The 72,089-nt window shown below is 41.1% G+C and overlaps 3 protein-coding genes and 1 pseudogene across 3 annotated transcripts in view; 3 read left to right on the top strand and 1 right to left on the bottom strand.

The window, feature by feature from the left end:
• LOC130702705 (uncharacterized) overlaps positions 1-7,655 on the bottom strand; it is an 8,156-nt gene extending 501 nt beyond the window's left edge. The window contains exons 1-2 of the mRNA XM_057524322.1: positions 5,251-7,655; positions 2,478-5,189 (exon numbers count right to left, since the gene is read on the bottom strand). Of these exons, the coding sequence (XP_057380305.1) occupies positions 2,478-5,189; positions 5,251-7,655 (5,117 nt within the window). The remainder of the gene's footprint in view (positions 1-2,477; positions 5,190-5,250) is intronic.
• Positions 7,656-19,286: 11,631 nt separating this feature from the next.
• LOC130702706 (uncharacterized) lies at positions 19,287-20,328 on the top strand (annotated as a pseudogene).
• A 12,326-nt stretch (positions 20,329-32,654) lies between these two features.
• LOC130702707 (uncharacterized) lies at positions 32,655-34,090 on the top strand. Its single transcript, XM_059497489.1, has 7 exons — positions 32,655-32,796; positions 32,882-32,949; positions 33,093-33,143; positions 33,295-33,345; positions 33,407-33,442; positions 33,534-33,728; positions 33,786-34,090. The coding sequence occupies exons 2-7, from the start codon at positions 32,886-32,888 to the stop codon at positions 34,088-34,090; spliced, it is 702 nt and encodes a 233-aa protein (XP_059353472.1). The 5' UTR covers positions 32,655-32,796; positions 32,882-32,885.
• An 11,046-nt stretch (positions 34,091-45,136) lies between these two features.
• On the top strand, positions 45,137-54,833 carry LOC130702734 (serine/threonine-protein kinase 17B-like). The gene is made up of 7 exons (XM_057524358.2): positions 45,137-45,779; positions 51,313-51,525; positions 51,649-51,787; positions 51,858-51,984; positions 52,064-52,112; positions 52,328-52,507; positions 52,929-54,833. The coding sequence occupies exons 1-7, from the start codon at positions 45,595-45,597 to the stop codon at positions 53,959-53,961; spliced, it is 1,926 nt and encodes a 641-aa protein (XP_057380341.1). The 5' UTR covers positions 45,137-45,594; the 3' UTR covers positions 53,962-54,833.
• The last annotated feature ends 17,256 nt before the right edge of the window (positions 54,834-72,089 follow it).

The raw sequence follows: 72,089 nt of genomic DNA, 5'->3' as shown, positions 1-72,089 counted from the left end.
TTCACAATAGAACCTGGAGGATCCGGAGAATTAGGACCGCATTTGCAACCACTTTTCTTTGGGTCGTTTTTCTCCATCTTGACGGTCCTATTTCTCCAGCACGAAGGTCCTGTTTCTCCACAATGGAGGTCCTATTTCTCCAGCATGGAGTTCCTATTTCTCCAACAGGAAAGCTTTGCTAACGTCAAGTGCAAAGCTTCCTTAAATTTCAGTGTAGTATATGATGTGTAATTAGGTAACCAATAGCTCCTTGGAATTGTGCGTAACGTGGAAAACTAGACACGAAGGACGTCAAAAATCATTCGCAAATGCGGGGAAAATGCGAGTTCATGCCAGAGATGTAGGTGGTCCTCTCAGAGTTAAGATGAGGTTATTAGTTCCTCTTTAACAAAAGCCATGCCGTAACTATTGAAATTTTACTCATAGATGTTCCTACGCAAGTTATACATTTCATTTTTGCTTGAACTATTTATTGCTTTGGTGAAAAGGAACATATAATCCTGAATCATCTGTACTTCAACTTTAGAAACCAGGCTTAAACGAAGACAAGCGCGATGGTGAACTGGAAGAGTAACATTTACAGAGACAATTCCATCAACGTTTAGCACAGGATCACCAAGGATTTCTTCTATTTAAAGTCATCTCTAGTAAATCATCTCTTATAACGTCCGCTTCGATACCGAGATATTCATCTTCTTCTTCTTGAATTAAGGAATCGTACTCCGCAATTGATGTTGCACTCTTTCTTGGAAACGCTTAGTGAAGTTTGAACCATTATCCGTTGTTGCGCCACGTAACTTGTCTTTCACTTTATACTTTTCCTGGATTGATTCAATCATGTTAGATAAAATGTCGAATGTGTGCCGTCCAAAGATACGGCGAGTAGGAAGACATGCACTTTTTCTCTTTAAGGTTTCGTAACTGAATCAGTGTATTGTCTCTCCAAGGTAAGACCTTCTCCTACAAGCCCAGGTATCTATATTAACTGCAGCATCAGTGCACAGTGAAAGAGCAGTTTGTAGTTGTAATTTTCTTTCTTCGAATTTTGTTTCCAACGTGTTGGTAAAGAACGTTCACCTACGTAATTGCAAATGCGGCGCCAAACTTGAAACAAGGGTTTTAAAACCAATCTTCTCCACAACATGCAAGAGCAAAACGTCTATATCAGGAAATTTTGTTTGAAAAAAACATAATCAGTGAACAACGTATTGCAGTACGTTTGTCAGGTGGATTACTAGTTTTAGTTGGAGTCTCGGAGTTTTCCTTCCATTTGCCCACGGCAGCTCTTCATTTTTCTTTCCTTTTCCATGTCTCCATTTTTCCATGTCCAAGCAAATTGTCGGGATCATAAGACTATAAACGTTTTAAAAAATTAATGAATGAAAATTGTATAGTTAAATGACTACATACCAAGTAGTGTCTTTTGGCATTAAATCTGGTATCGTTGAAAACTTAAGGGGTTTTGGTTTACTCAAAGAATTCAGTTGGCTTTTTCCAATTTTTTATTTCAATTTTATTTCCAAACTCCAATTTTTTTCATTAACCCTGGAAAAAAGTATTGCTAGTGAAGTCAAATAATTTATTATCATTTACTGCAGTAGCGTAAAGGTAGATATTTTTTGTAATTAGATGGCAAGAATAACAATTTATTGTTCAAAAGATAATACCTCGTATTTCCAGAAACACTTTCACTAGAGTCCACATTTTCAAACGAGCCACAATCTGATATTTTGAGTAGCTACAGCTCAATATTGTTATAGTAAGGAAAACATGTTAAAAAATATTCCAACAGTGTAGGCCTACACAATCCAAAAAAATTCATGCCTTGTTTGATGTACGCTTCATACTGTTCTCACGCTGATTTCTGAGAAAGGTTTCTTTGCAATCCTTGTATTGCTGTGATTCTTTGTGTGTCTATCGGGCAGAACACACACGCGTAATAGCACAAATGATAAGAATAGATTCAAGGGAGTAAATTATAATACAATATTACCTATCGGGCAGAACACACACGCGTAATAGGCACTACAAGTTTAGTTAAGTTACTACGTCAACTCAAAATTAGGTTAAACAGTAACCTAATTGCGATGCGCGTGGTGTGGCCCTCTATCTTAGTAATCGATATAGGTGACATATATTTATGAACAAAATACGGTCGCCAGACCATCCTCCTCCGTCCATCTTCTGTCTACTTAGGAAGATGGGACTCTTCGGCCTCTAGAAGGCAAATTTTCTCTATGGCGCGCACGTACGTCCCCTCCTTCGTGGAGACCTTGACGACGCGAACTAGACCGTCGTCTCCGGGAAATGTTTCTTCGACTCGTCCAATATTCCATTTTCCACGGGGAAGGTTTGGTTCCACTAGAAGAACGACGTCCCCCTTCTGGAAATTCCTCATTTTTGTTCTCCACTTCTTTCGTGCGATCAGGGAAGGAAGGTAGGATTTTCGCCACAGATCCCAGAAGAGATTCACTAACTTTTGCACGTAATGGAAATTCTCCCGCGGTAGGGCATCTGCGAACTCGCCGGCCGGTGAGTAGATGACAGGTGATCGGTTCATTAGATCGTTTGGAGTCAACGGCCTAACATCCACTGGATCCGAACTCACGTACGTGAGCGGGCGACTATTTAGCAAGCCAGCTACCTCAAACAGGACAGTGCGGAGTACACTATCCGTTGGATGGCGAAATTGCGACTTCTCAATCTCCAGAGCTCGGTAGAGGGCCTTCTTTGCTGACTTCACGAGACTTTCATGGGCGCCTCCGAAGTGAGGAGCTCTCGGTGGCTGGAAACTCCAATGTATTCGCCGTTTCTTGATGAAATCACTCAGCTCCCCCGGTTGTTGAATATTGGTAAGAAGCTCCCTTAATTCCCTTTCCGCCCCAACAAAATTGGTGCCATTGTCCGAATGCATAGATCTTGGCTGGTTGTAAATTCCGATGAACCTCCGTAGAACCAACAAGAATTGATCAGATGTCAGGTCGTCTGCTAAGTCGAGGAACACGGCTCTTGTAGTGAGGCACGTGAATAGCGCTCCATATCTCTTCAGGGTGCGATTTCTGTAATTACTCGTCTCCATCGGTCCGAAGTAATCCACAGCGGTATGCGTGAAAGGAGGGGCGAACATATCGAGCCTCTCCACCGGCAGCTCCGCCATCTGCTGAATTCCGGGTTTGACTCTCTCTTTCAGACACTCCAGACATTTCCTTTTCACTCGTTTCACGGCTTCCCGACCATCGACTATCCAAAAATGCTGTCTAATGTGGGCAAGTACGAAGTCCACGCCGAGGTGATGTAAGTTGCGATGGAAGGCCTCGATTATTCGTTCCGTTAGGGGGTGTTGTGACGGCAGTATGATTGGATGACGGTTGTCATAGGGTAATGCTGCCTTTCCAACGCGACCACCTAAACGAATAAGACCATCTGGGCTCATGAAAGGCGAAAGCGAGAGTAATTTGGAGTCATTTTTCAACGGCTGTAGTCTCTTCAACCGCCTCAGCTCCTCCACGAATGACTCCTCTTGACAAGCTTTCAGTAATTGCATATACCTCTCCTCCAGTTGAATAAGCGCTGGAATTTCACTGATATCAATCTTCACTGACTCCCAAGCATTTTCGGTGTTGATAGCGATGTGACACCGACTCTCGCGGGTGGACCGACCTTCCTCCGTCACTTTCATCCAAGGTAGATCCTGTGGCCAACAATCTTCGGTTTGGTACAGGAAGTCAGGACCCTTGACCCACGAATTTGGAATTTGATGGTCCGATTCGAGCGAGGACCGAGTGGCCACATCGCTACAGTTCAATTTTCCGGGTACGTATCTCCACTCCTCCGGCCTAGTCAAGGTTTGAATCTCACCGATCCGATGATCCACAAAAGGTTTGTAGTACGCCGCGTTTGACCGGATCCAATTCCGCACACATGAAGAATCCGTCCAGAATTTACGGCTCCTTATGGGTTCTCGAAGAGACTTGGAGACGAAATCAGCCAGCCGGGCTCCCAATAAAGCTGCCTGCAACTCCAATTTTGGAATAGAGATAGTTTTTTTAGGAGCTAGCTTTGTCTTTGCCATGATTAAGTTCAAGTTGGCTCCATCCGCATACTGGTTCCGGATATAGACCGCTGCCGCGAACGCCTCCTGGGATGCATCCGCAAAGGTGTGCAGCTCTGATCGACATATTTTTTCTCGATCCGGAAATAAACAGCGCGGGACCTCTAACTTATTCAATACTGCCAATGAAGTGATCCATCTCCTCCACCAATCCTTATCCTCGGGATCAACTTCGTCGCACCAATCCAGGCCGCGCGTTCCAAGCTCCCGCAGACGAATTTTGGCCTTAATTATTGTCGGTGCGGCTAGTCCTAGTGGATCGTACAGTCCGGCCACCTTCCTCGCCAATCCAGCTCGGGTAAACTCCACCTCACTTAACTCCGATAGGACGAAGGTCAGGACGTCTCGATTAGGCCTCCAACATGCGCCTAGAATTTTTGTGGAGTCGTCCGGAACTGATAGTGGATGGTCATCTTCTTTTTCCGACGGATCCACACCCATCGCCCTTAGAAAGTCAGGAGAATTTGAAAGCCATGTCTTAAAATGGAAGTCTCCCGCCGCCAGAATTTCTTTTACGCCAGTGGCCCGCTCAACTGCTAAATCCACATTCTTGGCTGAATCCAAGTAATCGTCCATGTACAGATTGTTGTGAACCGCGTCTGCCGCTTCTCCCCCGACACCGGAATCTGCGGCCGCCCTTCGTATCGTGTTGATTGCAATAAATGGAGAGCATCTGTCACCGAACGCCAGCCGATCCATTTGAAGAGTCTTGATTTCGGACGATCCATCCTCTCGCCACAGGAAACGGTGGTAACGGGCATCTTGTGGTCTCAATCGAATTCTACTAAACATCGCCTCGATGTCCGCAGTAAATGCAACTTCCGCTTCTCTAAACTTTATCAGCACAGATGGCAGCATATTCTGAAGTGTCGGTCCGGTCAGCATCGCATAATTCAAACACTTTCCTTGGAATTGGGCCGCTGAGTCGAACACTATTCTCAGCTTCCTCTCCGACGCCGACTTCTTGTAAACACCATGGTGGGCTAGGAAGTATTGCGCGCTGATCGGGTCACCTTCCTCTTCCACCTCGCTCACGTATCCCGCATCGATGTATTTCTTGAGCCATTTGGTACGCCGCCTTGAAGTCCGGATCTCGATCAAACCGTTTAAACAAATCATGTAAGCGGTAAAGCGCCAGCCTCTTGTTATCTGGAAGTGAAGGTTCTCCTTCCTTCCATGGTATTGGCACCTCATATCCTATTTCTAGCTTCCTGGTTCCCTCCTCGACAATCTTCACCGCCCTTTCGTCTTCGGGTGGCATCACAAGTCTTGGGGTTTCAGTGCCAAAATTCTCCGTTTCACAAAATCCTCGAAGCTCCTTCTCCAATGCGGCGTTGACTCGTAACGAATAGCTGCGCACGGCTCTAACAGTGTGGCTAGTTGGTGGTCTTCTTAACTTGCTTCCGATGACTCCACGAGCGTACCATCCGAATTGTGTTTTTACTGCACTCGGTTCTCCCTCTTCTCCGACCCTAGACTCGGTCGGGACGATGAGGTGGTAATGATCAACTCCAATCAACAAGTCCACCTGCCCTCCTGCTGATTTGATCGGTAGGGATTTGAGATGTTTCCAACGGGTCTTCAGTTTGTTCCAATCGACGTACGGAATGGGATCTGTTACCCTCGGCATCGTGGAAACCTTAATGGTGGTCTCCCCTCCTGTCAATAACCTAACGGTCAGGATTACTTCTTTGGATGTGTTGTAACAGCGGCTGACTCCCCCGATTCCTTTCATCTCTAATTTCTGATCCTCTCCATCTATTCCTAAACTCCGAATGAAGTCGCTTCTTGCCAGGGATGTGTTACTTCCTTCATCGATGAACAGATTGGCCCACACATACTCTCCTCGGGAATTTTGGACTCGTACATTCATCACCCCCATCGCAACCTCTTCCTGAAGTTCGTCTTTGGAGCATCTGGCTGATGCTCCCTTAGCTGCAGCTGGTTTGTCGTCATGATGTAGGAGATGGTGATGACGCCGGTTGCAACCGTTCACACCGCACTCTTTCCATTGGTTGCAGAATCTCACCGAATGATTGGCGCCTAAACAGTTGAAACACAATCGGTGGGTTTGGACAAACGTGAATCTTTCTCCAACCGCCAGCTTCTGAAACGCTGGGCAGTCAGTCAATCGATGTTGTCCTTTGCACTGATAACAAAAAGGAGTTCTCTTAATAGGCGAGTCTCCACCTGGTTTACCTTCTTTCTGAATCTGAATCGACGTTTGGTGCGATCGACCCTGGGTTCTATTCTTCTTTCCGGATTCTGCGCTTGATTCGGCGACGATCTCGTAGGCGTTTTGGTATGCCGCAGCTCGCTGGCATAGCCAATCAGCAAATTCTTCTAATGACCTCGTTTCGCTGGCCCCATACGGCTTCTTATCATTCCACGCAAGTCGGTCGGGCTGGGCCAACTTCCGGCAGATCTTTTCAATGATGTCTGGCTGCGCAGTCTCGCCTATCCTACTCAAGTCGAATAGATGGGCTCGCACTCGATCAGCAAATCGTTGGAATGCCGTTGCATTATTTCCTCTTTCCAGGCGCTCCAAAGCTTGTAAATGTGCCACCCTTAACACATCTCGTCTTCCAAATGATTGCTTCAATCTCTTCAGGGCCTCTTTGTAGGCCGGCTCTCCACCACCCAACGTCTTGACTGTCATTTGGCATTCTCCCGTCAGGTGTCCTTTCAGAATCGCCAATTTCTCCCCAGGGGACTTTGGGGTTTCATGCACTAATACTTTGAATAAATCAATCCAGCAGAACCAGTCAATTGGGTCCCCACCGTAGAATTCTAGATCTGCAGATTTAAACTTGGTCGACCGCTGTGTAGAGACTTCAACCCTATCTGCCAAATAATCTTCAATCCAGCCATCTGGTGCTTGGCTTTCTGCGGGTTGGCTAGGTGATAACGTTCGAAACCAATCTTCTACCTTTGTTCGCCCTCCAGCGCCATCTTCTACTGGGGAGCCTGGATGCCTCAACTTCCATTCGTCCACATCCAGGTTTTCTAGCTCCATTTCCACACGATCCAGCTCTTGTTTGGCCTGCTTGGCCCTTTCATTTGCCTGTTCAAATTCCAACTTCTTCCTCCTTTTCTCTTCATCCAACTCTTTCAATTTCTTCTCAGTTTCTGATAGTGGGCCCCTTTGGCTTGAACGAGAGCTTTTGACGCTTGCAGCCGATGATGCTGTTGATGAGGTGACGTCGTTCTGTGACACTCTGTAAGCTTTGATTGCGTCAGCAACGTCTGCTACCTTGCGTAAATACTTTAGCTGGGCTTGAAACTGTTTATCTGTGTCGTCCTCTGATGTACTATGTGCAATGAGTATTTCACTCAGTTGCTCATGTGTTGACAGCAAAGTTCTAATCTTCGTCAGCATTACCTTCAGGCTCCCAATAGAGCCGTTTGCATCTATAATGCTTTCGACTTCTCGGCAGATAGTTGTAATTCTTCTGCGAGTGACTGTCCTGTCACCCTCCAACTTAGCTAACACCTCAGGTGTCAAGGGATTAGCCACGTCGTAGGTTGGAATACTTGTTGCCATTATGCAATGTGGGTGTCGTTATCTTGAATTGATTTTCTTAAACTTCTCTCCGGTTCGAAGGACCAGTTGTTCTCACGCTGATTTCTGAGAAAGGTTTCTTTGCAATCCTTGTATTGCTGTGATTCTTTGTGTGTCTATCGGGCAGAACACACACGCGTAATAGCACAAATGATAAGAATAGATTCAAGGGAGTAAATTATAATACAATATTACCTTTCGGGCAGAACACACACGCGTAATAGGCACTACAAGTTTAGTTAAGTTACTACGTCAACTCAAAATTAGGTTAAACAGTAACCTAATTGCGATGCGCGTAGTGTGGCCCTCTATCTTAGTAATCGATATAGGTGACATATATTTATGAACAAAATACGGTCGCCAGACCACATACTGTTATGTCATTTGTTCGACAAAAGGAACAATCGCTAAGTAACACAGTATTGATAAGAGCAAAACCTACAGTAACCAAGATAGTTACAGTAAGTTTATCTTAAAAAATCATTAGTTATGAGTAATACCTCATATGATATATATTATAAGCTGTTTTAGTCCCTTTTCACGGCCTATTAATAACATTCAATTGAAGATATAGGACAGTAAAACCATAGGTTTGGAATTGTTGCAGACTGTCGTGCATGGAGTGTAACAGAGAGAGAAAATGAGAATGATGATGGTTGTGGATGAATGAAGAAAAGATGACGTGAGAAAAGAAACGCTTTATTTCTGGGTTGACGAGGGAGAAAACAAAAAGGTGGCTTGATTTGCGGAGAAAAAAGACAGACTGACACACAACAAAGGGGCAACGGACCAATTTCGAGATGAAAACTTTAGACAACTTGTCTGGGGTGTACTTGACTAATACTGACCCTCCCCACCCACAAAAAGGGAAAAAGAAACCACCAAAAAAAAGGGGGCCACTAAATTTTTAGGCCCCTGCCCCCTACTGCCCTGCCCGCGAGGGCAGCACCGCGGGTGACAGCGGGACCCACCGTTACAACAGGTGCAATGGTAACAAAAGTAAACTTCAAACGTGGAAGCGATGAACATCGACGAACTTCAATGGCTTGGAAGATCCTTGTACGCCACATGGAACCTGGTGATGGTCCTGCGTGTTGCAAAGCGTACAACGTCTGGGGTGAGGGCAACCAGAAATCCTGGTGTGTCCGGTGACGGCGGTCGGGATAAAACACCCGAAGCACCTCCGCTGAGCAAAGAGAAGCTACAATCGATCTTGGTTGGTGAGGAGCATAAACTCCTCACATTCCAAAACCTTCTTTTTGCACGGCGTTGCTCTCGAGACGTGGGACTTTAGGAAACATATGATGTTTGGGGTGTGCAGCGGAATGATGAACGTGGGACTCTGGTGTGGCGACCGGCGTGGGTACCGGAGCCTCAGCCGCCTTTTCTCGATCCTTGTAGAGGAGAGACCCGATGTACCCCACTTATCAGGGTCTCTCGCTCGGTCTTGACGTGCACGTACATGTTTACAAGGTCTTGTTGCATCTGGTTGTATTCCTTGTCGAGACGAAGGATTGCATTTTGACACAAGGAAACCTTGTCAACGAGTTCCTTTTTAGCGTTTAAAATGTCTTCCATTGTTTCTTTGAGGTTGGCCACACATTCTTGCTCCTGTTCCCTACTCACTTCAAGTTTTTCCTTCACGGATGCGACTGATGGAGGTGGATACTTGGTCATGGCAATTACGTTGGCTTTAGGAGTTCACAGGGAGCACGTTTCACTAGATGAAGTTAGGTCGACTGAATGCCATCTGCTAGCAGGGTAGGCTAAGCAGTTTTCAGTTCTTTGGTACTACGAAACAGCAGGCGACTTGACTTCTGCCCTTTGCCTCCATATTTGAACTTGAATATAGGTAGCGTTGAACTTAGTGAATCCTCCACTAGGGTTTGAGTTGCGATTTTCCTATGTTGTTTACATTTGTGTGTTGCCATTACATGATTTTGTTTGTTACATTTACAATTTTGAGTTTGCGAGGGGAGACTTTGACTGTAGCTCCATTACAAGCCGTATTTACATTTTTACAGTATTAAAGTCGACCGTTTACGCTGTTGAAGATTCCGTTTTTTCTTCTTTTGCGTAAACATCTTGTTCTTTTGCCGCAACCATGATACATAATTTGGCCACCAGTCGAATACATGGTCTTGGATGGTTGCTGAGCTTCACTTTTACTACTCGAACAACATTATCCGTAGTACTGGGAATAACTTCAAGCACTTTACCCATCGGCCACATCGGCCACGCAAGGTATTCGGTTCGATTACAAGCACCAGATACCCAAACGGTGATGTTAGGCCTACTTTCTTGCCATTTTCTTCTTTCTGCTAAGTGTGGAACGTATTCACGTAGCCATCTATTCCAAAAGTGCTGGAGGATGGCTTGGTTTTGCAGAAGCTGCTTGGTAGTGACGTTCATGTTTTCCACGTCGGCCAGCTGGAAGGGCAAGTACGGCCGATCCCCACCGTATAAGAAATGGTAAGCGTTAAAGGGTCCGGATCTTCCGGATCCATGCTCAAGTGCGTTAACGGCCGGGCGTTAACAGAGCTGCCACTTCAACAACGATAATACGTAACACTTCGTCCATGACTAGGCAATTACCTATGCTGGTTTTCATTGCCCGCTTGCAGGATTGTACGATCCTTTCCCACACACCACCGAAGTGGGGCCCATGGGGTGGAGAGAAGTGCAACTCTATTTGTTGACAAGCCATTACAGTCTGAAGTTCTTCGTGGTTACGGGCGAGTTCTTCCAAGGCTTGTCACAACTCCTGCTCTGCGGCAACAAAGTTTGTTCCATTGTCACTGTTCACAACCTTCGGTTTTCCGCGTAGGCTCCAAAACGAGAGAAACAGAGTAGAAACTCCTCCATACTGAGCCCGTTGGCTACTTCCAGGTGAACTGCCCGTGTCGTCAAGCACGTGAATAGACTAACCCAGCGTTTCTCATGCCGTCTACCTCTTCTACCAAATCGTACAGCCAAGGGTCCAAAGTAATCGATCCCTGTGTACGTGAACGCGGGCAGATGGGGTGTTAAACGATGGATTGGTAGTGAAGACATCAGCGGAGGGCTAGGCTTCGACGACGTGCACTTACAATGCCAGCAATTGTTGATTACGGATTTTACCACCTTGCGTCCAGAAAGTATCCAATAGCGGGAACAGAGGTCAGTCAGCAATCTCTCTGTCTTGACGTGCATGTGTCTAACGTGATAATCCCAGATTATCCTTCTTGTTAAAGATTGAGTCGCTGGTAGGAGTATGCGGTGCTTAGCTGCGTAGTCTATTGGCGCATGAAGTATACGTCCGCCTATTCGCAACTGTCCAACGTCATCCAAGAAAGGCTTGAAGGTGCGAAGCTTTGATCTGAGTGGCAATTCCAGATTCTTGCGAAGGGCGTAGAATTCTTCAGCAAAGGCCAATTCCTGCGCGCGTATGATGCATATTGTCAACGACGTTACCATTTCTTCTACCGTTAAGTCTCCAACCACGGGTTTTTCTTCACGTAGTTTTGCTCTAACATTGTTGGCAAATCTTAGACTCCAGGACATCACTCGTTGCATTTTCAGCAGGCTGGAAAAACGTACGACACATCGATCGATGAAGTGGTTTTCATCTTCCGTTTTGACTGCCAAGACACGAACCACGTTTACATGCCGTTCTTCTGGCTCCGTAATTTCGTCCCAAATGTACCATTCTGAAGGGTCTAGGTTCAGGAACGGAGGTTCTCTGTGAAAGTTGACCAACTCGTTGACATCCTTTGGGTCAATACCCCTACTGCAGTTGTCCGCTGGGTTTGATTCTCCCGCAACATGGCGCCATTCTCGACGACCCGAGTTCCGAAGTATTTTTCCGATGCGGTTGTTGACGAAGACTTCAAATGGGCAGGTGTTGGAATGGATCCACCGCAGCACCGATTGTGAGTCCCTGTCTAAAGTCACAAGTCACTGGTCGATATCCAGTTCACGACAAATCGTGAGGGCGAAGTTAAGACCTTCTACTGCAGCTTGTAGCTCTAAACGTGGGATAGTGATCCCTTTCACCGGCGTAACGTGTATTTTTGACATAACGAAAGACACGTTGATAGACTGATCTTCGAATACAGTGCGGAAATAGGCTACTGCTCCGTACCCTTCGGAGCTTGCATCCGTGAAGACGTGGAGGTGCTGTTGAGTCCAACGTCCTCGTTTGAAACGGAAGCATCTCGGAACCGAAAGAAACTTCAAATTTTCAAGAGGATCATACCAGCAATAAGAACGTTGACTCAACGGTTTCGGGTAAAACATCGTCCTAACCAATCCGTTCTTCCTTTGTCCAAATGTCTTGGAGAAAAGACTTCATTATGAAGACAACAGGTGCGACAAGTCCCAGCGGGTCGTAGACACTAGAGAGGATGCTTAGGAAGTCTCGCTTAGTGAGGGTCTCGTTGTTCGATGGCTTCCGAATCTTGAACGTCAGCATATCTCTCTCACTGTCGCACATTACTCCAAGCGTTCTTTCGACGGGGAGTTTCTCCATGTCCAGATAAAGGGTTGGTGAAGTGAGGCCGAATATTCGTAACGGTGCTATCACCATTCTCGATGATGACGTCAATTTGATCAAGTTGAACCCGCCTAGCTGAAGAAGGGATTTCATTTGGCGGAACCGTTTGATGGCCTCGTCTTCAGAGTCGAAGGAGTCGAGGTAAATGTCGACGTAGAAATTCCGTCAAACACTATCAGCTACGTCTCGAAACTGGTTGCGGTGGTCATCGGTCGTCCTGTTGAGGGTGAAAATGCAGCTCGTCGGAGATGATATCGCTCCAAAAAGGTGAATCTGGTACGTTTACGGGGCTGAAGTATAGCTGGGCGTCCGGTAGAAAAATCGGAACGCTGCATGGTCTTCTTCGGAATTTCACCTGGTGAAACATTTTCTCGATGTCTGCACCGACTGGTACGAGGTTGCGGCGGAAGCGGATGAACACACTGAGCAAGCTAACGAGTAGGTTAGGTCCCCGAAGCAGGTTTTGGCTTATCGATGTGCCACCGAACTCAGCAGCTCCATCGAATACAACACGAACCTTGGTTGATGAGCTGGATGCGCTCACAACCCCGTGGTGTGGTAGATACCATGTCTTGTTCGTCTCCGTCCGGGCTTCTTGAGTCGCGAGGAGTCGGGCATGTTTCAAACCGATGTACTCCTTGACCACTGCATCGTACGTTTGGGCAAACTCCGCGCCTCGATGAAAACGTCGTTGGAGGGCGTAGAGCCTCTTCAATGCAGACGCCCGATTGTTCGGGAGATACGTCGTCGGCTTTCCACATTAAGCCGACTTGATACCGGTTACCAATACATTTTACGGATGATTCAAGGATACGTTTTCCACTTAGATCTTCCTCAGATAGAACGGGCAGTTCTATTTCTAATTCGTTGGCCTCAAGTTGCCAGAACTTCTTCACCAGCTCGTTTAGGTCTTCGGGGCGTTCCTCGGCGGCCAGATGAGCGATGAACGTGCGTCCGTCTTGTGGTGGGCCCGTTTGTCCACCCAAACACCAGCCAAACGACGTCTTGAAGGCGATGGGCCCAGTTCCAGTCGGCGGCTTGATGGAAGCTACATGATCGTGGGCCTCTGCGACGTCGATTCCTATCAGCACTGTCACGTCCTCCTGTTGAACGGTCGGGACTTCAATACCACGTAGGTGTGTCCATGACTCCAACTGTCGAGGGTCGATCGCCGTATTTAGCGTCACCTTCAAATTGTCTACGGCGTAAGCGTGCGTCTCTTCAAACTGGCTTTTACCATCACGAGATGTTAGGGCGAAGTTTACTACGTAAGTCGCAACTTTAGACGTGGCTCTGTCATACGATACAACGTTGATGCGTTTAGACGGCCCAAAGAAATCCAACTTCTTTACTACGTCGCTCCTAATCAGCGTGGTGTCGCTTCCGGTATCCAGAAAACCGAAAGTGTCGACCCATGTCTCTCCAGCTCCCACACCGGAACCGGTACAATTTTGAAATGTACACGTCGTTTTTCTGTTTCCAGATGGGTCAAAGTCCCAAGGAATGCTGTCGATGGTGACGGTGATGGGGCAGATTGATCCGCCAGCCTCCTCAATGGGATGAATTCGGATCCATGAAGCAAGGTGTGGTGTCGGGTTCCAGTACAGCCAGCAATAGTACAGCTGATATCCCTGGGACATTCCTTGCGTTCGTGTTTTCCCGTAAGACATAACAAACATCTTCCGGATTGAATACCTTCTCAGCCCTCTTCGTGGGCGTGAGAGACATGAAAGCGGTACAGGTTGAGAGATTGTGGGCCCTGCCGTTACATACAAGGCACCGATGTTGATCGGCTCCTTGGAGGCATAGTTGCTGAAGATGATGACGCCGATACTTTCGAACCTTCCATCGTCGCTAGGTGTCCAATGGTCGACGTGTATGGGATGCTAGATCTCTTGTCTTCCTTTCGTCGAATTTTATACCTTTGGATGTCGACGTGGGTAAAGACTCGAACACATTTTTTCCATGTTGTTTGCTCATAGATTTCAACGTTACCCAGTCGTCTAAGTCTAGAACATTCAGTTCCACGCCTGCCTTTTTCCGTTTTTCGTCCCACTTATCCTTGAGGTAAAGTGTCAATTTTCTTTAAGGGCCATCAAGGTGGTACGGCTGTAGAGCTCATGGGTGTACTTCGATTTTGAGAGCGTGGCTACTGCTCCGTGAAGACGGTTTGCGAAAGTCTTGAGGCTGGCAGCATCTAGGCTCTTCAGTGGCGAGATCTGTAGATGGTCGTCGATCCATAATCTCAGTTCGACCGTAGACCGCGTCCAAACGTTCCCACACCACAGAGTACATTGTTCCATCGGTCAGACATTCACTGATTTTATTTCGTACCTCTTCGGCTAGCAGCTCCTCCAACATAAAAAGAAGTACCGGAGAATCTTCATACTCTTCATACAAGGCCTGGAATTTGGCCTTGAATCGAGCGTAATTCTTCGGGTTACCGTGGAACGGCTGGATCTTAGTTGGAGGTTGTACACGGCTGCAACAACTGCTGTGAGGACGATTGGCTTGACTGTGGGTATGTGAACGTTCAGAGCGCTCATCTTCATCGTGATCCGTAGGGTCGCAACTGGACGTCATCGTGGCCATCGCCCCTCGCCGCGGGTCTCGTAGAGAAGCATCGGCGGTGACCAGTCTTCTACGATGTCGGACTGCATCTTCCATCGTTCGGAGGGGTGACAGGGTGGAAACGTCTTGACGAGTTGGTAAGACTTGTGATCGCTCGGGAGGTCGTTGATCTTGTATCGTTCGTGGTTGAACTTTCATCACGTCTACTTCCGTGCGTAGGTCCTCGAATTTGGCGTTTAACTGTGTCAATTTTCTGATCTAACCCGTCCAACGTTTGCTGTGCTTCCCGGACTAGCGTGTTGTTGGTCGCTATGTCTTTGGACGTGACTCTTGAGCTTTCAATGGGTTTACTTAACTGTTCACTCATGCTCCTTAACGCCTTATTGAGGGTTTCTGTGATGGAAGTTGTATTTGCCTCCATCTGAGCCCTTGCCGTTTCCAACTTCCACTCCAGCTTTAACATCTGAGCTTCAGTCTCCAACTCCCCATGGCTTGATTGTTGGGTAAGGCTGGGGGGGGGGTTTAACGTTGGTATGCCTCTTTTCGGATAACGTGGTACTGCAGGTGATGTCCGAAACTGATGTCCCGATCGAGCTGACGGATTGATTCGAGGAAGTGGCGTAGCGGCTTGCAAATTTGATAATTTCGACGTGATCCGTTTCGAAGTCTACTTCCCACTTGTCACATGCTTGACGTTGCTGATCAGTTATGCCGGATATACTTTCTGTATACTTGTTGTCGATTTCTTTGACTTCGTCGTATATACGAATCAATTCGTCACGCCATGCTGTTACTTGAAACTTCTTCAATCTGATGGCTCCCATCTTGTGGTCTTCCACTGCCTTTCTGAGTTGTGTCGCTAACTTCGTGTGGGTCGCCTTTCTGTTCCCACGTTTCTTCTTGAGATCGTTTTCGGGAAGTAGTGGCCTTTCACTTCTGGCGTTCAGGTTTCGATGCGTCTACCATTGGGTTATGGCCGACAATGTCCTTATTTTTGGCTTTGGGTACGGCTTCACTCATGACGTAGAAACGTTATTATAGGCTGATAGAGTCATACGTTAAGGGATGTCGATGATTCACGTAGATACACCGATCTTCAAGTCAGATGGCAAACGCGTGGTAGACAGGGGGGTGCCTTCAAGCTGGCGTAGACGTCTGCCAAAGTTTTTACAGGGGAAAATACCCGACAATTTCAAAAATCAAGCGAAGGTTTTACAGACGAGGACGGGAAATGCACGTGTTCGTCAAATCCCGGGTTTCGGCACCATTTGTTGCAGACTCTCGTGCATAAAGTGCAACAGAGAGAGAAAATGAGAATGATGATGGTTGTGGATGAATGAAGGAAAGATGACGAGAGAAAGGAAACGCTTTATTTCTGGGTTGATGAGGGAGAAAAACAAAAAGGTGGCTTGATTTGCGGAAGAAAAATGAAAGACTGACACACAACAAAGGGGAAACGGACCAATTTCGAGACGAAAACTTTAGACAACTTGTCTGGGGGTGTACTTGACCCTCCCCACCCACAAAAAGGAAAAAAGAAAGAAAAAAAAAGGGGGTCACTAAATGTGTAGGCCCGTGCCCCCTACAGCCCTGCCCGCGAGGGCAGCACCGTAGGTGACAGGAATCCTATGCAAAAATGCTAATAAAAGGAAAATAATTTCTAAAATCTTTGCAGTCTAGACATCACAACATAATTTAGAAAATCACCACATATGCTTTACCATTACATAAAATCTTTTCCATTTGGAGTTAGGTGTTAAAAGTACTATAAAAATCCACTGACAAGTGACAACTGGCTGTGACAGTGACAGTTACTGACGGCCAATGAGGGTTAATGCTGAATACTTCCGTCAATTGGCACTCAACAGAAATAGAAGTGAAAGCGAACCACGCGTCTGCAAAATCTTCAGCTAGAAGGCGAAAAGTTTGATCTGTAAAAACGATTGGATCGCGATCAATTTTTTGGGATCGCCCATCGGATCTTTTGAGAAAGATCAGATGAGCGATCAATTTTTGTGAAGCTGGGTGGCAATGCTTCACTGTGATGTCGGCAACGGGTAGCGTCTTCAATTTATTGAGGCTTTGGCGAACCGTGGGTTGATAAAAATCAACTCGGTTCAAAATAAAAAGAACAAAAAGAAATACAGGAGAAGGTCCTTTATTTACCATAGAAAACTACAGATGAGACTTTAGTTCCGATGATCTGGATGACTTGAAGAAGACTGACATACATAATCTTAAAAACGGTCAGCTTTTATACTAGCGCGTCCTTATTACAACGTTTCTTAGCTATACAATAAATTCTTGGTATTTGGAGGGGTGAGCGCATGACTCATAGTTCTCTGGAATTGTGTTTTAGTTCAGCGCCTCCTCCTGGTAATAATTCGAATCTCCAATTTTTTATCGAGATCGGGATCGCGAACATTTTTTGATCGCAAAATTTTCATTAGCACTTCAGATTGAGACGAACCATCATCTAATAGACTATCTTATCCAAATCGATGTCGCCTAACGACTCGTTCTAAGCCTTATTATTCTTATCAATACAAACACTCCATGGGGGAGAGCGTACCAGAATTGGACAAAGAACGCTTTTTGTCTATGTTTCCTATAGTAAAGAAGGTTTAGCAGAGGGAAATGTAAAAGATTATAAAGTGCACTTAAGTCTATGGTCAACAGGTGTTTTCAATCTAACGTGAAAAAATAAATAAAATTAAAAAAAACTGAAAATATAGAAGGGGAAAAAATTAAGGGGTTAATAAAATGGATAGTCGTTGTGCCCCGGTAGACCTGGTCTATTAAACTTGGGGTATTGAAGAAACATGCCTTGCCTTGTATTACGTTATGTATTCATACAACTATTTATGTATCCATGAAAAAATAATCAACTAAATTCTGTGTTATCGAAATCTGGTAGTGATTGAACAGGAGGTGAAGTGACAAAATAGCTGGAACTAAGGGAGAATAGGAGTGGCTTGATAAATATCAAATATTGATTGATAATTGACATCTAGGCCCTGCCACAAAATGTCGTTTGCGTCCGACATAACTCGCTCAAAACAATGTCCAATATCTCCCAATGGAATGTCATTTTTTGTATCCCTCATGCTTCTCAAACTAATACATTGGAAATATAGTTAAAATGGGTAATCAGAAGAGAAGAACTAATTTTATTTGTTATTTCAACAATTGCTTTAAATTAACTGGTTTTCAAGTAATATGAAAAAATTGAAGTTAAAAAAAAGAACCTTTTTTTATTTTTGCGATAACCACACAAGTAGTTAAATTAAATTGTGGGAAATTTATGCCTAAGTGAGGAATGGGATTCTACATTAAGCATCATTCTGTTGAAATTTCATTTCATTAACACCCTTTCCAGTTTCGTGGTTGCCATATCTGGTGTGCCCAGTTAGGGTCCGCTCTCATTTTCTAGAACACCATACTATGAACACTATTTGCTTTCATCACCCGGTACAAAGTTTTTCTGGGCTAGTTGAAAAAAAGATTTTAGATTTTCCTACACTTGAATTTTTCTCCCTCGACACTTGGACGAGCTCTTCACGACAGTAGGACATCTGCCTGGACATTTGGACGATTTGCTTCCGAAGTTTGGACGCGACAATAAAATGTTGTAGAACCAAGGAAGCCCCATACTATGCGGCAAGTGGAATCCCATACTAGCTACGTTTAGACTCTTTTTTTTGGTTTTTACCGAATGAAGGTATTTGTAATTTACTCTAATGATTGTACAGACATTTTTGCTTGGGCTTATCGGGTAATAAGCTTAGATATTGTTATTGTAAAAGAAAAGTAAAATTATAATTACGTGAGTTTAAAATGTCACCTGCATTAATTATTATTAATTATTATGGCGTGTGGACGTTTCCCCCTTCTACAAATGCCTCCGTGTGGGGGTGGACGATTACCCCTCAAGCCATAACAGTTGCCCTCCCTGACTGTTGCTCCCTAACTCAAGAATAATATATGCCCCCTCTCCTCAGTGAAGAATAGCCCCCTTTCATATAAGCTGCTCGATGCAAATGCTATGCTAGTTTCCGGTTTTTGCATAGCATTATTTTTGCTATTGAAGTTTCAGGTAAAGATCTGTTTATTTATTTGTTTCCACAGGTTTTTCCTGTAACCTAGAAATCGCTTACAAATTTCATTTCCTAGTTAACTACAATTTTCGAAATAATGGAGTCCTTTACTTTGAAGTTGTATTAATTTTACAATCGCCCGATGAACAGTCGACACGTAGGAAGGCCACGGTCATGGACGGTCTAGTTTACAGGAAAAAATGTCGGCAAAGGAAACAGACAAGCAAAACGAATGTGATCGTTCTCCAGAGGCATGTTTCCGCCTTATTTTCGTTTGATTTTTTCCGATTGGCGGGAAAAGAGGTAACGTATAAAAAGTATATATACTAACTAGAAAGATAGAAATGCAATTTAGTCTTCTTTTACACGCCTAGCGCATCTTCTCATTTCTTTCTCGAGCGTCAAACCAAAATGCTTTTTGAAGAAGACGATTATCCTACTGTCGAACCAGTTAAAGGGATGAAATATAACGGAACTCAATACAATTCCAAAAAGGGCTTCGTTTACCACTTGCAGATGAGGACATAAGACGAATTTTATTTGAAATAATCAAACAACTAAAAAGTTAAATATATTTTATTTCTATCTATTTTTGCAGAGCGTATTCCATCATTTACTACTGCAAAAACCATAAAAAAGCAACCGATAGTTGCAAAGCCCGGATTAAATCTGATATGGAATCAGAATTGTTTTTCAGGCAGGGAGATAACCACCACAATCATCACCCAGAAGCAGAAGAACAGGAATTACTTGCCGTAGTCAACGCATGCGTTGACGCAGTGGGACTTGATCGTAAACGTCCTAAAGTGGTTTTCGATGCCGTTCATCGTGAGTAAGTATCTAGCCACTGTATGTTAAAGGTTCGTAAAATATTTAAAGATTTGTTATTTTAGGCATCAAGGCGTTCCTATCGGATATTGCGATGCGATGCAACGTAGGATGCAGCGGGCCAAGCGCAGACAGGAACTACCAATCCCTTAGACGGTTCAGGAAGTTGCCGACTTAACACAACAATATCCTGAATACTGGTAATTCATTTATATTGTATTTTTTTTAACGGATGCTGCGTTTTAATTCATTATTTCTTTTTTCATTATTTCTTAGTGATGCATTTGAAGGAGGCCAGTTTTATCGAGGTCACGCGAAAGTCTCTGGAGGCGAAGAAGCGCTAGTTTTCCTATCACCGAAACTATTACCACAGCGTAGGGAGGCCAATGAAATTCAGGCGGATGCTAGGTTTCGTACCGTGCCGGAACTCTTCAAACAGTTGTTTACGTTGCACATCGTCAAGTTCAACCTGGTAATCAATGTAAACCACTACACAAAACAACCTTACGGTTTTTGATAAAAATTTTGTTAGGTTTGTCTTTTCAAATATATTTTAATTATCATGAAAACACGAGCCCTTTAGGACGCGGTAATCGAAATGATTATTGACGTTTTTGACCAATGACATCCCGATCGTTTCATAGGCTGGTTTCTGGTCATGTACGCAAACCGGGAGTCCCTGACTGCAGCTTTTCATGGAAGCGAAGCTGTCGGCTGTTTCTTTCACTATTCGCAGGTATTGATTTACTAGCTGCTTTTTATGTGTTTAACCTAATTTGAATTTTTAGGCTGTATGGAGAAGGGTGCAGAAACATGGCCTTCAAAATGCGTACTCTAACCGTCCAACAATCGGGAAATACGTAAAGGAAATCATCGCTCTCGCTCTTTTACTAGCAAATAGGATTTTGGCAGGATTCGAAGTAAGTTCCCGTAATTTCTATTCATACATAAACCAAGTAAAGAGTGAAACTTTTTGTAGGATATTCCAAAGCACTATACAAATGACCTTCGGCGGGAAACTACAGCAATCCAAGAAGGAATTAAAAAACTGAACGCCTTTTTCCTCTTGTACTGGATCGGTGTGGTCTCTCCGAAAGTCTTCAGCGTTTTCGGGTTGAAACATCGCACCAATAATTTGGTCGAATCATGGCACTCATGGTTAAACAAATGCATGGGAGGTTCGCATCCTATCGCTTGGGATTTCCTGTGTAAGTAAAGAGTAGTTACCTAACCTTACAATTTTAATAATACTTTACTTTATTATTTATTTTCTCTTTATTATTCACTTTTCTCAAAGAAGCCGAAAATGCGAAATTTCGTGACTATGAGGACGAATTAGCAGACAGGCGTCCCACTAGGCCAAAACCAATGCGTCAGCGGAAAAAGGACGCAATGGTTGAGAAAAATGGACATCGCTTCATTGAAGGGGAAATAAGCCTACGGGAATTTCTGTAATTAATTAGGAATCTCACGGAGCCTAACTTAAATATAGAACAATATGTTTTTATCCTAACAAAATAAATAATACCGGATTATTTTTCCAGCAAGATGGTGATAGGCATGTCTCTAACTCTTCTCCCGTTGAGAAAAATCCCACGGTCTATCCAAGACGACGATTTTTGGCTGGGTCTTGTGTAAACCCTACTCCGATACCTGTTGCCACTGCCAGTTCAACAGAGGAAGCGTCCTTTTCAGCCGTACGCCGCCACTCAAGTGGCGTCAGACGACTGCCTCATCACCTGTCAGATGATGGCGATTCACCAATAACCAATAACCATAGACATAGCAGCCGAACTCGCCGAAATCCGCAACGTCCTCTATCTTTAACATCACCCTGATTCTCTGTTTCTCCTTAAATACAACTGTAAAACAAACATTCTCTTAATTTGCAGTGAAAAATAAAAGGCGATTTAGGCATTTGTTATTCTTAAGTTAGGAAGCAACAGTCGGGGGTCAACTGTTATAGCGTGGGCGGCAATCGTCCACCCCCCTCCTCCACGGGGGCATTTGTCGAAGGGGGCGATCGTCGCAACATCATTATTATTAATTTTATTATTAAACTAACGACTAATTTAGTATAGTTATAATTTTTAACTAACGAAAATGAATGGAGTCCATTGGCCGTAAAGTGTGCTGCTCATTAGGTTCAGCAACATTTAAATTTTTGTGCCCAAACGTCGGGAACCAGTAGTCCAAACGTCGATAGGCAGACGCCCTACCGTTGTGCACCAGATGTCCACGTGGCGGAAACCTGCAACCAAGAGTCGGAAACCCTGGAGTACTTTCGGTAACTCGCCCAAGAGACTACATGTCTGCTAAATAAACTATTTAACATACTCCATTGAAAGAATTTGAACAAAGCTCCGCAGTCCACCTCACGTGTTCCACTTTAAAAAAGTTTACATAGAGAAGCTAGAAAAAGCTTACATAGAGGATATCTCGATTTCTGCAATTCCTTGAATTTACCTATCGGTTTACGATTACAAAATGTAATCTATTAAATATGAATAATCAAATATAATTTGCCACACCAACAGGGGTTTATACCAACCGATATTTCCAGAAAACTACGAATACCTGTCTACTTCATTATATTCCAATTTTTCCCATGTAATAGCTCCTTTAGTGTGCATTAAATTTAACTTGGAACTGCTTGTCTTCTCCGAAGACGTAATCGTCAGGAACTGTCACCGATTTGATCGGTAAGGTTCAAATTCGCTGGGAAACCAGAGGGCTCTCTTATCGGTCACCATAGGTGGTGACGGGTCTGGGTAGTCTATTTTTCTTGTTCTTCTTGTTTCTTCTTGTTCGAGTAGGTCGCCGATCCCCTCTGAAATAGCCTGCAAAACTCTACGCAGATAGTTGTCGACTCCCCTGGAGAAAGTGTGAGCTAAAGAGCAACCGAAGTGTGGCCCTCCTTCAGTTAATACAGTCAATTAAAACTCGCTTCTTCTTTAGTTTCATCATCTTGATAAGTTAGGAGAACCAAAGCTTTCAAGACTGTCGGTCTTAAAAGCCATTACCGATCTTTCAAGATCTGTAACAAATGGTACCGAAACCCGGGTACTGTATCCCTTTGTACTGTATCGACTTCATGTTGTTTCACGTTTTGTGTTCACATTGGTCGACTAATCGTTTGAACTGTATCCGTCGATGATGACTGAGGCCCATGGAACCATGACAAATCTCGCAAATGAAGAATTTTGCAGTGGCTTTATAAATTGCTGAGTCGGGGCCGGTTCACCATGGCGGAAGCACAGGAGTCATCTCAAAACCCACCAAGAAATAATCTGTAACGGCCTTAAAAATCGCAGAGTCGGAGCCTGATCACCATGACGGAAACATGAGTCACGACTCATCAATTCCTAGTCTTACGCAAGCACGAGACATACGAAAGAGAGAACACACCACAATGTCGACCAGGATCCACGATTGTATCCGTCAACATCGTCAAGGCATTCGTCTCAGTAAAGGCCAGTTGGGCATCTAGCGCACCAAACTCGTGTAACTGTTCGATCAGACCATAGAGCTTCACGAGAAATATGTGGAGACAGTTACCAATCTACCAGGTAAACGCCTGAAAACAAACGCTGGGAAGTACATTTCGCGACAGATCACCAGAGTGTACTGTCAGAAACGGACCAACATCTAGCATCGCGGTCGACTATATCGTCACGTGCATCGTCAGTCACTATTAACCCGACGGTGACAAAGGCAAGTCTAAAAGAAAATTCGACTGTATCTGCAAAGATCCAAGAGGTTGAAATCCAAGCTGGCAACACCCAAAACGTCTTAAACCGACACGGTGAGCTTCTGTCAGACATCGACAACGCCAGTAAGAAGTCATCTGTGCAAGCAAGACGGCAGAGTGAGTCGTTAAATGCGATCGAGCAACTTTTACAGTCGATCCATGAAGTTAACGAAAAATCTTCAGCAACCTTGGAAAAGAAGACGGATATTCGACTCAAGTCGGCGATTGGCCAAATGTTGGAAGAGAATGAGTGAAACTCGAAGAAAGTCGAAATGAGACTAGAAGCCATCCAGAAAACCTGTGAATCGCAGTCGAAAGAGCTCGACAAGTTGAAATGCCTTGTACAAAAACTTGCCCCAAAAATGTCTAAAGAATGCCATGAGGGTGAGATATATCATCCCAAGGTCGGCTGGACACATCGATACAAGGGATGTTGTCTCAGCGTCACGAACCCTTAGGATGGCCGCAAGGCAGCACCTCATCCTCACCGCCACAGGCAGTCAGCCTCTTGGAACGATGTGGAGGAGCGGGGACAGCGGGCGAACAAATATATAACATGGAGGCAACGAAATCAGAGTCTAGTCTCATCTGCCAACTTTTCGATTCGTTGCGGATATCAGCACTTCCACCGCTCACCATCACCAAGTTCGACGGCAACCCGTTTAGCTACCAAATGTTCAAGTCCAAATTCGTGATGCTGTACCACAACCGGAGCAGCGACAATTGAATCCGGTTAGCGCATTTGCAGGAGCTGCTGGCTACGCAGGTTCTCAACTCGGTAGTTGATTGTGTGCATGACCCGAGCAAATATGATGTAGTCTTGCATCGGCACGGCCAAGAATATGGTCATACTACTATTTTGGTTCAGACGCATCTCAACAATCTCCTTCGAGTTCCGTCCGTGCAGCCGAACGACAGCACCAGTCTGAAAACATTCTCCAACAAGCTTCATGGAGCCGTCTCCGCTCTGTCAACAACTGGACTCGCAGACGAATTCGAGTCGTTGGGCAACATGATGCATGTCGTTACCAAGCTGCCGAAGAACATCAGAGACGGGGAGGACAGCCGATGAAGAATGCTTTTCAAAATTGTTCCCGTTCGTCTATAACAGGGAGAGAAGTTCTTTGATACCTCTGAATTTCTAGACAGCGGGAGTGACTCGATTTTAATCCGAAGTGATGTGGCCAGAAGCAAACTAGTTTTATCCGGGCCAACAACGAAGATCAATGTGACGTCCTACGATTCGGAAAATCCAACATTTTTGGGTTTACAAGCAAAGGCATTTCCACATCTGCAAGGTCTGAAGCTTCCGGAAGCCCAACCCAACCAAGTGACGGTCCTAATCGGCCTCGACGTAGCAGACGCCCACGACTATAGCGAATCGCGTAAGCCAATCAATGGGTAGACGGGGCCGTTAGATTTTAACACGCCTTTTGGATGGTTTTTGGTGTCTGGGAGGAAAAATGGGCCCGCAAGACGAATACGAGCATAAAAGTCCTTACTTCGCTAACATCACATCAAAGAAGGGGAAATGAGCCTCTCCGAGCTCGTCGAACGGTTTTGGAGCATGGAGGCGAAAAACTCTGTGCAAGTTCCCACAGTCATGTCAGCAGAAGATCGACGGGGAGAGGAGATTCTGAAAAAGACCACCAAATACATAAAGAATCACCAATCAAGCCAGCCTGATGTAGAAGACCGACAACCCAGAATTACCGGACAACCGCAGTATGGCGCTTAGCCGCCTCTTCCAGATCTAACGGCGCTTCAAGAGAGACTCCAACTATGTTAAGCGGTACGATGACGTAATCCAAGAATATATAAAACTTGGCCATGCTCGTCTCTTGTATACCTAAGAAGAAAAGAGACGAACACCAATGACGGACTACATGCCTCACGGTGTTCAAAGCTCAGCAAGTTCGACGACAAAAACAAGAATGGTTTTCGACTGTTCGGCGGAGTGCGACGGTACCTCCTTAAATAAAAATCTTCTTCGTGGACCGAACTACCTTTTTAATTTACTTGGAATAATCTTGCGCTTTCGGAAGTACCTAATTTTCATCAGTAGTGACATTGAGAAAATGTATCATTAAGTGTTAGTTCCAGAGGAGGATCAAGATGCGTTCGGTTTTTGTACCGATCGCCCAGTAGTACGTCGCCACCTCTCACTTACAGAATGACAGTTCATGTCTTTGGAGCCGTCGACCTGCTTGTTCGCCTTAAATAAAACAGCCAAAGACAACAAAATGAAATTTCCAGAGGTAGCAGCCAGCGTAACAACAAGTTTCTACGTCGACAACTATTTGGATTCATTCAATTCGGCAGAAGAGGCAATCGAACGCCAGTTAAAGGATTTGCTGCAGCTGGGGGGGTTTAACCTCACTAAATGGTCTTCGTCGTCAAGAAAGGTTCTTATGGCTCATAAACCATAAGAACTAGCCAACCCAAAGCTGGATTTAGACCTGGACAAATTACCTATGGATCACGGCCTAGGAATTCTTTGGGACAGTGAAATCGATGCTTTCACTTTCAAAGTGGAAGAGAAAATTGAGTCGCACGCCACACCTACTAAGAGAAATCTTGTAGGTGTGGTAGCCACTGGTTAGGATCCGCTTGGATTCGTCGCTCTGGTGGTGTTCGTCATGGAAATATTGACGCAAGAGGTATGGCGAGCCAAATTAGATTGGGACGAAAAGCTACCCAAGCCATTGAAATTTCGATTCCTAAGATGGTGTCAAAGTTTGCCAGGCTTAGAACGCACCACAGTTCTTCGATGTTTCGTTAACGGAGATCATCCCACGGCTCAACAGCTACATGTCTTTGCGACGCCAGTCAACCAGGATTTGGAGCAGTCGCGTATGTGACGACATACGCCACTGAAAGAGGAGACTTATCCTTCAGCATGGCCAAGACACATGTCGCACCGCTAAAGCAACTCTCGATCACACGGCTCCAGCTTCAAGGAACGCTCGAAACTTTACATCTGGCCATAATAATCTGCCGTGAGATGAACCTGGATCTGAGCCAAATCGTGTTGCATGTCAACTCCCAGACAGTTTTGAGATGGATCCATTTAGGTAACGTCAAATATGAAGGGTTTGTGGGCAACAAAATTAGAAAGATCTTAATGAACACCGACTGCCGACAATGACGTCACGTACCAGGAATCCAGAATCCAGCAGACGTCTGCAGCAGAGGATTGGACCCCGACAACCTCAAAGAACTCCAGCGCTTCCAACAAGGACCAGTCTGCTTATTGTTGGAACCTCCACTATGACCAACGTGGGATCAGATCGAGCTGAATGACAATCAAGATCCCGAAGTCCTCCACGTCTATACAACAATAACCGAACTCAGTGACAACGTGATCGACAAGTGTGTGGTATATTATTCAAACAAAGTGCGCCTTGAACGAGTGCTTGCGTGGTGTTCACGGTTTACCGAAAACTGTCGTGCGAGAGCACAGAAACTAAAGGTAACTTCAGGAGAACTGACGCCAGCTGAAACTGAAATAGCTCCGGCAATGTGCATCTGACGTGTACAAGAAGTGGTATACCCGGAAGGTCTGTCGTTCTTAAAAGAGGGAAAAGAATTGCCAAACCGGTCAAAGCTCAAGCAGTTTCGACCGCTTGTTGACAAATAACAACTAATGCGAGTGGGTGGTCAATTCGACCACCCAAAGGTCAAGCACCTGTCGATTATGTGACAAAACATCCAATCATTCTGCCCCCAGAGGAACGTATCACAAATCTCGCCGTTTAGGATACTTACGTTCGAAATTATTACATTCAGGCCGATCGCTTGTTGGATGAGTTTCGAAATATGCACTGGATAACCGCTGGGCGGAGGGTAATTAAATCTCTACTCAACAAGTGTATTCCCTGCAAGCGAAGGAACTTACAACCAATAATGCCACTCATGGCTCCATTACCGGTTCATCGCATAACGCCATTCTTGTCCCCGTTTGCTCATACAGGAATCGACTACTTTGGTCCATTGACTGTCAAAGTAGGGGGAAGAGGGCGACGACGCGAAAAAAGATGAATCTGCCTTTTTAAGTGCCTTACAACGCGAGCAGTTCATCTAGAAGTAACGGCCAGCCTCAGCGCAGAGGCTTTTCTCATGGCCTTTTCTCAATTTTCTAGCATAAGGGGAAAGCCAGTCGTTGTGTATAGCGATCAGCAGTCAATTAAAACTCGCTTCTTCTTCAGTTTCATTATCTTGACAAGTTAGGGGAACCAGGGGTTTTCAAGACTGTCGGTCTTAAAAGCCATTACCGATCTTTCGAGATCTGTAACAAAAACGTATTGTTCTCCTTCTTCGTAATTATATCCCTCCCAATTATCGATATCAGGTTTCGGATCTTTCAAGAATTTAAAACTCCGAATGGTGTACATCAGCTTATCAACATCACCTTCATCGGAATTGTGCGCTGTCCTCTCGCAACACGTTTTTCACTTCAGCAGCCTGGAGTGTAAAGGCCATCTGAGTCCAGAAATGTTTTCAGCTAGTTTTTACTGAGCTACACTACTGTGCTCTCCGGACAAAACGGTAAGCTTGAATTTTGGTGCTGTACAAATGCTAGGCCCATCAAGCAGCCTCTTCGTTAGGTTGCAGATAGTAAGCTAGGGATATGTTTGAGTTGGCTTTACTTTTGCCAGGTAGCGTCATTAGCTTAAAACTAATCAAGCCATTGAAATTAACGTAAGCTAGAAAAAGGAAGTGAATAAAATGCAGCTTATTTAGCGTTGCAAAATCCAAAACATGAATTAGTTATTATATGATTTTAGTTTTAAATAATTAAATCTTTTTGAAAATTAACAAATCATACTTAAGTAAAAATATTGATAAAATTCATTCATTATTTGGTTTATTGCTAACTACTTTTAATGTGATACTGTAATCTAGTATAACTTTAATGTTAACTTTAATTTTGATTTTATCTTAATTTTAAAAAAGTCCTGTTTGTGATTTGAGATCGTCTTTGTCCTGTTGTTTAAAAATGGTAGTTAAAATATGTGTTGCATGGTCTAATGGAGAGCATCCGAATGTTGTGCCGGAGAACTGAGTGCAGTTCCAGCCACAGAGCTCTATTGGTCGCTTTACCAAATTTATGTAGGCTCACTCGGATATCCATCGACATTATCCCGGGCGGTCATGTAATAATCAGTCGGTACCTAATGGACATCCAATCCGAAGGTAGGAAAATTCCACGGATGTTCGTAACATGTTTCCTTGTGCTAATTGAATATACTGAGGATGTCCGTTTGATTGCGTGTGCTATGTGGAATCACATCATCGAATATTATAATACTTTCTTTAGGTTTTTATATGTCGCATAACGTGAAATCTTTGTTGGCCTAGTTGCTTTTGTCCTATATGAATTCAGATTCATTTTTTCCCATTTCAGTTTGGGTTGCATGCATCTAATTTCGTCAGACTTGTGCCCAGCTAACGGGTTCGCATTCTTGTTTTACGGATGTTTAGATTTGGTCAAGAAATCACTCCTCTCAACTTTTCTCTCCCCACACGTACTATCCTTTCCCCTCTTCAGCCAACAGATAATTTTTCGATGGCTCTGGCTTTCAACATTCCTTCTGCTTGGCCTTCAAGCTTGTCAATGAATCACACAGGTTTTCCCAATGGAACAGAACGCATGTGCGTACGCATAGCTTAAGTAACGCGTTTTGTTACCCCCAACCCTCTCGACCCTGAGGGAAGAAATAAAAAGGAAGAAAAAAATCCGAAAAAAAAACCACTATCACGGGGGCAGTTTCGTTTTTGTTTTCTGGACGGCGAGACATCTCGCCTTTTTCTTCTAGCTACTGTAACCGATTTGCTATACGTGTCTCTCAGCAATTCGGCGTGGCTGAGCTTCTTTATTCTCTTTTCATATCGCAACTCATTATTGTGGCAATACATCTCATCATCATCACCTCGCTACAAATTTAATTTCTCGATACATCACATAGGTGATTACCCACACGCCCTTAGATGGCTTACAAGGAAAGGCTTAAAAGATGAACATAGGAAAAGATCTCTAGTTTACTGTCGTCTACAATGAACGAAAATGGACCCAGATCTCGGCCACCATCGAAGTCACCCACGAATTAGGTGACGAGCTAAAACAAAAGCGAATTTCAATTTGTATTTAAATGGTGTTTGCAAACTATTTAATAAACTAAACTATTCTTGGTAGAGGGTAACGATCCTTTACAGTGACCACGTTTAGGTCCCTGTAGTCTACAGAAAATCGTAATTCCCCCGATTTCTTTTTTACCATCACTATGGATGCTCTGAAAGTGCTATGACTTTCTCGAATGATATTGTACTTTAACATCTCCTCTATCTGTTGTCTTGCTTGGTTTAATGGCTGCTGGTATCCTATATGCTCCTCTCAATTTCGGGTTTCCCGTCGTTATTATCCTATGTTTGAGTACGTTAGTGCATCCTAACTCTATTAGCTGAGACGCGAAAAATAATTTGTGATTATTTAAGACTTGTTCCATTTCTAGTCTATCCGTTCCTTTTAGGTGCGACAGTCCAAAGGTTATAGTTGAACTCTCTTTAATGTTATAGTTAGGAATTTCTACTTTTCTAAGAATAATCCCGGATTCTACTTCGTTTAATAATAACGTTAGTGTATTATTAGCTATATCTATTTTTGTTTTATATTTTTTGAAAAAAACTAATCCCAAGAAGAAGATGCAACCTTCCTGTGTCTAAGGTAACACAAAGAAATCGTGTTCTAAGCTACAATTCGGTGTTAGCTTGATTCTTAGTTTGAAACATCCTAATGGGTACATTATGTTTCCTGACGCCGATACAAATGACTGGTTAGTTTTGGTATCTAATTCGGTTATGATCGCCTTATGGGGTAATACGGCTAATCTTTCTGATGAAATTATACTAGCTGCCGCTCCTGTGTCTATTAAAGATTGTGCTTTCTGATTGCTAAATTCTACAGGTATTCTAATTAATCTACATGTTTGTGTTTTCTTTCCGTTTTTGGTTGTAATCTTTTCGGTCCGACAGTCTTTCGCTACATGCCCGGTGTTGAGGCATCTATGGCAAGTAATAGGGTTTTCCTTGCTATTACCTCCTACTCTTTGTTTCCTTGCGGGATCCGCTGAGGGGTGGGGGCTCTTAAATCTTGGACGTTCGCTGTAACGTCTTGTTCGAGAGTCGCTTCTATCTCTATCCTGGAATCTTCTGCTCTGATATCTTCCTCGACTGTAGGATCTATCTCGTGACTCAGAGCGGTTTCTGTCGTAAGATCTGTGTCAGTTGTACGAGTGATTTTGACGGTCTCTATTACACGAGTTATCCCTTGACTGTTGTCTATCCTCCCACTTTACGGTATTGTATCTGGACGAAGTCCTACTTTGTCGATAGGTGTCGATATTATTCAACGACCGTTCTTTTCCTGCTTTCGGTGTCGTACCAGATTAAATTTTGTTAGATTGTTTTTCAATTCTTCTATTTCCAATTTTGTTTGGGTAAATTCTGCTTCTACGTCTCTAGGCAGTTACTGTGTTTCTAGCTTGAATAATGGTTTGAGTTCAAGCGGCTGCGTATTATAAGCAATTTCTTCTGCTTCTAGAGCTGCTTGTTTGAAATTTTGCCAAATTGGGGTGTTGAGATATTTCTTGTAATAGTATAGTTTTGATGGGTGGAAGTAGTCCATCTAGTAGCATTTTAATTAGAGTATCATCCTTAAGGGCTGTCAATTCAGTACTTTGAACTTGCTCCTCATCCCCTTCCTTATAAATTGCGTTATACGCTTGCGTGATTTTGTCGATAATGTGCGTGACTGGTTGGTTAGGTGATCGCTTCACTAATAATAACTTCGATTTCTGATTAGCTCTATCTGCTGGGTGCTTGAAGTGCTCTTTCAATGCATTCCTCCATTCGGCATATGTTTCTCTTGGCGCTTCCCGTAGTCTATCTATGTGCCACTGCAGTGCTGTTCCCTTTAAATGGGTGGCTAGGATCTTTTTTGTGACTTCTCTCGGCCATTCGTGTATCGTTGCTATTGCCTATGCATCTCGTAACCATACCCCTATCGGTTGGTCGTTTACATTTCCACTATAAATTGGTGTATTCTGTGTTTCGTCCCTGAGACTAATGGCTGCTGCTAGCGCTTTAATATCATCGTTAGCCGTCATTCTCGATGTTTCTTGGTTTCTATCGGTTTCGTCGATTTCCTGTTCTCTTTGTTCTCCTAGTGCTTGGTTGTTTCTAATCAATGTTTCTATGTTTTCCCTAAGATGGTTGTGTTCGGTATCTAGGTTAGCTGCTCTTTCGGCTGCTTGTCGTTCTAACTGGAGTGCTTGCCCTAGTGCTGTTATCTCGCTTTTTAGTGACATGGTTTTCCGATTTTGTAAGGCTAAGTTATGTTGTGATACTTCCAATTACCCTAGTAGAACAAGATATCTTACTCCTATCTTTAAGATATATATATGTCTACCCGATGTATTTAGTTCTCTAAGATATCTATTGTATATCAAAACGTCATATCAATTTTATATGTCTTTATAGATATCTACCAGCTAACTGCTAGATATATTATGAGATATTCAATACCTTTGTATTGTTGTTGTATTGTTGAAGTTCCCAAAATATTACCTATAATAGATAACTGGCTTTACGTAGTGGCAGAAAATTGGATAGAGGAAGACATTCTCTATTTACCGAATGATAGTTATTCAGCTGCACATCAAATCCAAATTTTGTAGTGTGGCGTTCCACCTGATGAGGAAACATGGCAGAGATACGAGGATTTCCAAATAATTGGAACTTTTGGTAATTTGCGTTACTACTTCATTTTGTATGTTTAATGTAACAATATTGCTTCCTTTTTAAAGACACGTATGAAGAAGCAAGAACAAGTCTTCCCCGTGTTGAAACTGGCCTGCCCATTCTTAATCAAGAAAACTCAGGCAGAGGAAAACGAGTCCCTAAAAGGAAAAAAACTAAATATACCTGGACAATCAACAACAGAAATAGACAGCGAGGAAGAGTCTCTCAGCCCACCTAAAAAATCAGCACCCAGCAAAGGAAAGACGATTAAGAAAGCCTCCCATACAAACTCTGTCAAAGGAATGGCCACTACTACTTTGCTTCCAATACCTCCTAGAGCCTTGTTGGTTTCTAAACATTTCAGCAATGCTTCAACGTCAACTAAAAAGGATAATTGATTTTGAACTTTTAACAAACCTATAAACCAAGTCTTATTGTCATTTCGTTTAGTCATTGCTGCTGCTTCTACTAGTAAGAGAGGTTCCTCCAGTTCTGATAAACGTTTGTCTTCTAATGCTGTGGTCCTTTCGTCAAATTCGTCTCGTAATTATAATATTTAATACACTGTTGCATAACATTCATGCAACGCAATTTTTCATTAAGTTGAAAAATTTTCGTTACCTCATAGCGATATGTCAAGTCTGGAAGCGTTAATAGTGCGTTCCAATGCCGAAGTTCTGTCATTGAATGCGCCTGGTAATTATGCTGCTTATTTCGTTATTTTGGTACAGTTACTGTGGTCTCGTCTAGTATATCGTTTATTTTTGTTTCACGTTTCTTTTCGGACAAATGTGCCGGTCACTCTTGCGGTAATTACCTAACTTATTCTATAATTATAGAAGATACATCGTCTCCTGTGCATATGCCAAGTCAACAATCGTTTCAACCTGGTAATAATGATATTATTTACTTCTTAATTTTTGGTTCAGTTACTGTTGTCTTGTCTATTATATCGTGTTTTTGTTCGCCGTTACTATTCGGATTAAATGTGCAGTGCACTCCTTCTATAATTACCTTACTCTCCTTATTCTATAATTACAGAAGATTCGTCGTCTCCTGTGGATATGCAAATTCAACAGTCGATTCAGTCTGGTAATGTTAATTCTAGTTTAATGAAACCTTTTTTTACAAAATATTCTTGTGCATTAAATAGGTAATTCCGACGACTCATATGGAACCCACCAGTTCGGTAATCATAAAAAATACCTTTCTTTCATCAACCTCTTTTTCAATACTGTTTTACATATTTTTCTTTATTTTGTTTATTGTTAACATATCAGAAAATATGCATCCGCAATTTAATTACAATGGTGGTCATTACAACTGGGGAATGCAGCAGCCGTACTGGAACTATAATTCACATTTAATGAATTCTTCTTATCAAACACCATCAACTGTCCCTGAATTTCCGAGCCAGCAAAATATTGGAGCAATAACAAGCTATAGGCCAAATGAATCACATCATCTGCAACTTCGTAACTAATCAGAATATTTTCATTTTAAACGTATAATCCTTAACCATATATTTTTAGATGCTGAAAGTAGTTCCGGCCCTTCTACATCCCGAGATTCTTCGTCTTATTATACTACGGATTCTCCATCGTCTCTTCCCATTCCAAAGAAAGTCAATCACGACAAAGAGAAATACTTCTCTGACCTTGCCAAGATTAATGAAAAGTTGTCTATGATCGATAAAAAAATTAATCCAGTTAACGAATGCATTGAGGAAATAGATGAAGGCATTGCTTCTCTTCCATTAAAAAACTTAGTATTGGAAGCATTCGAAAAAATTCTTAAAAAAGATGAAAATCTGAAGAAGCTAGTAAGTTTTCAATAATTTATATATTTCATTTAGTATGTTAAGCTCCTCTTTCATTCATGAATAGATAGTCCGAAAAATCCGTCTTTCAGGAAAAAAGAATTCCAAAAATTCTGAAGGCGACTATGTGTACAAAGAGCGTGGAGAACAGTATTTGAAGATTCACTCTCTAAGGATGTAAATTGGCTTGGGAGACGTGATAAGAGAGTAAACGGCGGAATGGGAAAAAAAGGAATCCACTCTTGTCGTATAACGGAATTAGTAAGAGGTAACCATTTTATATAGAGAAGAGATATAAGTAAAGAGTAAAATAAGTAGTTAAATAAAAATATTTTATATTTAGTTAGAATCATCTCCAATTCAAAGTTTAAAGATCTGGAAAAAGAAGTGTTCGTCGCTGAAACCAAATCGTATCTTCATAATGCAAAAGGGCGTTTTGTGGCAGAACAAGCGAAACTTGCGGCGGAAGACAACAGCAGCGATTCTAATTAATAATAAGACTTGAATGTCTTCCTGTCACAGTTTGTAACTTGTGTTTCTTTGCCAATTGTAATTCGGATTTTAAAAATAAACTGTCTTTAAAAAATGTATTCTTTTTTTTGTATTTACTATTTATTTTAGAGCGATAAGTTCCCTATACAGTTATGTAGAAAGTGGCTTTTAGGATATTCGTAAGATATATAAACAAGATATCTCCACCCCATGACATTTAGCTAGTACAAAGCTAGTACAAAGATAGTAGTAAGATATCTAAGATGTATTTGCCATAGATGTATCGCTATCTTTAAGATTGTGTGAAGATATCTTGTTCTACTAGGGTTCGTTTGTGTTTGCGGCGACCGCAATATTTTGCTGTAGTCTCCTTAACTTGTTCTCCAATGACTGGTTAGTAGTCTGTAGACATGATATTTCTTCTGTTTGTCTGGTTTGATTTTGCTGTAGGACTGTTTCGTTAATTTGACTTATGTTCAAGTTGTGTTTAAGTTGATTATTTTCTGATTGTAGTTTAGCAAGTTTGATTGTTTGGTCTAATTGTTCCTGCTTAAGGAATTCTAACTCTGCCTGCTTTACTTTTATGGTATCGTTCAGATGCGATATTTCCTGGTTCTTATTTGTTATGTTTTTAACTAGCTTTTTATGTTCCAATTGTAAGGTGGGAATTTTTTTTCTCTGGTCTATACTTTTCATCTCAAGAGCTCTGTTACTTTGCTGTATTTTCTCTAGTTCGGTTTAGGTTATGCTATATTTGTTTCATAAAGTGGTTCCTTCCTCGAGGAGTTGAGCTTTCCTTTCTTTTAGTTTCTCTATTTCTTGTTGAAGCTTAGATTTGTCTTTAATTAATTTGGCTTTAACTGATGTATGTTCTGTTTCTACTTAACGTATAGTTGTTTCTAAGATTTGGACGTCCTAGGTCTTTTTTACTAATGTGGATATTAGGTTAGTTTTTTCTTCGTGCGTCTATTCTAACTGTTGGGTTAAGCTGCTTGCTTGATATCTATAGCCTGTTGCTGGATTGTAGCTGTCTCTATTAAAACTAAACCTTGTTTTCATGTCCTTGGGTTTCTGTTTCAGCTGCAATGAGTTTTTCTGAGGTTAATTTGTATTCTAAATCCTTGTCTTTCAGACGAGTCTTTAGTTATTTTAGTTGTTGCCTTATCTTTAGCCGCTTCTAATTCCAATTTATACTGATTGATCATCTGATGAATCCCTATTAATGCAGTTTTGAGAAAATCTCTTTCTTCTATTAGCTTGTTTTTCTTTCTGCTGGGTAGGTTTTCTGTTCAATGGTACTTTGTTAATTGTTTCTCTTCGTCACTCTCTTTAGGACTACCTTCAGCGCTTCTGGTTCGCTCGAAAGGAACTATACGTACTTCTGCTATCTCACTGTTTTGTTCGGCTTCTAATGTTGGGTATACTCTTTGTGTTGTTCGCTTAGAGTCTAGTATACTTCGTCTTTTAGGACGCTCTTTTACTTCTACTGGGGCGGATGGTGTATATACATCTATTGTTAAATCGTTAGTTTAAATTTTTTTGTGACTTACCCTTGTCGCAGGGATTTTCTAGACGATTGTTGGTCGTCTGCGATGTTCAGGTGGGTAGGCTTGCTGGTCTGCTGCTTGGCAGGAGTCTGGGATGGTCGAATTCGAACAAAGTTCAAAACTGGACACGTTCACCAAATGTAATGTTCATATACTACGAATAACTACTCAATACATGAATTTATTACGATGAGGTGTATTTATCTACTTCACTGGTGTTACACATAAACTAACGGTATAAAACTCCCTGACGAGACACTTGCGAGTCTCGTCTTTTATAGATGTAAGACAATGTCACCCTGGACGTGAAGGGGTAACTTTCTAGGAGTAATCACGTGATGATGGAGTGACAACGAGGTGACCACTACCGGTTTATCACGTGATGACAGCGTGGAGTTGGAGTATTCATCATAACTACTAAGAACTGTCCTAGCAATGTCAGCGGCGGCGAACGCACAAAGGTTGGCAACTGATGATTATCAGTCGGTCCTGTTGATTTGCGGCGTTCTTTAAGATGTGTCATCATCACAAAGTCCAGACAAAATAGTCTGTCTCGCAGTTGGGGCGTCAGTCCGTTCATAATTTTTCCCTACTGAATTGCTCGATGATTTCTTGGCTCACGTTTGGCTAACCTCCTCTTGCAAGTTTTTGGATTCGATGTGCGAAATTCCTACAGAACGTAACCAGGAGCGCGATTAAACTCCAAAAGCAACACAAAATGGTTATTAAATAAGGCAAGCGTATTTCACTTGTTCTTGCTCCTATTTTAGTTATTGAATAAGTAATTGCAGTTTGGGAAGGAGCTGTGGAATAATCCACTGTCGGGATTACATTTACATTTACATTAGACTCAGGAACAGTTTCCTGTGGATGGTCTAGTATTAACGTAGTACCAGCGTGATTCAGATGAGCGAGTTGTGTCTGAATGACTGGAACCGTTAGGGGGCTCCAGGCGATTGCTGTGGGGACGGACTTATCATCGCGGACACACGTACGTATAAGACCGGCTCACAAAATAATAGAATAGAAGAGGAAAAGAAATACTTATATACTTATGAAGTTGGAATCCGGATGCGCTAGTGAACAGCTGGGCAAGGGTTAGACGGCGATGATTGGAAGTTAAACGCGGCTGGGTGGCCGGACACTACGGGAGTCGGGCACGGCAAGCGGTCAACCCAGCAGGTAGACGGGCAGGACAAGGGCAGCAGAACAACCAGGCAGAAGAAAACGCGTAAAAAATATGGTTGCCGGAATGAAGACGAGACGACTCCAGACTTTGCATGAAAATTGTGTGTGTATTACTCATGCCTAACCGGCCCTTATATACGCATGCAGCAAAAACACTGTTGCCAGTTTTAAATATCCGACTAAGCATAATTTAAAACACTGGACCAGATGTTACCGCTAATCTTCTTTTACCTTGGCCGCCGGAGATCCTTCTCCTCCTATAACTCCAACCGCTTGCCCGGTGCTCGAAGGATTTTCCCTCTGGTTATATCCCCTTCTTTTCCCGTTACCTTCCAACACCCAATTTGGCCTTGTATCGCTTGAAACCGTTCTACATACATGTAGAAACAATCCGCAAATTACAATCACATTTCCCGGGCTACCGACTATTCCTCTATCTGCCATGCGGTTCAAGTCCTTCGTTTTCTTCCGCCTGAGTTTCCTGCATCCCCCTTTAACGGTCTATCTGTTTTGTGACCAGCCGCTTGCGATGTTCCCCCGGCCATTCTCCTTTCTTTTTCGTTTACCGTCCCCACTTGTTTCTTTGTCGTGCTATCTTCTTCCCATGTGGACCCTTTGTTGGGTTCGGACGTGGGAATTTTCAACAGCAGCTAACAATGATATTTTCTCTGGTGGAACCTGTCGTTACAGAGGCGATTCAGCCCTCCATTGAGTTGAAGAGTGGTTTTCAGTTGAAAAAGGATAGCAATCGGAACAAGAAATTACATTTTGTTTTACTATCATTTAAAAAATGGACACAGTGCATAAACCAGCACTCGTTTGGGAGAGAGAGAACCCTAGAGTTAAACACCAAGTTGCATGAGAAGTCAATGAGAGGAGTTTTGGCGGCTCATTTGTTGGGGAACTTTTATATGGAAATACTGACCTAAAGTTTGCGATATTTGGTCTGTTTTGAAGATGAAGAAAAAGCTTTATCCTGTAAACTGTTGGTAAAATGGCCAAAATAATAACTTTTAAAAAGCCTTTTAGTTCCTGGAAACCAATAATGGGCGGGGCATCCTGGTTTACCTTCCAATAAAACGATCTAATCCACCCCACCAGAAAAAATAATCAAAGTTGGATTCTCGACAAGGCGTGAAACAAACAAGAACAACGATTAAAATAATACTTCATTTATCCGATAAATAATGAATAACAAAATTATGGTTTTTATTTGAAAAATTTCGTTTGACAAACCTCTGTAGACAATGAAACTGTTAACGAAAAATTGTCTAAGTAAAAAGCATGCCCCCATAAATTATGAAAAATATAGCCACATCTCACACAAAATAAGAAGTACAACCTAATAATAATAACTATAACGGCGTTGATGCAACAAAATTAAACGAAGCAGATGCACAAATCAATGAACCCTCCCGACCCAAATCCGTCTTGTTGATTTCCACTGCCGTCTGCTGTTTTACTTTCGGGTACCCTTTTCCGTTAACGACAACATGGTCTCACTACATATGTACTAAGTAGTACATAGTTGCAGATGCACTTTTTCTTATGGGGTAAATGATAAACGCGCAGGGCGTTAGTCACTTGTTTTTTTTTTTAAATATTGTCTGCTTGGAGCTTTTCCACGCGGAAGTCGCTATAAAACGTGGTTTTCCATGCGGAATGTGGAAAAAGACACCTAAAATTGTAAATTAAATGAAACCCATGAAATAAATTTATTTAAATTATCTTAGTTAATTTTTAATACAAGACGGAATGCTGAAATTTTCTAGACACAAACAAAATGTAAATATGTACTTATAATTAAAATTTTTTACACTTATTTACACTTTTTGAAATTTGAACTTGGTGCGGTAAAAAATGGCCGCCATAATGGTTTATCAAAAACCACTTTTTCAAACGTAATTTTTTGGGTTAAATATAGCATCTTAAAAGTAAACGTTTAGAATAACTTGTTCCTCGAATCACCAGGAACAAAAATATTATAATGGTTTCCTGTTTTGACGAAGATTAAGCATCAAACAATCAATGCAAAGTTTCGTCTTTTTCACACACCCCCTCCCCTTTCTAAAATCATGAAATCCTTTAATAATTATTTATGAAGAAAATAAACAGTTAAAATTGACAAATTTTGCATCAATCGATAGCTCTTATCAAGAGCTATCTAATTCTATAAAACTTATGTTAAAATTTTCAGAAAAGGAAAAAGTTTAAGTGTAACATCAATTTTTTTGTTTTTATCGGTTGCGTCCATTAGAACCTTAGATCGAAAAACAACAAAAACGCATTTTACGTTTAAGATTTTTTCGATTTGAAAATATTGATTACAATTACCTAAAAATGGATAGCCCTTACCAAGGGCTATCGATTTATATTATATTTACATTATTTATATATTAAATCAGCGAATATCATAATTAATTTTGCTGACAAATAATTAAAAAATTGTTTCTCTTATATTCGTTTATTTCAATATATAACTATTGTACATATATATAATAGTAATATATATATTGTAATTGTATGTATGTATAAATATATATATATAATTGTAATATACTGTATATATGTGTATTTATTATATTGTAGTATTTATGTACATTATCATAATATTGTAAATATATATTTATATAAACCTAATTTCTATTATTCGCTTTGAAAAAATTAAGACATGCGCTACACGCATTTTTGTTTAACTGGTTTAACTTTAACGGTTTAACCATTAAAGCAACCAAATCAAAGCCCTAGGGGTGACAACACACACGGGAAAGTGTGTGTTGTCACCATAAAGAAAACTGCAGGCGCGATTATGTACTAAGTAGTACATATTGCCTCGCGACCAGCCTGGTTAACGAGCTAATACGCTCTTTCCGACCCTCTTCTACGCGCAGATTTGCCGCACCGATCAACTGCAGATGATCGGATCGCCGATGGAATTTTTTCGATCTTTTTTCGCGATACTTTTAGATTTTCACATTCTTTCAGAAAATTCACATTCCTTACTGGATTTAGTATATTACAAATTTGAATGAGTATTAAACAGTATCTGTCAATTCTCGTTTGATAGCAAAAGTAGTGAAATACTTACATGCCACAACTAAATCGACCGCTAGATGGCGAAGAGATAAATCACTAAAAATGATCAGATCGCGATAAGTTTTTTGGGATCGCCGATCCGATCTCCGATCATTGTAAAAACATCGGATCGGCGATCAATTGTTGATTGCGATCGCGGCAAGTCTGCCTACGCGGTTCTTTTGTCACGCTATAATATTTCTACCATGCTGCCTGGCTTAAGTTCCATTATTTACTTGTTTCATAATAAAAAAGTTGAAACACTGTAGATGTACACTACCGAATAGATATAAATACGACAGAAAAATATCAGCCCTTTAAAGCTCTTAGTTTGGAAAATTCTTTTACAAAAATGGAAATTTTTTTTCAGTAATGTTTGCCTATTTTCACATCAAGTATTCCCGATAAATGATTCTTTTAAGTTCGTGTGCCTCTTGAAAGAAAGGATTATTTGATACCCAATAAACTGCACCGACGGACCGAAATATGATTGATCAGATACTACTCGTGTGGGTACTTATCAAACGATTCGGTTCTGTTTAATAAACTTGGTGTAGCCGTTGCGATCCGCAGCAATAAACTTGAAAACGGTAGTTAATGGCACAAAATTTAAAAAAAAAGATATAATGTGTTACAAATGTTCCTAGTATACAGGGTAAGATGCACCGTAGTCGGATTTTGAACCGTTTTCGTTCTTTTCTTGGCAACGTAAAAGACCCGGAAAACGAACGAGAGGTGTTGGTCCGATATTAGTGGCCGTTTACGCTAATTTCAAAGAAATTACATAAATACTTATTTGAAACATATTCTATGAATTCCAAAAAATATCAAGGTAAAAAGGATTATATTGCATAAATATAAACGAAAACAAGTAATTAGAGTATGGTTTCCTAAACAAGAGATGGCGTTGACAGTCGGCAACTGTAATACGGAGAACCGATAGCACCGACACGGAATACGTATTTTAGGGCGCATTTTGGCGTCAACCATTTGTTGAACCTATTTAGTTCAACTTTTCGTCAAAGTTGACGCCAAAATGGAAGTTCATCGCTACAGCTGAGAAAGGGGAGGAGTTGCAGTTCAGTTGAAGGTCAACGGTGGTCTGGACCACCGTTGAAAAAGCTCAACTGTTTCAGTTGAACCTCCCACTGGCGTTGTCGCCAAAACGGTCGCCTAGTTGAACCATCTACCGGGCAGTTGACGCAAAAATACAAGTTCACTAAAAAAGTTGAACTAAAAGTAGACGCCAAAATGCGCCCTTATATGGAACACCAGCCATGTTGCTATCATGTGAAAATTTCTTGGTCTTTACAACTCCTGTTGTTACGGCGTCTATCACATGTTTGTAGGTCATGACAGACAAACCCTGAACGTCTTAATGTCTGGTTGCACTCTTGAAATTTTCTTTAGAATTTTGAGTGACCATATCCTGCTGTGAAGTACAGGCATCAGAAAAAGGTTATAAATCAACTAAAGAATATCCCAATCCTGCTAAACTTTCCGTTCGACTTTCGCTTAATTTTTCCATAATCTTTTAGCTCCAAAAGGAAAATCGATTATCGCAATTCGGAGGCAACTCTAGATCACGAATTACAAACGGCAAGTGTGTGTAGGCCTAAGCTGTTTAATGTTAAAGGATTTTCTCATGAATGCCATGAACATTTAACACGAAATCGTTAAGATATTCCATATTCTCCGACATTTTCACTTGAAATTTCTAAAGCAAAAATTTTGTAAGAGCAAACAAAATTTCAACAAGACTTGCCCTTCCTTTCCTCTTTCATGCAGTGTAAGATAGCGCCAAAAAACAAGACAAGCTACAAAGTACCTTTAGGTAAAATTAAATAATCTGATACTTTGTAATGCCGACAATACGAGGGAATAAACAACTCCACGATAGAATTTAAAAGCTGCAAAAATTCCATATTTCACCGGTGGTGATTCAAAATTAGACCTACAAAGTTCAAACATTAGTTTGAAAACTTTAGCAGGAATTTCCGATCCCGCGAAATTCCATTAAGAGGTAAAAATATCTAACTCAATCTAACTTTACTTCTGTAACGTAAATTAATCAAGATAATGGAATAGAATATCATGAATTTCAATCTCCTAAAAACATTTCAGTTTTTTGTGTGATGCCTCCGCCTGTCCGCAATTGCTCAGTGAAGAGAAAAAAATACACATAGGACTATTTAACAGCCGAATTTTATTTCCATTGATTTTTCGATCACCACGTAATAATGTTTGACCGTATATTTAGGCCCATATAGGCTATTTGTGACAGTATAATGCTCTGCCTAAACCGCCAACAGTCTGTTGAGCAAACGATGACAAACCAGAATTTGGTGTTTTTTGGAAAAATTAAGTAGGTTGTCGTATGTCCGATGTGAATAACCAGTTTTTTTTCAAATAAAAGTAAAAGTATGACTAAGCCTAATTTGTATGAGGCTGAAAATCTGGCTAGTTAAGTTTGTAAAATAGAGACAAGGGTGCGCTGAAAAGCCACATCCATGAGCTCCAAAAGTATTCAAATCGGATTTAAATAGCAGCGCGTTTCCATAAGGCGCTGAAGAACCATGGCGTGTATTCGAAGGTAAAACAAAACACTTACGGCTTTCGTAGTGGTTTGAAATAGAAAACTGCTACTATCATTGAGTAACAGTTTCATCACTGTGTTTCCACCCGTTGCAGTCGTTGATTCTCTGCTTTAAGGGCCGTACGAGCATGAAGTACTTTCTCTTGGTATAAATTCCTGCCGTCTAGTAGCCTATGGAGACATTTCACTGCTAGTTGAGAATTGCGGCGTCTCTAAAATAGCAAAAGCACACTTACATCATGATACTATGAAATGTAACTGTCACTATTACCTGGAATAAGACAATGGTTGCTTAAAAGCAGTACGCAAAAAAAATTAACATTCACTTATATTAAAAAAAAAATATTTTTTTTTTTATGTGTGTCCTTCACATCGAAGGAGTATAGTGAGCTGGTTGAATAACGTACGAATTTATTGTATTTAGCTCAAATGCGTAGTCCGGTACAGTAAAACTTATATTAGCTTATAACTAAGTATTATCAACGACCTGTGAATACATACACCAACTAAAATCATTTTGATTCCAATCGAGCAATCAGGTTTTTCAAAATCTCTCAAGCTAGCGTTCAAAACTATAAAATTTTTGAAGTGTGGCGTTTCACCTTAATCTAGAATAGAAAACTGGTTGGATTAGGCAAGAATTTCATCATGGTGTTTCCACATTTCGGTCACTGATTCCGTGCTTTAAGTACCGTATCAGCACAGACAACGCTTTCTCTGTACACACAGTATCTTTAGCCGTATGTACTCCCTATTGTCATCTTCGCAAACGTTGAATTTTCATTGCCAGACAAATACGGTGTTCCCTTAGTAAGAATTTTGCAAAACTATAAAGGTATCAGTATCCTACCAGATGGCATCAGGATAACGCGGTACATACAATAGCTACGTATATGCTTGGTAAAACTAAAATGCTATTTCCAATAGTATTTACGTTCTCTGCTTAATATGGCAGAGCTTCAGAATAGACTAAACGGCGAAGAAGTTTTTGTTGTTATAATTACCTCAAACAATGCAGGCAATCCTGAACTTGGCTAGACGGAACATAATCGTAGACGATAACGGACACTTACTCTGGAACCTAAAATACTTAAAGAACATGCTTTGTTTGGCCAAATGAAGTACACTAGTTCACGTTTCCAACAAAATCGGAAACTTTGATACGGCTTATGTATGTGTAAAGCTGACGCGAGGATGCGATGAAAAGCCTCTAATACACGCGCAAGGAATTGGACCTAGCTGCGTGGGATTTCTCATCACGCACCGATATTAGTCCACAGCCTACTATGACACGTGAATGACGCTAGAAACTATACAGACAGATACTTGTCCAGTTTGTCGTGTCAGTCGTGTATTTTTTCCGTTTCTAACGTTAATTCGTCTGAAACAGCTATGGCATTTCTATGGAGCATCTAGGCTTTTACGACGATGCCTATGCGTGTCATACACTGATCCCGGCAGATCCCGAACGCTGCAACCTGAAAGTTACACTTTTTGTGATTCTTCAAGGCCGGAGATTGGCTGTTATCTCAAGAGTAGCTTGTCCCCTTGCAGTTCGACTTTGGAGTGCGTCAGCAACGAATAACTCGAGTTCCTTTTAAGGCAAAGAGAACCGCGAGGACCATATGTAAAATCACAGACCTGCGGCCATGCGAAGGCAACTTGCTACGTTCTCAGAAGTTAACAAAAAACAAGCTCATCCACCAATAATCATCTTGTTCATGAAACTTCCGATTTCGTTATATAATTAATTAAACAGTGTCTTAAATTGTGGATGAAATTGTGGACGTATATCCTTTAATGTGCGTTGTAAATAACTGAACAACGGTGTGGTGATGCCGTTTGTGCCCTTTAAGTACGAGTATACATACGTAACACAGTTCTCTCAAGGATTCTCAGGTCTACAAGTTTAGCAAGCTAGACAGGAAAGTACAAATAACTAAGTTGTCAACACCTATGTCTATGCGCACCTATGTTAATAAAACTTCTTCGGAAATTTCGGTTTTGGGTTATGATTTTTGGAAAGTTTCTTGCCTGTGCTGAAACGCTCGTAAAGGAAATAGGTTGTCCGTCTTCAAAACTGATTTGTTAACTTAAATCGATTTTAGTCGATCTGTGTCGATACTTATATCGATACAGCCCTCTTTTCGGCTTGCCGCAGGGGACAAGCTTTCCTTGGGCAGGGCTAACTAAATGACGACGCGCACCAGCAGACCACTCTCGAGTTGCAGTCTGGACGGAATTTTGTGAAATTTGTCAGTTTTCTGAAATAGTTTGTGCCTTTCGTTCCTTCCCCTATCATACAGGCATTAGTCGATTCCAAGAAGTGTGCAATTGACAACTCCATGTTGTTTTCAGTGTGTGTCGACGGTTGGTGTAGCATGGCCACTTGATCCCGAACGCAACCTTCGATCGCTGACATTTGGTGCTCAAACATACTTTGTTTTCTACAGCCACAGCAAAGAGTGAGACTGTTAAGCAAAACATAACCGAATCCGAGCATTTGAACGAGTTATCAGTGCTGAAATTGTCGAATCAGTTTCCATCAGTTTCCACTTTGCATTGGAACAATATCGCTAGCAAGTTGTATAGACAATAATAAATAAATAAATAAAGTACATAAAATGGTTGGTGGTAGTGGAATTGATGGTGAATCCGTTGCAGGAATGAGACTGGAAGAGTCTGTGGCATCTTTAACGGTTAGCTCTATACCTGGATTGTTGACATTATGCCCATCTAGGGCAGAAGTGTTGGTAGCTCGAGAACCACTCCATCAATTGTACACAGTGGAGAACCAGCCATTTGCAAGGTATACCAGTTTTCATTCCTCAGGACAATATTTTTATCTTAGTGGAAACTGGAACTTAGTGGAATTTGTCCTTAAAATTTAGCTGTAGTATTTTAGCTTGGCATAATTAACACATGTTTTTAAATGTTGCTGATATAATTAATGAAGTTCCATCGAGAAGGAGAATTCCGGTAAAGAGTGTATTGTATAGTCACATAGGTTATAAGTAATTGGCAGACGTGGTCTTTATCATCCAAAAAACATAAACCGGATGTTATTAATTTGAGATCCTTGTTTTATTTCGCGAAAGAATGAGGGATTTACAAACATATAAGGACTCGAATACTGCGTTGCGTAAAAGGCAATGTTCGATCTTCTCTGTAGGAAGTTTTTTTTTTTTGCGAAGTTGTTCAGCAGTGTTGGTTACAGCGACTTTCACCTTGTCCAGCCAAATTTGGCTCTTGTAGTCTTGAGCGGTTGTCTGGGGGCCTCTTTGTGTATCTCTCTATCTTACTACCTTTTGTATTTAATGTATTTTGCTTGACTTTTTCCTAATTCTTTCATAGTTTGGATGATGCGGATAGTCGCTACCAAATGAGCGCGAACCAAATTTGTCTAAATTCTATTTTGATTAAAGCTCTGTAGTTGCATGTCTGCTTCGCCACTCGTATCGTGATTGTGAAATAGCCTTCATAATCAGAGTATGTGTTTTGATTTCAACCGATAAGAAGTTCCTTGTTGGATCTCCCCTCCCTCCCCTCGATTAATCTACTTACCCTTTCAACTTCCGCTACTTTGGCCAGTCATAGATCGCCAGGTGATGTTTCTTGGCATTCAATAACATATAATATTGGTGTATTCCTTCACTTATCTTGGATTTACTGACGGGGCATTGTGCAGTAAAATGGATTGATTCTTGGAAAACTAAACTGTTGCCCCACAGCTTATTGGAAGCTTTGCTAAGACGCATTGCACTTTAAAGCGATATCTGCCCTCCGTTCCGTTTCTGTTGTTGAGCTGTTCTCCTATGACGATTTGACGTAATATTTTAAGGAAAGAGAAAACGACCACCATATGTCATTGCGTTAAGAGGGTCATGGTCAAAGTATGAGCTACAAATTTCGTGATTTCTATAAATTGTTTCGAAATGGAAACAAGTGTAGGATCTTGTATCTGGTTACGAGATGAGGAAGTTTGACAACGGCGAAGGCCATTTCTGTTGATGTCAAATCAAAATAGCTATCTCTGACACTATGTTCCTTTGAGCAATTCAAGTTGGCAATTTGCTCTTTCATCGCATCGTTTTGATATTCCCTTTTATAGATAGTACTTGGTTCGGTCTGCGTTCCATAAACTAGAACTGGGTTTTGCTTGATCCAACATCGATGCCACGCAAGCTCTTTTTCGAATCTTTTTTCGTCTTTTTCAAATTTCTCATCCCTTGAGGGCAGAGGGTGCGCCGCCTTCGCTCAAACGGTCGTCTAGCAGAATGCTGACCAAGTGGCATTCCTTGTTCTCTGCCGTTCCTACCTCTCCGTGGCTGGTTCATTTACATTCTAAGACGAAAGAATCTTGATCGATTTGCCAGTTGCTTAGCAAGAACACGAAACACAAGAGAGAAAAAAATCATCTAGTTCAGATTTCTATGCGCTTCGAATTTTGGTATCCTTTTGAATGCGACATTTTTAATATGCATTTATGCGAAAAAGTAATTATTCTATATTTTCCATCAGTAAGTGTGTCTAGTTAAATTGTGTATTGCCAGAATTAAAACGCTTGTCTTCCACTGTTGGTAAATGGTGTGATATAGATAAGGTAGGAAAAAACTGTTCCGCAACTAAGGCTTGCTGTCCGTTTTAGAACTAAGAATAAATTTTTTTTTACACGGGCAAAGAGTTGATGTTATCAGCTCGTAAAGAAATAATAGTGAATTGAGCACCCAGCCGCGAAGTCATGTCGCAGTAATTTCTTTAGTAGGATATAATCGTCCGAGATTCGAATGAAGAGCAGCACAAAGTCCGTACTTGAGATCCTCGAGTAACTAGTGTCGTTTCCTCGTATAGCTTAACTTAAATGATCGATTCCTGCCCTCAGTCCACTTTGATTTGCAACTTGTCCGTCATTACTATGCTTCTGTCTGACGCTTTACTGCATGTTATCAGACAGCGAAAAACTCAGAGTGTTGTTATATTAGCGTCGTATTCGAGCGTTGGCCATTTTATTCTTTAGTATGATATTTTATTTTCAAAGCGATTAATTTGAAATGAGTTAGAAGAACTAGGTATTAGCTTTTGCAGTGTTCCTTGCATGTAAAACATTCCATTTTGAAGCTGGAACTGGATCGTGTGTGTTTCTTCCGTACTTTCGGGTAATTGAAACAAGTATGCAGTATCAACGCTTGAATTACCCAATGCAAACTTTAGCGGGGCATTTTTTCCTTTTTTGATACTGGTTTTGTCTTCGTGAACTTGAGAGATAAAATGAAAACCAGTAACAACCGGTACAGCTTGTCATTCGTAAAAATATGTGGACAGCCAGCCAGTTTTCACTTGTAGTCGTCAACAAAGGGGCAAGCTACAATGTCCTTAGTTGTATATGTGCTAGAGTCGCAGTATTGGCTGCCTGTGGCAGCACGAGTATTCTGACATTCTCAAAATGATCACATTCATGAAAGACTTCTGCACATCAAACGTCTAACTTGGTTTTTCTTCTAGGTATTTTTTGCGAAGAGGAAACCAAGATCTTTCAAGATGAAAGAGAAGTCGTGATGATAAGTGTCTCATTGCCAAAATTTCAACCGGTGATTGGTATATTGACAAGGATTAACTGGGCTTGGCAGTGAATTGGGCAAAAGCTATAGGATAGTCAGTTGCAACGATACCTTCTGATCTTATAGCATGCATTCGAGTTTATTCGATCTTGGATGAAAGAATAACGAGGTGCAATGTATGATAACGAACAAAAAACGAAATTCGTTTCCGAACGTAAAAGGCATGGTGTAGCATAATTAACAAACCTATTCTATACCGCGTAAAGTTTACCAGCAACATTACCTAAAGTCAAACGCATGGCTGCAATGTGCTGTTTTCAATTATGGACGGCTGGCTTTGTAGTTGATGCAATTTACACTTCCCTTATATTGCGCGGAAGGCCCGTAAACAATTTCCTCGTTGCTTATCTGTTAACGATATCTTTTGCTAGCATGTTTATTAGAAACCTTGGTCGCGAAACGAGAGAATTTTCACGATACCTCATGCATTGGTTCGAATGGAAAATGGTTTAGAAATGACGAAACAAATATGTCTAGACGCGTGCCTGCCGTTTTATTATGGTTAGTTACGTGTCGTTCGAATGTCCTCGTTTCAACCAGCGTCATCAAATATAGTTTTGGCAGATCCTGGTTTTACCCGTTATTACAAATCCGGTGGAAGTTTGACAACCGCACTTTCGACTTCAATTCTCGGAATTAGCTGACAGAAAAAAGAATGAGCGTACGCTCTGCCTGCCTAGCAAGCAGTCATCCCGCAAAGGGAAATAATGTGGACAAGTAGTTCTTGCTTTTGTTTTTATCGATGAGCCCAAAAATCAATTCCATCATAGAAACCTAAGACATTTGCTCGCAATTAAAAGTTGCAGCAGAATTCACTTTACTGGGCAACTTGGACCACCAGTCGCAGAAACGTTAGTTATTGTAATTTTGTTCTTTTCATTTTTTTTTCTTTCTTTTTCTTTCGTCTTTTCAGTCCATTCCCCCTCCCGTTCCTTTCATTTCTCGATTCATGGTTGTTCTCCTTTTACGGTCACTGGCGCTGGATTCACAGCAGTCGACCTTGCTTGTCCTTAAATGGTGAACTACCAAACGTGGCAGCATCAGCCCTGACTTTATCTCATTAACATTGGCGGAGACTCCATGGAGTCGTCATCCGCCTTTGGAAAATGGGCGCCAAAGAGTTGAATATGTTTTTGCTTTTTGCGTTTCGCATAGTTTATGGGAAGGCCTCCCGTTTGCCCTTACTAAGTCTTTACCTTTCTCTGTTCCTTAAGAGAAAAAGAGAAAAAGGAATAAGTCAACATTTAAAAAACATGGAAAGAAAGAAAGAAAAAAAACAAACAATGAACTTCTAAATTTTTTGGGGTTTAGCCAGAAAAATCGGATTTTACACATCACGTGAATCCAGTTTGATTAACGAGAAAAAAAAGTAAGCAATTTAACGCAAGGTAAAAACGATTGAGAATAGCATTTGGGCTAAGAATTCTCGCGAGGTACAAAACACAAATATTCTTTGCAACATAATCCACACGAGTCATCAAAATGTGAGTCATGTGAAGGTCTAGTTTTGACAAGTTTAGGACGCCCTTTTGTAGACCTGGTTATGTGGTTACTTTTCGCACGGGAACTTTTGAAAGCTTTTTAAGCTTGTCTGCATCATGTTCCTATGTTTTCATTTATCCACCACTGATGGCCTGACGAAGGTCAGTTCTTATCAATTTAATTTCATTGGACAATGACGTCTCTGGACGCAGATGAGAGAAATAGTGCTATAACTAGTCGGTGATTAAAAGTATATGGCGCCAGAGCGTTGACTGCTTAGGGGTTAGCATTCTGCCTATCTCGGCAACAGTATCCCCCATCAGTTTTCCGACAGGAAATGGATAACATAAGCATTATCTCAGCTTGGTTCAATTCGTGCTGTATCATCCAGCCAATTGAAATGGCGTCGTGAGATTTTCACGACATACCACAATACCTTTTAGGCATCCTGTCTCGCCTGGGAGTTTTCGTAACATCTTGTTCGCTTTGTCAGTAAGCATAGTAAATAAAGTTGGCGAACAATATTGGGCAAGCATAGCCAAATTACAGATACACCTTCATTGCCAAAGTGTCCACATTTGGTAGTTCGTGGTGTTTTCAGTCTGGCTAAGAGCTATTTCGGCTTTCAAAGATTAGGAATACGACGTTGATTAAAAATAATAATAGTTTAATAAACTTAGGTAGTTGAAATTGGCAACTCGAAATTAACCATGAGGGCTGTAAATTGTGTGAGACACTCACTGCTGTTGGGGAATAATCATTTCCACTGTCAGTTTCACTTTAAGTTTCTATATTTTTTTTGGCAATTCGAAAGATAAACTTTAAAAAGTGATACTAGTTCACCCTTGAGCGTTTTGCAAGTGCTTCCTTCTCATTGATCTTTCATAATCGCTGATATGTGTATTGTTTGTTACTTGAACAACAAACTTGAACGTCAAGAAATTGAGAAAAGTTGTCGCATGAAAATTACACTAGCTGTTAGTGCTCGCGTCCGGTGGTTCCCTATACAAGATATTCGATCACTTTTGGAACAGAAAAATACTTATTACATTAATCATCAAAGCTCTGTTGTTTTTGTAACTTTGTAATTTCGGGTATATCATTAGCCCACAAATGTTAAAATAGTCTCTGGATGTGACCAGTATTTTCTCTAATGAAGAAAATAGCTATTGATATTACGTAATCGAATAGTATCATTCCCTGAAGATTACTAATATTTGCTTTTCAATCACATCCTATTAGGGGGAAATTTGCTGCTGTGAAGCGATGCCGGAATATCTTAACGGGAGAACAATTTGCTGCCAAGGTCATACGAAAAAGACGTCGAGGTGGCGGATTGACACCTGAGTCCTTGCATGAAGCAGCAACCTTGGACTTGTGCCGCTCGTGTCCACACATTGTTCGGCTAGAACAAGTGTACGACACACCCGGAGAGACTGTCCTCATTTTACAATTGCAAGTGAAATTCGTTATTGTTCTTTTTTATGTTCGTCCTAATGGCGCATCAAAATGAAATGAACGAACAGCGGAGGGAAACAATTACGTACACCAACTAATGTTTATTGTTCTCCCTATTAGAGCTACGGGAGGAGAACTGCAAAGTGTGCTAGATCGCGACGAAATACCGGAAGAAAAAGATGTTATCCGATTCCTTCGTCAAGTTTTGAGTGGATTGTTATTTCTTCATCAATACGATATAGCGCATTTGGATTTGAAGGTATGATGTTTAATCCGTCGATGAGGATAGGTATCCACTATGCACACTCAACAACAATGTTTTGATATAGCCGCAAAATTTACTATTAACCGGACCATTCCCTGATTGTGATATAAAACTGTGTGACTTCGGCATCGCGAGGCATATCGCCCGTGGAGCGGATGTTCGCGAAATTCTAGGAACTCCTGACTATGTTGGTAAGTCGTGTGGTTTGTCATCTTACCCCTTATTATATTATTTACATCAGTCATGCTGAATCGTTTTGCTCTTCCACAGCTCCGGAAATATTGAACTATGAACCTATCAGCTTGGCAACAGATATGTGGTAAGTCAAATACGATCACACGAACGGAATCAAAATCAAAATCTGTTGATATTAAGCGGGAATTTCAAAGCTTGAAGTTTCGACTGGAAAAGCAGTTTTTGTATGGTATACACATTTATGTTAGTCGACGTCTCCGCTAAAGGACGTGAAACAGACGTTGAACTACGTACTTGCGAAGGCTAACCGGAAATAATTCGTCATTTCCATATGAACAGGTCAGTTGGTGTTTTGGCATATGTATTGCTCACCGGTTGCACGCCATTTGGCGGCGAAACCAAGCAGGAAACCTTCTGTAATATCACGCGATGCCAACTGGATTTTCCAAGTGATCTTTTCGATGATGTTTCTGCAACGGCCATTGATTTCATTTCCAGTCTTCTCACCCAGGATCCCAGGTAAATATCCGAAATTGCTCTTCCTCCTGAATCAAGGCAACATTTACAAATCTAGAAACCCGTCCAGACATTTCAAACAAGTACAGAACCAATGCACGGATGCTTCAAGTGTTCCTACCTTTTCCCGTATTTTCAAGTTTTTCCAACTGGCTTTAGTCATGCACACCCAGATAACACAAAAGGAAAACCTTGAAAATAGGCAAAATGTCGTGAAATAATGTGGCGTTTTACCTTAACTTTTGTCCTTTTAAGACTTATTACAAGTTTTTACGTCGCACGTACAGCAGTTTTGCAATTGTAATTTTTTTTTTCCGAGCAAATCCAGTTGGAATCTAACTTGTATCATTGGCGAAATGCTTATCATTTATTCAGTTTAACGAATTGTTCTCATGTGATCCTAATTTATTTTTATTTCCTATAGTATCCGGCTGACCGCCCAAAGATGCCTTGATCATCCTTGGTTACGCGTCGGCTCTTCCATCGATAAAATCCCGTCGTTTCTCCAGTTTTGCGAAGATTCATCTACACTATCTTGTAACAGCACCATCGTTCCTGATGACGAGGATCTCGGAGACGATCAAACGGATGCGGGTAGCGTGTTCCAAGACACATTAGACGAAACGGTTGTGGATGGCCAATCGGATCCCCTAGCCGGAGTTGGTTCTCCCGCTAATGCAGTGCCTTTGGCTACGGCCTCCACACAGCTAGTCGCTTTTCCCACACGTACTGATATAAATAAGCCGCAACTTTGCGCAGTGTCCGAGGACTCGTGTTTCACTAGTTACCCCATTAGTCGACGAGGGAATTCCTTACCATTCCGTTTGCGGGCGCCAACGAACCGTAGAGAAACGTCGTGCGACCGGACTAGCGATTTAGGTTACGGCAGTGACGGGGTCAGCGAAATCTCTTCGGCTGATTCCTCGAGTGACCGTTCCAGCATCATATCGTTGGACGACACACCATCGGAGTGGACTCAACCTGCATTACGTCGATATTCCGATACTTCGCATGCAGCTCAACGTCTATGGCGCCGAACGTGGGAACGTTTCCTTCCCGCCACGGCAGGAACATGTGCTGGTCTCCCTCGGCATCTATTTAGTCAAGACTGCGAACATCATGCTGCGTCGAACGATCAAGAAGCCGCAAATTATCGACCTTGGGAGAGAGTGTGCACGGGCAGCCGCGCTCGTGCGTTGGAGCGTTTTAATACTTCACCTCCAAGTAGCACAGTGGATCTTTCTAAATCGTTACATTCGCTATCGTCATCACTGCCTGTCCGACCTGCAATAAAGGTGCCCGAAGTTCGAACCCGGTTGCTGAAAGGGCCCACCTGTACTGTCAAATCCTCGCCTTTGCCGACCAAAGCCTCTCTTGTTCATTTAGACAAAGCAGAGACTGTCAGATCTCGCGTGGTCAAGTTTCAGTCGGTTACCAACAGTCCTACCACGTCTTAGAACTTTAGCGTAACTGTTTGCCATGGCAATCAAGAATTTCCTCCCGTTTTCCATAACCGTGCGCCCTGCCCTCGTCGTCATAACTAAGTCGGCCAGAACTCACCTAGCTTTAATGGATCTAAGCAAGAAAGAAGTTCACATCTATTTCATTACTTTTTCCCTCTTTGCTTTATTTAATTCCAAACTTCGTCAACAATGTCGTAGGTAACCCCCTCACCGAAAAAAAAAAATGTTTAACTAGTCACTCTTGCACTAGAGGCATTCATACATTGTCGCACACGTCCTGCTATTGTTGAACAGAACGCTTCTCCATTCCCGTTTTGTATTATCCGCCTCCCGTCTAGGCCGTAGACATATTTCTTAATATAATAACTAACGACAGTGCCTGTAAACAAATTGATTTTGCTTTGTGTGTCAAGAAAGATGAAAATGCCGTGGTGAGAACCAAGTCGCAAGTTGACGTTGCAAAAAAAGTTGTTCAGTTCTACATTCTGGATTCCCGTGCTTCAAGTTATTTGCGCGTCACTTTCGGCGATTTGTACAAGAGCCCGAGTCACCCAGTATCATTCCGACTTGTAGATAACTTCAAAAGCTTTGCCTTTTAAAGGTCTTAAATCTAAATTACTTTTCGGTTACCTAAACGGAAAGTACCCGATTGCCCAGCATTTTGCTCAGCCATAAATAAAGTTTCCCCGGATATCTAATTTTCAATCTGAAAAGTCGCCGCTTACGGCCGCGTAACTTAATTTTGGAAACGCAGGTTACGCAAAGTGAGGTAACCGTTCATCACCAATGCTGGGAAGGCCCAGTAAATGTGTGGTATTTTGTTGGTTGAAATGAAGTCGAGCAATACATTGTAATTCGCACCCGGATAGAGGACCATTTTGTCATTTACTTGATTAACCAATAAAAATGGTAATTGTAGGATTACCAATCGCTCTGAAATTTAGCACAAAAAAAATATTCAAGAGAAGTTCATGATTCTTATTCTTTAATTTCTAGAGCATGACATGGTTCCCCAAAATTTTTTAAAAATCCTTGACTCCTCGTCTTGGAGTTGCCAGCATGTGAGTGTTGACCAACGTCATTTGAAAAACAACATAGCCAAAGTACAGCATATTGCAGGAAAATGGGGCAGTTTTCCCTATATGCTTTGTTTGCCATACCTAATACATTGCCATACATACACTGCAACCTCCTGTATGTACGTTGACGATTGAACTAACCGACTAATACGTTGTTCTTGCGAAAAGCGTCCGGCATTCCAACAGTCCCATTTCAGGAAAGCTTGGCACATGACTGTACTCCTGCTGGAACGCATAAATACTTTGACCTCTCTGAAAATGCACATACCGTTCTGATTTCGTGTTGCGTTACCTGTTATTGGAGCTCACCCATTTTTTTGAAATCGTTTCGTTAAAGCTATACTAACGAAAATGGAATTTGCGTTTTAGCGTAGCTAATACGTGACTCAAACACAAAATTTGCAGCGACGCATTATTTTTAGGGCTTCCGAAATTTATGTGGTTTAGTGCACCCGATATACTGTTTCCTGTCATACTGACACAATTTTCCGAGGAGAACTAAATATTTTTTTGTTGCTTCTTTTTTTTATTTTTTATTTTTTTGTTATTGCCTTTATTTGTTACAATTAGCAAACTATCAACATTCCACAGTTTTTAACTGCTGAACAAAGAAAAGAACTTAAAAGATTGGGGCGAAAAAGGAAAAAGAATTACAACAATATGGGGGTTTGAGCAGCCAGTGGCAGAAAAAGCGGCAACCATTCAAGCATTTAATTGGCTAGGACACCACATGCTTTATTTTTCATTGTTGCTTGTTGTATTACATAAGGCACCCAACAAAAAGGGATACTACCTAATAAATGGCAAGGTATTTTTTAAGGGCTCTGCAAGATTTCAAATTCGGTAAGTTTTCAAATGACGTAGTTCATGTGTATATACTGTAACTGCAATAGTTTCCCACGCCAAAAAAAAAAAGAAAGAAATGTTCATGAACCTTATCTTGGATTGGTAAATTTATGATTTCGAGCAAAATACACTCCCTTCAAGCCCAGTTTATCAAACCCAGGGTAACTAACGAATAGGTACCATCGCCTTGGCCAAGTTGTATCCGTCGTCGAACTCAGTTCGAGCTATGACCTGGTGAAAAACTTTTACCAGAGTGGCAAGTGAATCTGCAATGGAATCTATAGAGTTAGTCGGCAGCATGCCCTTGATATAGGCCTAAATCCTAAATTGGGACTGCAAGCCAAAAAACGGAATCAATCGTCAAAAGACACTCTACGCATCCAATGGTACGCCAAATAGTAACAATACAATTTACACACAGCTTGTAAGAGTCACCCTTCTACCACTCCATCAGCATCCGCTACCAAATTCATTTGATGTCATTACTTGACTAAGTGCTTCAATCGTTTAAAAAAGCGCATTGTACATACATACTTATTAATACGACTACTGGATACATATGCGTAAAGTAATTAATTTATCTTCTTTACCATTGAGTCGCAACATTTTTCGCTCTCGTTCCTGAAGCAGTCTTCTATTCAATAAAAGTTTTCTTAGAACAAAGTGTTGAATGAGAATAAAAATTCCGCTTTTTTAAATATCTGATCCGTTATAAATTAATCTGATTCTATTTGCTATTCGTATTTGTTTCAAGCTCTTTTTTGGAAGCAAAATAACAATTGCAATTTCGCGTGAATGAATAAATCATTGTTTTTTTGGTTTGTTTTTTTAACCAAGTTGTTATGACTCTATCTAGGTTTCCTAAATCCCGGTTGCCATACGGCTTGCCGCCTGAATAGTCAAGTTGAGGCAATCCAGTAGACCGCTTTCTCAGCCGGACAGGTAGGATTGTTTTTTTTTTTTTGGTTAACCAGGGTGACCTGTCGACCATTTACCAAATAGCGACAGAGCCCACAATTTTTATATTCGATATTTTTCGATATTTTCGTTATTCGTCATTTTTTGAAAATGCGAAGCAAATAACTGATATTTCTTGTTATTTAATTTGTTCTTATTATTATAATTTATTATTATGTTTTTTCTTTAATTTTTATTATATATTTTGCTTTTTAAAATAAAATATGTTTGCTTTATTCGATTTATACTCTCTTTAGCTCACTGGAAGAAAGATTGAATACTCCGATGGTAAACCGACTGTTGTTTCTTTATACGAAAGTCGTTTCCTTTCCCGGCCGGGTTTATAACTAATATGTTTTTGACATAATTAAGTGATCATATTCCATTACATTGCGCAAGCAGCCTGAGTTGTTGTATTTTCGAACTGATATTCTGACGGAACTCCGTCCAACCCGGTCTAATCCCTTCGGCTCTTGCCAAGTTCTCGCAAAAAGGAATTTTTTACATGTTTCATGGATACGCAGTATATGAGGCAAATTTGCTGTTTAGGGGCATTTGTGAGTTATGGTATCTCAGAGTTCGATAAATTCTGATTATTATCATAACGTTTTTCAATAGGTTCCTGCCCTGCCCCGAAATATGGAGCACAATCGCAAGGCCACTTTCTCAACCAGGATGGGTGGGGCAAACAAATTCACATAAAAGCTGCTTATTGCAACCTGAGTGTTTTCTATTAATTAAAAGATGCTATACTTTGATTTTAGCTCTTTTGCCTCTATCACCTTTTTAATCCTAGTACATATTGGAAAAAAATAAAGTAGTGAAAAATGTCACTCAAATGTTGCAATGACAAATACATTAAGCAGTTCCTTTTTTGAATTTCCGAACGTTTTGGATTGTACGGCGGAATATAATTATGCTTTTATCAACAATAAAAGCGTAACCAAAGAAAAGAATTACATTTTATAATTGTTCTACTGTTAATCCCTACAGGAAAACCATTATGGCTGCAAGAATTTGGAGAAGCAAATTTTTCATTTTATAAATCATATGCTTCATGTACAACCATTACGTATATAGGCGGAAAAGCTACTTTCTTGTGAAGGAAGAACCATTTTCTGGTGCCGTGCATGAGCTTATACACCTCGAAAAGATAAATGCCTTTTTTTTTCTGAATACTCTTTGCTCAAAGCAAAAAAAAGAAAAAACGAAATCCAGGCATTAAGCTTATCTTATTCTCCTGTGAGTTTTAGTTGGCACACAAATTAGGTAAACCGAGTTGCTTTTCCACGAATCCGTTTTACAGCCAAGCAAGCTGATTTCCTACTTAAGGAGAGCCAATGCGCAGTTAGGGCAATGCAACTTTTCTTCTTGTGGATCATGTGTCAGACGTGCTGCGAAGCAAATAGGTATCTTTTAAGCCATTTTTTAAGGGCACTTTTTGCCGTACGAATGTGGATGTTCCTTCCGTAGTACTTCCTATGCCCATGTGTATTTGGACATGAATTTCCTTCATCAGCCAAGGATGAAAAATTAATGCTTGAATCAATCCTTTTTAAAAAATCTAGTTCTTTGCATAATTTTTTATACAAAGTGGAATGACATCCTTATGTTTGCTTTATAAATTTTGTGGCCAAAAGGATTATCTTAAGTCGCAAGAAATTCGAATTAGTGCTAGACACAAGTTTAACTGTTTCGTGATGTTATCTCTGCTATTCGAGTGGGTTCCTAAGATATTATTCTTTTTCCTTCAATCACCGATACCACAAGGAAACCGTCAATGAACTCTTTAAGAGGCTCCATTGGCCTTTTATCGTATTGTAATCGTTATATTCTTGATTTAGCATCAATTGCTTATCGCAAATGTCTTTGTTGAAAAAAAACGCTGCATGGGAGTGGGGTCAGAAGCAAGAATAAGCCATGAAGACCCAGATCGATCGCCTCTAGTAATAGTGCCAGTGCAGTCCCGCTACAACGATTAACTGCCTTGCGAAATAACAGCAGATGCCAGCAAGAATGTTTCACATTCTGTTGTTTTGCTGGACAGTAACGGTCTTCGACCAGTTTTTTTATTAGCAGACGAGATACTGATACTGTATCAAGATATTCTTCTAACGAACTTGAAGGCCTTGCTGTTGCTTGTCCTGAAAAAAAATTCTGTCAATACATCTATGGTCGGAGTTCCCTCCAGTTCGAAGTGACAACACCGCAGTGAAATGGTTGTGTGACAAAAGAAAGTTCAGCGGGAAGTTTGCATGTTTGGTGGTAGATTTGCAAGAATTTGATTTTATCATTTACTACTTAGAAGGAAAAATCAATAGGGTGGCAAATGCTCTCTCCTGTTGTAAAGTGTCTAGAAAGGGCCAGATTGGCAAGGCGGAGCATGTAAATTTTGCTCTGCTTTGTAAGTAGCCCAAGGGCTACGATTCTCAAGAGGTGGCACTCCCAACATGTGGATAGCCAACTGAGACCAGTTTTTCAGTCCCCCATCTTTATCGATGCTCATAAAATTACCCATTCATCTGTCGTTAACAAAACAGTTCTTTACAAGAGAAACACTTACAAACAACTTACTTACTTTCCACATACTTACAAAAGGTCAATTTACAATGTACAAAAGATATTTCCTTGCAATTAGCTTTGTTCTTCGAAAAAATTCATCTTTTTCGTCCATGAAAACGTCGATTTGAGACAATCGGTATTTACCAACTTAGTCCATTCAAAATGACTTTTCCGGAATGCAGCATATCCTAGTCGCAATTTGTTAGCCTGCGGAATGATGGCTGCCCTAGTCGTTCCAGTTACAACTGAAAATATGGTAAAATTTTTACGTGAACAGTAATTGAAATTCACAATAATCCGAAAGCATCCATCTCAGACCAAGAAACCTGCTTTACTTCAAAACAGATCGCGGAGGGATTCGCGAAAAAATTTTAGCAAAATTCGCAAAGCCATTTTAAGTTGTGACAAAAGTAGACAGGTATTCCACCTCGCCGGAAAAATTGTTGTTTGGAAAGGGGAAATTGTTTCCAATGTTTCAATGCCCATCTGAATGGCGACAGAATCAATGTCAAAATCAGCACAAATTTTGCGACCGCCTTCAGGACAGAAGGATTTCATTCGTCAATAGGCATTGAAGCCAATCCACACACAACGTCAGTACGTTCTGTCCTGTTATTTATTAGAATCTTTAATTAGTTTGTGTTTGTTTTTTGCTTTTTCCCTGCTTTAAGTCTTCAGTTTACACATAGAATGTGGGCCAACCACAGGGAAAGATTTTTTGTAATAAGTTGGGCATTTGGTAAAAACAAAACCGAAACGGTTTCTTAGCATAATTTTTATGTATTATTTTGCTCATTCTTATTTCTTTTGTACTAAAATTCTTTGGTAGAAAGCAATTATTTTAAATTGCCGAATAAGCAATCTGGTATGACGGATTGTTGCGAATTTCATATTTCCCGCACCACTTTCTATCCACTTATCGTGTATTCATGCATTAACCCCAGATGTCATTGTCTTTTGTTGTGTTTGCCGGTCGCTAGAGGATTTAAGTGGAGGCTGGGAATCCCAACCAAGTGTGGTCTCACATTTTCTTGTTATACCCCGAGTCGAGAGGGCAGTTAAGAGGGAGCGTTGGTAATACTGGCCGTCTCGTTTGATGCGAGCGAAATGTATACTGTTTCTTCCTTTATCTGTTCTATTTGTCTTACTTTCATTTTTCTGTGGTATCTTTTTGTGGTCTAATCCGTAACACAACGAATGAACGCCCAGGAACTTCTAAATAGCGTAGAGAGATGTCTTATGAGAAAAAAATTACCTGTACAATGTGTAGTACATTCTCTTTGAAAATATTAATTTACAGTACCTTTCATATTCGTTGACATTTATCAGCCCCTAAAACATTATTGATGTACGAAAGCTACAATGAGTCACTGGTAAATTTTTATAGAATGATACTTTTTCATAGAAAAATAACTCTCACTGTAGGCTGCGGGTTGAAATTAATAATTGTTATTTATTCTAAAAGGAAATAAACTTATTACGCACCATAATTTCGTGTTAAAGTAAATACAAAGCTGAGACGATACTGTCGATTTGGTTTTCTTCTTTGTAATAACCAAATAATTAGTCCACTGAAAAGCACACATGTTTTCGTTTAGTGTTGAAAAAAAAAATAAAGAGCAGATGACAACTTTGATCTGTGGTACCACCCTGGTCCAACAGGAGTGTACCAGCCATAAACATACAAAAATAAGATTGAAACAGGCAAGTATTTAGTACTTCAACATTTTGAAGTATAGTTTTACCTAATGTTACAATTTCTTCCATTTATACAACACAATTGCACAGGGAAATTACAACAAGGACACTATCCAAAATACATACACATATCATAATACTATTTACACACGCACGCGAAGGGAAGCCGGCAGTCATGCAGGGTTCCTTCTTAAGGACTCACGCGAGGGCGGCCAGCAACAGCAGAGCCCCCTCTTAGCGTCCTATCGGACATCGGGTCAAATCCCGACTCCCAGTCTGAATAAAAGAGAGGCCAGAGGTAGACTAAGGTTCGACCTGACCTTTAGGGGAGAAAGGAAACAATAATGAAAGACAAACATGGTTACAGAGGTTGGCAGCACTTGAAATGCAGACCACAGAGGGCAACAGTTGCAACATTCGGCCTGCCTGACTCGAAGTTTCACTATTAATGATAACAATAAAATTTGAAAACTTCGAAATCATGAATGAAAAAATAATGGAAAAAGCATCCTCTTCATGGCTCCCAAGGTGATCGCTTACAAGTTCTGTAGCTGAACGTTGTAACTCTAACCTCTTTTGGACTCCTCTCGGCGGATGGCAGGAACTATTACTTTCCAGCAGCAGACATCATGGCAAAGTGGCTGCTTACGTGTATCTCAGGCAGGAAGATTCCCGACGAGTCTTGAAACGAGCGTTGACAACACACGTGGAAGGAGACATCAAAAATTGCTGCGTCCAAGCGGGTTTTTCTAACACAAATTCGGGGCGAACGGGTTCTTGAAGATGACTATTGGAGTCGTTCGATGGTCTTTATCCCTCTTCTGATACCAAATGTTACAGTTTCTTCCATTTACACAACACAATTGCGCAGCGAAATTACAACAAAGACAGTATTCAAAATACATACACATATCATAATACTATTTAAATACATACGTGAAGGGAAGCCAGCAGTCATGCAGGGCTCCATCTTAAGGACTTACGCGAGGGCGGCCAGCAACAGCAGAGCCCCCTCCTAGCGTCCTATCGGACATTGGGCCAAATCCCGACTCCCAGTCTGAATAAAAGAGAGGCCAGAGGTCGACTAAGGTTCGACCTGACCTTTAGGGGAGAAAGGTAACAATAATGAAAGACAAACATGGTTACAGAGTTTCACAAGAGATGGCAGCATTTGAAATGCAGACCACAGAGGGCAACAGTTGCAATACTAATTATTCTTGTTATAATGTAGCGGAGACCGGGGCTAATCGGGACGCGCTTTCTTCTTTGTCGAATAACTTTCGACTAGTGAGAGATAAACATAACTTTTCTTTTCCATTAAAACGGTATTGTCTTTATCTATACACAGTATTTTTTAAGGAAAATATTTTTATTTTTATGATTAAAAAAAATACTGAAATTTACTTAAAATCCGTTGGCTCATTCGATGATCGGGGTTACTTGGGACAGACACGGGGTAACTCAGGACAAAGCTAATATCGTGCTACTGGTTTGTTCTAAAATTTGTAAAAAAAAGTTTTCAAATAGGATGTTTTCTTACAAACCAGCCAGTATATAGTTTGGCATGGTTTGCTAAATAAATCGGCGAGAATTTTGTAAAATTGATGTAGACTAAAAAATTAACAAGATGAAACGACAAAAGGTGAGGTCAGCATTAAAAATATTTTTTAAATACTGAAATAGGAATGATGAAAATACCAAATATAAAATCACAGCTCAGTTCCAATATTTTTTGGACAAAATTAACATGGTGACACGAAGGGAATTTACATATCGGGCCGCAGAATAGTTTTATCCCGACCCATTTTACCCCAGAATTTGTTGTCCCAACCTGCCCCATGGGTGGTGTCTTTGAAAATGTGTAATTTCCAGCAAACCGCTTCAGAATTCTTTTTTTGGGAAACCAGAGAAATGTGTGAAAATGAACAGTGGATTTCGCTATATTTTTAGCAAAATTATACATCAAACGACGTTACCGTAAATAAATATTTTATTAGAACACAACATAATTTTACGAACCCTTAAACATTTCTAATGGCCGTATCTCAACAACGGATGCCACCTCTACTACAAAAACTCATCCCCAAATGCGCATGTAGTTAACAAATATGATGTGTAAATTTCATAATTTTATAATTAAGCGTTTTTGTAAAACAAAGCTTGCCCCAATTAACCCATGTCCCGATTAGCCCCGGTCTCCTACCACCTATGTTATAATATGTTGTATTATGTGTAGGAATAGTATTTTACATTATTCTACAAGCAATTGTGCTTATTTTAATTGTGTTAAACTAGAAGCAAAATACATGGTTTTTCTGCGAATGATGAACTAAGCTATATCCAATGTCCAATCGATGTAAACACATAATTTGTAGACACCTGAACTCTGTGGGTAATAGCTCGCGGCCATCTGGAAATACTATACTTGCCACCGCCCTTATAAATACCACACCTATTCTTGTCTTACCTAATCTAACCTATAGCATTTGGCTATTAGGTGGAAGGGAACCACCCCCCATGTATGCCTAACTCAGGCCGACGATGGCCTGCGGCCATCGTAAAATAATATACTTACAATCTTGCGGATAATATATCATTCCCAATTTAGTCTGACTCGGGCAGATGATGGTCCGCTGCAATCTTGAAATATGACACTCTCCATGTGGCCACATTGTGTCAAATCTGGCCTTACACAACCTAGCCTGTAGCTTTGGACTATCAGGCGGGATTAAACGACTCCCCCAATACCTAAGTCAGACGGATGATGTCCTACGGCCATCCTGGAACAATACACTCACCGTCCTGCGAATAACATCCCATAGTAACAACTAACCCATAGTACTGGGCTACCAGGCGGAATAATTTACTTCCCCCAATACCTAACTCAGGCGGGTAATAACTCGCAACCGTCTGGTAATACTATACTTATCACTGCTCTTATCAATACCCCACCATTTATAAAATTTATTTTTTGCGATTTTTTGCGATTTTTTTCCCTGGAAGAATTCTCGGGAAAGCTTTAAAAAAATCGCTGTGACTCTGAAACCAAAACACCCGCCACCTACTTGTTGGCCGATTCCTGCCCAGGTGGCACCGCACCAGTGGCATTATCCTGTGACGTCGGAAAACGTTCCTCGGCGCCATGGTCCGCGAGCCTTCCGGCTATACGCCGCCGAAGTGTACAAACCGCCATTCAATGGTCCCTTTCCTCTCTCTCCGTCGAATCTGGCGCGGTCCAAACATCAGCGCGCTGCCATGGCCGACCCGAGAGGGCGCAATACGCGGCCATATCCTGTAGGCTGCAGAATACGTTGCGGAGGCCCCAGAGCAGATCATAACGCCCGATCAACCGAGCGATTTTAGTCTCTATGCTGGCGGTAGAGCGCCGTAAAGCGCAATAAATTCTTACATAACATCGGAGGCGGAGGTAGCGCACCTGCGATGTTATGTGGCTGCGGCTGGAATGGTCACCGGGCGATGGACACGATCACTACCCGGTGCCACTGTACAATTTTTACCGGGCAAATGCCGACAGGCTAAGTCCCGAAGAACTGTCACGCTACGACAGCTGAACGATCCTAATCACGGTAACAATTATTGTCGGCGGTGTCCACCCACACATCCAGGAACCGAAAAAGATCCCGGGTGCTTGTGAACGACCGACGGTCGACCTTCCGGCGATCGGGTTCTTCATCAAAACCCATTTATTGAATTTTAAGGATGCTTGAAGGAAATCACTGGAGCACAATTAAAACACGTCTACTCTGTTGGAACGGGTTGAAGCGACTGACAACCAACTGCAACACTTGGACCTCGACGTTCGGGCACAGCGAACCACCACACAACAAAAACCTGGATATCATTTTGCTCGTCATTTTTTACTCTACAAATGGACACCAAGCCCACGATTTTTCACTCTACAAATGGACACCAAGCCCACGATTTTTCACCACCCTAAAGGGGCGTCGTTTCGGAACACCATGCCTAGAGGATACCATCCGAGTGCGGACACAAATTTTTCTGCTGAATCTGGTTATGCCCAACTCGGCACTTCCTAACGAGCGTGTAAGCAGAACACGAAGTTTTAGAGTGGCCTGCGGCTATTCTTAGGGCTACCACCATGACCACGGACCCTTTCTACACCAACCGATGGCCAACTTACCACCCCCTTTAATATCCAACAAAGGAAACCGCTAGACTGTTAAGCTTTCATACCACCTACCACATGTAGAACCAAAACACACACAACTTGAACACACCATCCCTCCCTTCCCTTATGCCGGCTCGGACCTAAACTCATACAAAAGCTTTTTAATTTTTTAAATTTCAATCTCGCATTCCCGTAGCACGAACCCCCCCCCCCCCCCTCGTTCCTCCGTTGTTTTTTCTGACGTTCTACAACCCTGAAATTTATCTGGTATGAACGAGTTTTGGGTGGTCAATATCTCTAAATTCATTCATTTTGCAACCGTTTCTTTATCACTTAACGGCCGTTACGGGAATTAATAGAGTGCTTACAGGGGTACGAAAATTTTTTAGTCCTTCAGGAATAATATCATCCGTCATGGTGATCGAGTTCGAAAGATCGCTGAGGCCATTATGGAAAGCATACTCTCTTGGCGTGAATGAATTTACGTGTTTTAAGACATAAAAAAAATGAGAATTCGTGAGGCGTTTTACCCACAACTATGAATGTATTTTTATAGGTTAGGTTATAAAAATTCAAAAGGGAAAATGAAATACAAGAGATGAAGAGATACCGTTCAGAAACAGAAGGGGGAAAGAGATAATTGTAATTTTGTATTACCGCCGTATTACGAGCGGAGTACACGGAGGTAAACGGAGCTAAAACCATACACAGGCAGGGGTTTGAATAGTTTGAGAAAATACCAACCAAATGTGTTGCAGTACTAAGGTATTAAGGGTTAACATTACTAAGGTACTAAGTACTAAGGTCCGGAGTTACTTAAATTAAGTCAAATAATTTACTAAGCACCAAGATAAAAGGTATCGTTTAAAATACTACTAAGCCACACAGACACTACTAAGCAAGGCAATGGCAACTAGACAACTTGTAGATAACTGCTAGACTTGAAGGCAATTCCTTGACTGATTTCCCTCAGATTCTCAGTTTACCGTGGAACTTCGCATTCTGGCAACAGGGCGTGTTGTTGTGCGAATATATTACATATATGCCAATCAGAAAGAACGCCTTAAGTGGCGTGATGTTGATGACGTATTAGGTGCGTCGCACGTGCGACTCAGCTAGCAGGTGTTCATTGAGTTTATTCAAGTCTTTATTGGATGAGCTCCCGGAAGAAGGAACTTACCAGAAGAAAGCTACTCTTAGAGAGATAACGAGATACGGAGTCCACAAGGGGTTGATCCGTGCAGCACTATAAAACACTCCTGCGAAACTCCGTTCGGTGAGTCTCTATTGGATGAGCTCCCAGAAATGTCTAAAGTCCGTCAGACGAGTTCTCTTGGTTTCCTTAGAGGTCTTCATTGTGCTTCTCCAAGTTTGGGTCTTTTGTTCATCCTTTTGTTGGCCTTCGAGAAAAGATCACGTTAGTTATTGTAATCGCTTGGTGTATTATTCGGTGTGCGCTTAATACAAATAAGTGTGACAATATTCCAACTTCAGAAATCGTCAAATTGGAAACGGGGAGCGGGTAGCGTACACGCGAAAACTAAAAAATGGACGCCACAGAACACGAAAGCCGAAGCACGTGGAAATGATATTGAAATTAATTGAGAGCTTTAACTTTATGCCATTTCTACCACGAGCCGTACCTGAAAAAAAGATCATCAGCATATTTTTCATCCATAGTTCCTTTTGATTATTCTTGTTCGTTTGTGTGTTTGTGGCAATGAACCGTCAATGTAAAAACCTTTGCTTGAATCTCTTAACGATTTCAGCACACATGTAAATATCCGTCCGAGAATACAACTCGGTACTTGTCACGCTGACATCCATTAGGTCTTAGGCCAGCAGAAAAAAATGTTAACTTGAATCGGCATTCCCTGACATTCAGATTCTCTGACAAGAGAATCTAAAGGCCGTCTTCAATAACTTCTAAATTTTGCTGTAGGGGAGATTGGGGTGTGTTGGGACACGTTTTGTTTTTCGGCCATATCTTCGATATTAATTACTTGATTTTCTTTTTGATTGCATCAATATGTTGCCCGCTTCTTCCTTTACCTCCAGGATTTTTTTCAGATTTTTAGAAATAAATATGTACCGTCTACGTATTTTTAAAGTTTAGAAAAATTTGAGGGAGGAGCTTGTGGTGTTGGGTGAATTGGGACACCAGGGTGGGTGATGTGGGACAGCCTCAGTTTATAATTAAGAAATACATTTAAAAAATTGTAATAAATCAGGAGTATACTACTAAATCATCTCTTTATTTTAGAAAAGTTTTATTTGCTTAGGGGCCGGGCTTAGGTAATCGATTACTAAAATCGATTATTGGTTGCCTATATCCTGCCAAAAACCTCTTAGGTGACGTAGGTAACGTTAAAAACATTCAGAAAATCTTGTTTAAAACAATAAATTTAATAACAGATAATTTTATTTACTAATTAGTATAGTACCATTTTTGCAGCTCCGCCTTCAACCCCACCCACTACTGTCCCATATCAAGCACATCTGCTGTCCCAACCAGCCCCCAAAAAAATTTCTTTGTAAAAATACAATTTCGCCCCAAAATAATGGGGCGTAAGAAAAAAAAACCGTTTTTTTAATTTTCTGAATAACTTTCGTATTTTTTTACATATTCGTTTGAAACTTTTACCCTACATAGGAAACGTATGTACAATTAACATACAATTTTTTTGAAATTATAAATCAATGTTTACTATTTTTCCTCCAGCTGTCCCACTTCACCCGCTGTCCAGGCTCACCCCAGTCTCCCCTACTCTGGAACAAAATTCTTTGATCTTTGGAAAAAACCAGAGCGGACCTTGTCAAAGAGAGTTTCCCGAAAGCTCAGACTACCAATGATTTACGGAACAACAATCTGGAAGGACGGAGAGAAAGATAAGGTCCAGCCCATACATTCGGTCAATTCCCAAACTTGTGGACACGCCTTCTCAATTTCTAGTCGACTAGCAGCCGAATTAGCCGCACGACATCGGTTAAAAGAGTTTTACTCAGCGTGGATTTCCACAGTCTAGAAAGCAGCTGAGGAATCAGGAAGCCAGGCCAAATGCCTTTTAGGAACGAGCCGACTGAGACGAGACAAAAGTAATTCAAAGCAAGCATTGGGGTGATCAAAAGGAATGAGGCAGCCAGAAGTTGCCCCAATACCAACTCCCTTGAATCCGGTGATTCCGCATCAAAGGCCATCCCAGCTGCGCTGACTAACGAGATACTAGCTTTTTCTGAACCGAAGCCCAGCACTTCCAGACCAACATCCACAAAGCGACCAGCCGAAAGGAAGATACGATCCACTGTAGCATAAACTTTGAGAAAAGGGGAGCTTGAATACTTCCAGCAGAAAAAGTGAGCAAACAGTTGGCCAGTAGACTAATTCGCAAGGGACTCGTTCAGACGAAGACAAAATTCTTAAATCGACTTGTTCAGTACCATTTAATTATATACCTGTCTGCCAGCTAAAAAAAAAGTTCATTAACAAAAATGAAAAAGGGAGGAAAAAACATACATAGTTAAGCTACAAACAACGTATTTAAGAACATAGAAACCTCTATAAAAAAGAACATAGTAAAAAGAATGTCCGCAACTGCCAGAAATACAAAGCAAGCTGTGTTTAACACGGCGAAGCAACCGTAAACAACAAGAAACAAAAAGAAAAATTGGGGGAGTCAACCCTAACTCGCGATCCGAGTATATGTCAGATTTCCAAACAGACAGACTTAGACTATTATCTGATGGTAATACCTTCCAATCATAAAATGTTTGACTTTTTCAATAATTTTTTCTCCCATGTAGTGTTTCCTTATCGTAGATGTTTGACCTCTTCACATAGTTGAAAAGCCTGGATTTAAGTCACTAATATCAAGCTTGGCCCCGCATTTTAAATTGCGTGGCAGAACATTCTTCACGGAAATGCTGGATAACAAGTATCGCAAAATGAATGACAACCTAAAGGATGCGCTGTTAAATAGCAATGTTAGATTTAATCTGAAATGCATTGATTTTCTATATTTTTCGTAATATAAACATTGTTTATAGGGAAAGTTGCTACCAGGAAAGAACACTTGACCACGGCTTTGGCCAAAATCTACGAAAAACTGTCTATAGCAGGAAAGTCGATCACGGCCATTCCTGATAAAAAGTGCAGTGAAATCTAGGATGACTTTAATTCTCTTCCTCTGAAGAATTTACAGCAATTCGATTCTTTTGAAAAAATTCTTAAGAATGACCCAAATTGATTATTCATTTTATTTTATTATTTATTCAAGAAACTCGTGAGTTGTAATAAACTGAAATGCGTTTAAACATTTGAATTGTTAAAACATTTAAAGTTTTCTTCTTATTGTTATTTAAGTATCTCGTATTCCTCTGCTAGAAAAGATAAATTCGAAAAACAGTGCTGCTAACTACGTTGCCAGAGCCTGGTCCACCGTTTTTGCCGATTCACTGTCAAAAGAAGTGAATTGGCTAGGGAGACGAGAAAAAAGAGTATACAATGGATTAGGTAAAAAAGGAATCGGTTCCTCTATTATCACGAAGGCAGTACTAGGTAAATATGTTTTGTTTTTACTATAAATCGTTAAAATTTCAGCGTGACAATTTTAATATTTCAAATTTCAAATAGAAATACGCTCTAACAAATTTTCTATGAAATAGAATACGAATTGGTCGTTCAGGAAACAAAACTACATTAACGCAATGCCAAGGCGCGTTTTCGTTCTGCACAGTTGAATGCTCAAGTCGAAGAAGAGTTGGATTCCAATTAAGTCGTAATTTTGTAATTTAATTTCATACCATTTTGCTTTTGTCTATAACTAACAGATTATTTTACAGATGCTATTCAATTCAACGTATCGTCTTTAAAACTGATGATCCGATTATCTCAATATATGCTGTTTGAATAAGAACAAAAAAGTCACCAATCAAGAAATATGAAGAAAGCAATTTTCTTGTCGTTCTTCAGCGCAATGAACAAGTAATTTCGTACGCCTATCTCCATTATAACATTTTGTTTAAAAAAAATAAAGGTTATGTTTTTCAACTATCGTTCATTATTTCATTCTGCCTGTAATTGTGGCTATACTTTATACTATTAGTGGTGTATATAACCTGTTGGAATAATGTATTTTAAATGTTTTCGGTAGATATATATCAGTTGTCATAGCCATGATATTTCGTCAATGCAAAGACACCACTAACATATCTGAAAATGTCTTTTTAGTACAAATTTAGATATTGAAAAGAAATGAATAAGATATATTGTTCTCCTAGGGATTGGAAATAGTCTCAAGCATTAATCCTGAAGCAGTCTTGCGAAGATTCAGGCGAAACAAAATAGCTTGAACAGCTGATATAGCACAAACCTTCCTTCAGATGGGAATTCAGAAAAAATACGGACAAATTGTCAAGTGCTTCTGGATAAAAGACAAGAGGCCAGAACCAGTAAAAATAGTGGGGTTCAGATGGAAAAGAGCCCCATTTGGTTTATCTAGCAGCCCATTTATTCTAATGTTAGCCATTCCAAAATGTCTTGAAGAGCGTGAAATTAGCTACTCAGAGCTAACGGCACTATTTAAAAAAAAAGTTTTGTTGATGACTGGTAGGATGGGGAGTGGAAACCGTAGTAAGGTAGTTGGACTGATAAAGCAAGCTCAGAAGCTATTTAAATTTGAAAATATGTAACGGTGAAAATGGACGCCCAAGAACAAATAGTTAAGGGTCCAATTGGAAGAAGTACTACAGTTCCAAGACAAATCCATAAAAATGGCAGAAATCGTAGAAGACACAAATAAAACTCTAGGAGTAATTTGGTATCCTAAAGCAGACACGTCCAACTTTAAACCTGAGAATGTAACTTAGGAAGCAAATCGAACGAATAAAAGACCCAATAAGAAAAAAAAATACTCAATCTGGTGCTAAAAATCTTTGGTCCACTAGAACTGATTTAGCCAGTCACAGTAGTGGCAAAAATCATAATACAGAAGATACGGATAGCACAAGCAGGATGGAGCGTAACAGCGTAGCCATCTACCGTTCAGACCAGTAGACAATTCACATATTCTAGCTCTATAAGAGTCAGATTAAACTGATAAGTATGTGCAGTTAAAACATAATTGAATCTTTTCTATTTTTGAAGACTCTGCAAGTATATCACTATTTGGAAGACTATATGGAAATGCATAAAAATCTGAATTACAATCTCATTAACGGAAAGAAAATAATATACGACAATAACCAGTAACAAGTTTATCTAATATCTTATTTAAACATATTATTTGTAGCTTAAATACGCAATCAACTAACAACCATCACCGTGAAAGTATATCTCTATATGGAAGACTATGCGGAAGTACTTAAAAATATGCATTAGAAATTAATTAACGGAAAGGAAATAAAATACCACTGAAACCAGTAACGAGTTTATATTATTAATACATATTATTATAGCTTAAAAACGCAATCATTTTCTTTACCATTAGAAATTAATTCATCATCATTACTGCAGTGCAAAATGGACTACAGCATATTTTCGCAAGTTTATTAGAATGCTTGCAAAATATTGAAAAAGTAGAATAGAACAAAATTGAAGAAGGCTTAAACTCTATTTTTTTTTTTGGGGGGGGGGGGGGGGGGGGGTAGATGGATTGCCATATAAGACAAATTGCCATATGCCATGGCCAGCTGTGATCAGGTTGTATGCAGATCCTCTCGCAATTTAGAAGAACCGTACCGTAATCTGGCATAACCCGACAGACCGTCCAAAAACCTACCCGTTTGACGCGTGGCCGATACCTAGCACTATCGTCCTGCAGAAAACAACTTGA

This window comes from Daphnia carinata, chromosome 1 (genome assembly GCF_022539665.2).
Source record: "Daphnia carinata strain CSIRO-1 chromosome 1, CSIRO_AGI_Dcar_HiC_V3, whole genome shotgun sequence".
Taxonomy (NCBI): Eukaryota; Metazoa; Arthropoda; class Branchiopoda; order Diplostraca; family Daphniidae; genus Daphnia; species Daphnia carinata.
This window is presented reverse-complemented; position numbering and strand designations above follow the sequence as displayed.

What these genes read in the sequence shown, in the direction of transcription:
- LOC130702707 (XM_059497489.1), top strand. Translation starts at nt 32,886, where the DNA reads ATGTCAAGTCTGGAAGCGTTAATAGTGCGTTCCAATGCCGAAGTTCTG. An exon ending in TCTGTCATTGAATGCGCCTG is followed by an intron (nt 32,950 to 33,092) that starts GTAATTATGCTG and finishes CTATAATTATAG; the next exon opens with AAGATACATCGTCTCCTGTG. An exon ending in TCAACAGTCGATTCAGTCTG is followed by an intron (nt 33,346 to 33,406) that starts GTAATGTTAATT and finishes TGCATTAAATAG; the next exon opens with GTAATTCCGACGACTCATAT.
- LOC130702734 (XM_057524358.2), top strand. Translation starts at nt 45,595, where the DNA reads ATGGTTGGTGGTAGTGGAATTGATGGTGAATCCGTTGCAGGAATGAGA. An exon ending in GAGAACCAGCCATTTGCAAG is followed by an intron (nt 45,780 to 51,312) that starts GTATACCAGTTT and finishes ACATCCTATTAG; the next exon opens with GGGGAAATTTGCTGCTGTGA. An exon ending in AGCTTGGCAACAGATATGTG is followed by an intron (nt 52,113 to 52,327) that starts GTAAGTCAAATA and finishes CCATATGAACAG; the next exon opens with GTCAGTTGGTGTTTTGGCAT.